The following is a 72,089-nucleotide window of genomic DNA, read 5'->3' as shown; positions in this document are numbered from 1 at the left end:
TGGCCAGAATGAATCTAGGATGAGGGCAGCCGATCCTATTTCAGCAGTGGGTGTACTCCTCGAGGGTTCAGCTCTTCAGCTTTTATATTCCAAACTCCTTCTGTAAAGAACAAATTAAAAAGCAATTTGTTCTTTTAGTTTTGTCTTTAATATCCCCTAATTAAATAGAGAACATTGGCAAAAGTGAGTATAGGGTGAATACTGGAGATGAAGTAGGCTTGTGACACAAGAGATTTGAATTCTTGGCCCACGTACACCCATGCAATTTACGATGAAAGCCAACACTTTCCCTCTAAAGCTAGGAACTGTAATTGCTGTTATTTAGATGTGTAGAACAGCAAAGAAGCAAAGTTTGAGTCCATGGGGAGCCTTGAATCTTCATATCAGGAGTCCCAGTATGTGTCAGCTGGAATGCTGCTGGGAGAAGTGATGAACATTTCAGAAGCTTTCACAGGTTGCTATCTACATAAAGTGCCAAATTTGTCAACTTGTATTGATAGTTTAAAATATTCATTAGACATACAGACAAATATGCATTAGACAAAATATTTCAGGATTGTGTAGAGCAAATACAAAGATCTTTATGTGGAGGCTTCTCTAATTAGGAAGAATTATGTACCCTATCCAGAGTGTGAGCATATACATGAGTACCATCAGTGAAACCTGGTCATTTATTTATCTGAATATGGCCAGACTTCACACAAACAATTCTATGACTATAATTTCTACACAGAGTTGATGGAACAAATAATTTTGATTTAGATGAAGAACGACCAGGGATCTTATAGGGCATGGCAGCAATGCGTAGCAAACGATGAGAGACATCCGAAAGTGGTTTTGCTTTGAAGAGCTGTGAAAAGACATGAATAATACAGCATGCAGCTGGAGGTATCGAAGTGCTCTCTGAACAACACCTAGCTCAACCAGCCATAAAAGACAGGGAAACAAAATGCTGTTAATTTATTTATTTGTTTCTATTTCAGCAGGCAAGGCATGGTTACTGGAACTATTGGGACTGTTGTCCAAGATTCCCTGTCCACCTCTGTACTTAAAGAGCAGATTGTATGTAAATAGTGGGGACTGAATAGTGTCAAGGCAACTTTGTCAACTTCAGTATTTGTGTGATGCAAAGCAGGATACAGCTGAAAAGGCAACACCATGCTGGACTACTTCAACATGGAGGTACCAACATCCACTTCCTGAACAAAAGGTGAACCTTATTATTTAACAGAGGTGTTACCCTGCAGCTAAAACACAGAGGACTCGTTTCTGCCTGAATGTGATCAGGGTTTATCCATCCTTCACCCTACTGTGCTACGGCAAAAGCTCAAAGTCAACAGCTATAAATCCGACCTCAGTGCTCACACCACCAAGTGCAGGAGAAGCATTATCCCTTCCTTTGAAATGTCCTTCGAAAGGAGTTTCAGGACTAGCTCAGTCTCAGTACAGGTTTCAATTCTGGCAAAGTTTCACCTGCTTCTGACTGTCAAGAAAAGTGTGAACAAACACACTTTAATTTACATGGTGTTGGAAAAGGATTTTGACTTCCTCTTGGACAAGACAGTTCTAGCTAAGAACCGTCTGTCAGAAATGGTTAACTTTCTGAATGAAAATGTTTCCAAGAACGGGATCTCACTCCTGACAAAATCACTGTGTAGTAAGTGACTCATAACCGTGCAATATTAATGGCTGGTTTCATAACACTCTCTCCTGTTACACTGGGCTTCACAGGAGCAACACAATAAAATTCAGAAGTTGGTTTTCTCTGTACTGCAGAGTTCTGTCAACACAATTATATTGGTCAGGAGAGGCAAGAGGTGAGATCTTTGGCTGTAGAACAGTGTCAAGAAAAGCCCAATTGTAGAAAATGTCACAGAATCCAGAACCGTGCTTTTGTCATATCATTGCCTTACTTCAGGTTGAGGTGAGCAGAGGAAAAAAACTACATATTTTTCCTCAAATATCCTAACCTTTGGCTTTTGTTTCCCATGGGGAAGTTCTCGATAGCATCTTGAGACTTTAAACACAAAATGTTTTCTGAATTAAAGCTTGATTTAGTTCTTCTGTCTCCGAAGGCAAAAGCTCCAATGCTTTAGACCACAGGAAACTTGCCAGCTGTGTAAATATTAAGGCTTTTACTGTATGCAGTTGAGCTGCTCTGCTTCCATCTGCTAAAGCAGTAAATTTTCACATATGCTTGTTTTGACTGATACCCAGTCCTGAGTGCTTTGTAAGACAGTTAAACGTGTGGGCTTGGTAAAAAATATTCATCTCTTGCCAATTTGGTTTGTGAGCAGGAAGTGACGGGATGGGCCTTGATGACTTCAGTGGAGAGAGGCAGCGTTCGTAAACCACTCTCTTGTTTTGTCAGCAAAGGGGATACTATGGCTTTTCTGGCCATCATGGAACAACTATTTGAAAAGGCTCAAGGATAGCACATACATGCCATTGAAATTCTTTTGACCTAATGACAACTAATAATCTGCAAGTCATTTCTGGGTTGATTTTCTTAATCTTGGTGTTAGTTCTTTCTGTTTTCCTCTCAAGCAACCAAGTACTTGGAAATCTGAGCAGATGAAAATATCAGGAAACATAGAAAACATTACTTTGAGGCCGCTCCTTTCTTCTCATGGAACACATAGAACTAGAATAACAAAAATTTCTAAGAATAAATCCCAGCTGTGTACTATTGTCAGCGGCAACCCGAAGACTCTGTAATCTCTGGAGAAGGAGACAACACCGTTTAATTAAAACCTCTTATTTCAAAATCATATTTTTCTTTATTTCAGAATTTGGCTAGGATAAAAGTAAAAGTATAAACTGAGTTATGGCCAAGTATGACAGATGCTCCTTACTATTACACAACTGTTTAGGAGGGAGCAGTGGAACCCTGCAGTAATTTCAGTTGGACGGAACTTCTGGAGGTCACCAAGTCCAACCTGCTCTCAGGACAGGAAGTACTGAATAATCCCATTTCCAATCAAACCTGTGGGGAAAAGAGGGCAGGCAGAAGGTCATGATCTTATTTCCAGATGGCCTGCCTGCCATGAATTTTATTCTCCCAGTCTTCAGGACAGGGCCTGAACAGCTTCCAGGGGGAACCAGAGAAACCAGCAACATCAGCAAAGTCCACAGCAGATTTCACAATATCTCCAGATTTTCTGTGTTTTGGAGATAAAAGTTTTGAAAGAAATCAAGGTATTTTTCCTCTTTTTTTCTTTCTTTCTTTCTTTTTCTTTTTTTTTTTTTTTTTTTTTTTTTTCATTTAGAATATTTTTGAAAGATCTCATCAATATCCTCTTATTGCTGAGAGCACATAAATAAGTCCAGGTGCCAGCATCATACCTAAGGATGAGAGGATATTTTTAGATAATGGGTTTATATTGTATCCCCAGTAAAGGGAAGAACATCTACCCTTTCTTTCTGATGTATAACTTGCTGCCCTTGAGCATGAGATGCTATGCCCTCAGTCATCACATTCTCAACTCAGTTATTTAAAATATGGTTGTAGTTTCACTAAAGACAAGAAAGGTCAGGATTTTGGTATTATGTTTTGCTTGAAAGACTCGGACATTCCACACTGCACAGAGCTTTCTAAAATATTTCTGGGATTTCTGTCAGTTTTGATTTATAACAACATATGTCAGATTTAATTACACCATCACCCCATCCATTCATCACCCGTGTTGCTCTCTGCAATGCTCTTCACCAAATCTCCAAGGGATGTAATGACCTGAACTTGTTTCAGCAGTGACAACAGGATTAGATGTCCCCATACCATCAGGATTTGCAGATCAGTGACTCCAGTAGAACTGGGAGCTGTAGTCAGTCTGAACAAAGGAGAGTAAAGAGGAGATTCTGGGGATGCCCTTGCCCAAGTTTTCTTCATAACCAGCCTCACTGTTATCAGTCACTGCTGTGGGGACTTGAAACAGATCTACATTGTGAACCCACACAACTTTCTGTGTAAATGTAGTTCACCCTTAACAACTCTGAGCTCCATTATGAGGGTGCAGCAAGCGCTGAGTACAGTACTGGCCTGAAGATCCTTGTATCATGGTTAATTATCTGATATAAACAATTTCTGGAATCCTCAACATGGTTTTGTAAGATAAAAATAATACAAAATAAAAAAAAAAAACCACCAACCAACCAACCAAAAAAAAAAAAAAAACCAAAAAACAAAAAAACCCCCCAAAAAACCCTGAAACATTTCCATCTCTTAATTACCAAGAAGGAGATTTTAATCAATGCCAAAATGTTGTTCTCTGATCAAAAGTAGAGGAGATACAAAGATAGAATTGCACCCATTTCAACAGATCCAGCACTTGCTGGAGTTGTCAGATTTAAATTTGAGCTCTTTCATCTGATGCTTCAAATTTACAATCAGAATACAATGTTGATGTTTATTTTTTATTTTACTCAGTTTGGTTTGATCTCTCCTCATCCTTAAATTTCCTTACAGTAATAAATCCAAATAACTGTCAGCGTATGATGGCAGCATGTTCATAATTGAAAAGAGACTAAAGATCAAATTCTGAATTTGATTAACATTGGAAATATTTGTGGGGAGGCAAAATCTTCCTAAAATCAATCCTTATTTTTCCTCTGAAACATTTAATTATCTTGAAAGGTTGTTTGATTTGGAAGACAAGGACTTGAATTTGGGCTCTAAAGAGGTTAATCTCGAGTAACATTTTGGACCTTGGTCAAATTTTGAATATTTTAATCCTAGATAGGAATTATGCTTTATCAAGAAATTCCACAACAGCTAAGGTTTGAAGGGGACATCTCTAGGTCAACTGTTTTAAAACCTTGCTCTGAGCCAGTTTGGACTCAAAGTTATGTCTAGTTGTTCAAAGTCTTGTTCAGATTCCATGTATAACTACTTTCCAAGTAAATTTTTTTCCATCTATTCAGTGGGAATTTCCTACAGCTACAATCCCTTCAATTTCTGACTGAATGACAGCAATTAAATCCCACCTCAGTCTTTCCCAGTCTTAACACTTGTTGAATGTTTGCATGCAAACTACAAGATCCCCAGAAGCAGAAGAAAGTTAAGCACCTTAGGTATACCTTTTGTTTTTGTTTTGTTGGTCTTTTTTCTCATTTTCCTTGTATTAAAAATCTATTGGACAATACCTTAAAATAATCAGCATAAGCTCCTCTTCTGAAATGACTGAAGACTACATTCACTACATTTCAAAATGAAACGGAAAGGACTGGAATTACTGTACCTGAGTACTGTGCCTACCCTTATGACTATGACACAAGCCAAGCAAGAGGCACAGGACAATGTGAAATTCTTGTTTCTTCTACTGCGAAAGAATTGAACTCATTTCTAATTTGTCAGAAATGGAGGACAGGCAGCTTGCAATGACAATCCTCAGGCATGTAGCCTTACACATAACATTTTGATGTAGTTGGCCAGAGAGATTTGGTCCATCACAACAAACTTTTCATTATTAAAGATGTTTAGTTGGAGGTGTTCTTTAAAACCAGGAATAAACCTTGAACTAACTTTTAAGTACTTTTAAGTAAAACAAACAGAAAAAAAAAAAAAAAAGCTTAGATAAATGGAAAGACAAGAAATGTAAAGCCAAGAAATTCTGGCTATGAAAATCCTAACCGCAAGATGGGGGAGCCAAGAAATCGGTAAGATTTGCACAATTATCAGGAATATCCAGTGTGATAACAGGTAAAGCTAACAAAAACTGTATGAAAGGGATGTGAGACTTCATGTTTCAGGATTTAAATCAGTCTGTAGCTGTTATGATTTAGGATGAAATATTCACTGAGAACAGATTACCCAACATCTGCCTTTTGCAGGTATTACATGCGTTCCTCTGAGGCACTGGGGCTGCTGCTGGAGACTGGATACACATACTATCTAGTCCATGTGTCTGATCTGATCTGGAACTTTCTACTTCATTCTGGCTTACTCATTTGTTTGTTTATTTATTTATTTATTCTCTTTTACTAGAGATAAAATATTATGAGGGGAAAAGAATGCTGATTTTCCTGCAAAGTTCCTCTTGTCCCTAAAGACCTCATTTTTGTATGAAGTGGTGGAGATAAACAGAAAAGAAAACTATCCTCCAGCAGGGTGTCTTTGGATTTAGCACCCTCCAGGACATAAGCCCATTGTCATTTTTCTCCTCTGAATTATTCTTTACGCTTACTGTGCAGCTATTTATTCCAAAATGGTGCATTTACCATAATTCTCTGCGTTCCCATGTAGTCTGTCTCAATTTGCTTGGCTAACAATTTGCTGTCCCTAACTACAATAAATAGTTCATCCTGTGGGTTTCAAACCTTCAATTGCAGATAACCCACTGGTGAGGAACAGATGAGCACCCACAGCATCACTTTTCATACTGCATGATCCAGCACTCACTCACTTTGTTTCTGGTAGGCTGCACAAAGCTCTGGGATAGATCATAGCTCCATTGTGCATGCACATTATTCTCACCCAACCCTTCTTACTACGTTAATTTTAGTTAATTCATTCCCTGCAGTGAATTTAAATCACTGGGACAATTTCGCTTGCCATGTAACTTGAACTAAGTCTGCTAAGATAGATAGAGTGTACTATTTTTATATCTTAAAGATCATTGTTCTCTTAAATATCATGAGTTCTAAATATGTAACCGAAGATGATTGATGTGTCTATTTTCCATGCAGTATAACACATCTTAATGGAGTCATAAGATTTCTGCCAACACAATATGGGATTTGGAATCCAAATAACTCTTAGATTACTGGCATCCACGTCTCCTACCACGAGTCTTCACATACCGTGGTTGCAGCTGTGATATAAATCACAGGAGCATATCTCTTTATCTATCACTGCTATAACTAGGTTCCAGGAAAAGGAAAAAGGAATCTGTCTATGAGCAGGTGAAACCCACGTGATGACACACAGTGATTTCAAGCCCAACAGTTTCAGTGCAATGGCAATATTACACCCTGCAACAATTTCTTCAGATCTTAAAGAATGCTTAAATGTTTTACTTTTGAGGAAAACATGCAATACTATCTCTGTCCACAGCCTTTGCTGGATGGTAGAAGCTAACTCCACACCAAAACTGTACCATGTCTACTCCGTGTCATCAAGGAGTAATTACGCCCCGGAGGATGCTGTATCTAAAGTATGAGGCTTGCAGGTAACCACTGAGGTTTTAGAAAATGTCATTCCTTCAGATAATTTTAGAGCCAGGGTAGGATGGTAATTCCATCAGAAGGAGGGCGCAGTTTGAGTCAAAGGTTTTCTCAAAGAACGATGTGCAATTTTGATGAGTTTTACTCAAGTTTCATCAGCTGTATGGAAGGTGGCTTTTCCTCACACTTACTTGAGACCTACTGTAGGGAACTTGCTTCAGTAGAGGAGTTGAACTAGATGAATTCCAAGGGTCCCTTGCAAAAATATTTTTCCTGAACTGTTCTTTATTCTTAAAAAGAGTAAAGGTATTGCCTCTTGGCTGTATCACTCTACAAATGTTGATATACAATTAAAAGCTCAGAATTCATGAATTTCAGTACAAGATAGGGCTCAAAGCTAACAGTATTGATGACGTATATCTACTCTTCACCTCCTTCAAGGTCCACAACAGGAGAGACTGTCAGGTGTATGGAGAAGAAGAAAAGACATACCTGAATAGCTTTTTTTTTAAACTATGTTTTAATCTCCACCACCACAATATGCCTTCTGCTCACATCTCTACTCTGCAAAGATCTTTCCAGATGACAGACGATAACCCAGCCCACAACCCTGTGAGTAGATGCGCTACAGGGGTCCTTTACACAAAATAAACTCTCACCAAATAGACATAAAACCCTGTAAGACAAAAGAAGCCACTGCAACGAATACAAAGCTAATTGAAAAAGGTTCAGATGTTGATTTCAACAGAAGAAATTGTGTCTGACTCACCCTAAATTGAAGACAGTAATTATAACAATGGTTTATCTCCACAGTGTTCTGCTGGGAATGAAGCACTGTGTCCATTGTGATCTTGATATAATCTTAGTCATTAGGAAAGTTACGCGTGAGCCCATTTTAGACCTCAAAGTGCATTTTATTTCTGGACCAAGTGACAGAATTTCTGCAATAAATTCATATTTGGATTCAGCAGCTGAAACGAATGATGAACACTTTCCACACTTTCAAACATTAAGAAGGAACTGTAAAATGCAGATAAGATACCAAAATGAAGGCAAGTAGATTTAAAGGTCGCTCTGTCTGTCTTTCTTATCTGGGGAGGATTTTAGACAGTTTGTTACCGTAGTACCTGAGCACTTTACAGTCTGTTCTGAATTTGGCAGTGATTTTAGGAATAACCTGAGCACACAATCACATTTATTAGGCCTTCAAACATCCGCACTGCACAGGTGGAAGCAGATCTGGACTAGGAGATTGAAGTTTAGATCCTGACCATGACAATAATCTGTTTATATTTTTCTTCTCTTATTTATTGTCATTAAATTTAGGATGTGTTTTGGTGCATAAGAATCAAGTCTGTGTGTACTGAGAACAATAAAGTATTGTAACACAAGGAAAAATTCCCATCATGCTTCCTGAGCTGGAGAAGTTGAGAATCTTTCCAATACTTTAAGGGAACGTATAAACAGGAGGGGGTATGACTGTTTACGAGGGTGGATAGTGATAGGTCAAGGCAGAATTATTTTAAACTAAGACAGGGGAGGTTTAAGTTAGTTATTAGGAGGAAGTTTTTCACACAGAGGGTGGTGAGGCACTGGAACAGGTTGCCCAAGGAGGTTGTGGATGCCCCATCCCTGGAGGCATTCAAGGCCAGGCTGGATGTGGCTCTGGGCAGCCTGGTCTGGTGTTTGACAATCCTGTCCATGTCAGGGGCTTGAAAGTAGGTGATCTTTATGGTCTTTTTCAACTCAGGCCATTCTATGATTCTATGAATCACTACTATTTGCTTTGCACTTGATAAACAAAAGCTAAATTTCCCTGATTTTCTATGTATCTACTTCGGCCCCTGTGGACCCTGGCGACTGCCCCAGCCCATTCAGTTAACTACAGTCCACCTTCTTTCATTTTAGAAAGTAGAGATGACTTCTTACATGGTAGGTTTGATATAATGAACAACGATTGAATGAAGCAAATGAAGATGAAAATTAACTAAATAGTTGCAAAACAGCACTTTTCTCCAGCTTGAGTTTTGACTGTAGGGCAATAATAACAGCATGATATTCAGTAGTAGTTGGAATCTATGTAGATTATAGATAGGTGCCAGAAGTTTTAAATGTAACATCAGGACTGCTCCCCTATGATATACATGAACCTCACACCTTGATTCAAGTAACAGATTATTCTTGTATTTTGAGAGACATATTGGTAAAGATGAAAATCTGTTATAAGTTAATCCTCTTTGTACAATTATAATTCTCACGGCATAAAGATTTGAACAAGAATCTTGCAAAGTAAAAGGAAATACATAAGATTCAGACAAGAACCTTCTTCTCACATGTGGATTAACCACATTCTAATTGAGTATGAAATCAGGGCCAAAGTGTGTCTAATACATACAGAAAGAGTTCATGGTTTTAGTCCTATTCCTATGTTTTTGTGTGAGTTTCTGGTCAAATATTTCTTTATGAAGTGGGAGGCAGTTTCTCCACCTATGGGCATATGAATTATAATATCAGCAGTTGGTAGGTGCAGGATTATTTGAGATGAAATAGGGAAGGCAGTGCAATTTGTCATTTACAGTGACAACGAACAGTGATCATCTGAGGATCCTGATTATTTATATGCTGACTCTTCCTTTTTTGTGAACCAAACTTTGCAATGGTTATAACCATCTGTTAACAGGAGTTATGCTGCTTTTGTTATTCAGAGTCTTACTAACAATTAATTTCCCTTAACACCTTTATAACCAATACCTGCTCCCTCCAAGAGGCAGGTTTTGTGTTTTGTTTTTTTTTTTTTTCCCCCACAAAGAAAACGTTTGGGGCCAAAAAATCCCTGCATGTTTTTTCAGGAGGAAACCTTAGACTTTATGTAATCAACACATTGTGTGGAACAATTACAGAGCGTTAGGTCACAAGTGACTTATTTCCATTAAAATTAATGGTATTATTCCTGGCGATGTGGCTTGTCATCAATACCCTTAGCTTGCAAAGAAATGCACTTATAAATCAGTCTCTGCAGTTTCAGGAGAATAGAGGAAGAGGAGGCATAGCTGTAGTGTAACACCTCAGCAATGCTAGCAATGTACTTTTGCACTCTCCACTGCAGAGATTTTCATTGTTGCTTTGGTTCTATTGAGCTCAGCATTAAACTGAAGGAAGCAATTTTGAAGCCTGGCCTTGGGGGCCTCCAAGTCAATGCAGTGGGGAGAGCAGCTCATAACCTGATTGTGGACTGGGTTCTGCAGGGAAATGCACACTTGACACAGCAAAGCACAATTAACGCTGGCTCAACAAGCCTCATTTGCAACATGTCTAGCAACCCTCTTTGCCTTCCACTAGTCTGAGTTTGACTTGTGAAGGGGTGAGAGCAGCTTCCACTGAATGCATTGCTCTTTGCTTTAATAATTAATTAAAAAAACCTCCAATCTGCAATATCTGGCTTTTTGCCCAGAAAATTAGATATTCCTAAAGGCTGCATGCGTGTACACATGCACACATTTACAGAGAAGTCCTGCAGGAAAAGAAGATGAAGGAAAATATCCTTCCTGCAAGGTTAATTGACTATAAGGTGAACTTCATCTGAAGACAGTCTCTTGTGCTGAATGATTCTGTGATTTGATTGGAGCGGAATTGATACTGTACTCAAAACAATCATGCAGCAGAAGTGAGTGAAACACATAGGAGACCTGATTTTTATATTCTGGTTATAACGAACTGCAGGCAGGCAGGACTCACTATGCATCGCAGACTTCCTTTTCAGGAGAACTGGACAAGCCATGCCCTCTGCTGATGCGAAGGGCTGTTACTGGGCACTACTGAAGATGAGAAACCATTTGCAGATTCCAAAATATGGAACCGGGGGCACTAATTGAAGACGTTCAGTCAGGATTATCCAAGGTATTTAGAAACTCATTTCCCACTGGTTTTCATTGAAAACACTAGTACCCTTAAAGAAATGAATCTTCAGTTTGATGGGCAACAATTTCTGATGGTAGGGTTATATCACCATACAAAATCAATGATAGACTCTAGGTAGCTTGTAAGAGAGGTGGTTCACATAAAGAGGCTAGAGCACAGAATGAAACAATCAAGTGGTCTTTCTGTAATGACTTGTTGATACTGTTAATATTCTTTTTGTTTGAAATGTGATGCGTAAGTGCTCTGATTTCATTTAGTCATTCACTTACTTTCCTTGAGTGCTTTTTTTCTTTTTTCTTTTTCCTTTTTGAAAACAAAATAGTGCTGCAAAAAAGAGCTAGCCCAATTTCTGATCCCAAAAAGCAATGGAGGGCAATGGGAAGATACATGGATCAGCAAATGCATGAGAAAAGGAGCAGCAGCCCTTTGGTAGTCAAGAACTGCATGGTGCACCCTCAGAAGGCTCACAGTGATTATGATGATGATCTTGAAGTCTTCCCTTCATTGCTGGGGTGCTGTACCTGGGTGTTGTTACATCATGAATATTACAAAGAAAGGTTCAGCATGGCAAATAAATTCATAGAGTATGTGAGCCAGGTTTGGGTCCATAGCCTCGTTGTTTCATGGATTAAGCACTGTTCCCAGGGCTATTCCCAGGAACTTCTTACTACACGAATGGTGCTCAGTGCTGTACTAAGCCAGCCAGGGTTTTTTTTAAATCAGAGCAGAGTCTTGTTCGCATTGACTGAGCAAAGTAAGAATGGGTACGTGTCCTTATGGTTGTGTGTGGAAGATGTTGACCATGATTCAGTGCTGCTGGCAGTGGGTCAGTATAGATTATATAACTCTTTTAACCATAGGGAAAAGTAGCACCACAGAGATGGGCTATTGCATAAAGCTATTCTCTAGGAGGAAGCATTAAAGATTTGCATTCAGTTTTAGAGAGCCAGGATTAATTGTTATTGGTAACACAGGAGTAGCTGGAGTTCCCAGCTGGACTCAGGGCCTTGTTTTGTTGGCTCTTGTCCACTTTTCCTCTCATCCTTCTTGCAAAATACACCTTTTAGCTAGCTTCAAAACACTACTGAAAAGCACTGTTTTAAGGCCAAAGGCTAATCTTTCAGAAAACCAATTCTGGTCACTATCTTATCTTCACATATAATTGTCCTTGACTTCAAGTTTCATCCTATCTGCAGATGGATTAACAGATTGCAAGCTCTAGTAATTATAACCCGGAAAAAATCCAAGAGCCTCTTTGCTTCTGAAGGGTGGAGGAAGAAGAAAAGAAATGAGAAAAGCATCAGCCCAAAATATGTCCTCTAAGGACCACATTAAAATTTATGGATTAAAAAAATATATCATGTATCGAAACGAAGCCAAATCAGCAGTTTTGGCCTTGCTTCTCTAAGCAGAAAGGCTTTGCTGTCTGACTTCTCCTTGGCTGCCTTTCTAGGCCTGCAATTCACAGCTGCACTGAAGCGGAGCAGGTCCAATAATGTCATTTGTTTTCCACTTAAAAAAAAAAAAAAAAGAAAAAAGAAAAAAAAAAAGGAATTAGGAACATATAAATGGATCACAGAAGAAGGGGGCCATTAGCAGACATTTAGTCTGACCATGGTGAGGAGTGCAGATGGTTCAGAGGAACACAGCCAACTCGGCGTTTATATAAGCTATCTTGTATCTGCCTCCTTTTTCCCTGCACTGGCACTCAGATTGATTAAGAGGTCAAATAAAGGCTGCTTCAGTGTGAGAGTGTGCATGATATATGACAAAAAATTGTCACACAGTTAAGGCTTTCTAAGTGACATAAAAGACAAATCAATGAATAAACTAATTCTCAGCCTGTTTAAATCTTTTCTTCCTGAAAGCCGTATGGATCTCTCTGTCTCTCTTTCTCTCGAATAACGCAATGACAAATATTTAGAGAAGTAAGTGAAAAAAGCCAGGCAGAACAGTGGAATGTGAACATTATGAGATAGAAAAGGAAAGGCATTTTTAATAAAGCAGGTGAAAAAATACTATAAGCATATTTGATTTATTTGATAGGCATAATAAATATCCTTTAACTCCACAAAAGAACATCATGTTTTAGTTGTTTGCAGGCTCTAAGAGACAATGATGTCTTACCAGAGCCCTGACAAAATGGATTTTCTGAAGGGTAAATAAGAGCAAAGACTGGATTGTGAAGGTCCCGCTTCCCTTGTGACAATCTACTGCCTGCACCCTCTTGACTTTTGGCTCCTTGGGAGACAGTGGAAATTTCATGAATGTGATGTCTCCTACAGTAATTTCCCTGGAGACGTTCAAGGCCAGGTTGGTTGGGGACTTGGGCAATCTGGTCTAGTTACCAGATCTGGAAGTTGGTGGCTCTGCCTGTGGCAGTGAGGTTGGAATTTGCTGATCCTTGGGGTCCCTTCCAAAACAAACGATTCTATGATAATAAAAGTAGTGATAATTATACGGATTTAGACACCCAGGATTTGAACATCTTACTGATGTTCAGGCACCTGCCTTTGGGTTGAGCTAGAAACTCAGCTTGTCTAAACACCTGAAGTGCACCTAAATCATATGTTCCAGCAAAGAAGCTCTCTTGTAGTCTTCTTGGGGACCTGTTTGCTTCTTTGAGTCTTTCAGGAAGCAGACCTGCAGTGAACTTCAGGCACCTTAAAGTGGTTCAGCATCTGCAAGGCAGGCAAAGGTAGAAGTTTATTAAAGTCAGAAACTCACCCACACCTGAGCACATGTAAAGATTTGGCCCCAAACCAAAGCTCAGGCTGCAATAGCTCAAGGAGGCTGACTCAAGCCTTGCCATGCTTTTAATGCTGAATTATCCCAGGTGCCTCAGAGATGTATACATAGAAAACAGATGGAGAGGTACTCCTGAGCATCTAAAGACAAGCAGATCAGTTAGATCAGGCTCTGTAGATCTTGTTTGAATAGTTAATCACAGGAACACAGAGATGAAAAGAACCACATGGGTCACTGAGCCCAGGTCTCTGATATTTTTTCATTATGATTTACAACCTGGATAGTATCAAGAACATGCCAGGTGCTTCATACAGTCAAACAGTCTGACAAGCTGGTATTTATTTTGGAGCCAAGGAAGTCTGCCTGTTTTATGAATCAGGATTGTTGTTATTTTTTATTTCAGGCCTGGGAGGTTGCTAATCACGTTGTTTACACTGTGCTTTGTGGGGTGATATTTTTTGCTCATTTCCACTGCTGTAGACTGTGCCTCATATCTGAGTACTTTAACTTAAGATTCAAAATTGTTAAAACTTCATTTTATCTTTACTGTGTTACCTTCGATTGCTTTTGCTTTGTAATGTTTAGACACTGCTGCATACACACAAATAACGTAAATTGTCAGTAAATGTGGATGTGTGTCATGTGCTGAAGCCCACTCTTGTATGCTTTCCAAATTTGTACCTCGTTTAAATATATATGTGGTTATAATTAAAAAAATATGTAAAAATCCAAATTTTATCAAGAATTGACGTAATTACCTGAAGCAGATAAATGTTTCTTTTCCAGGCACAAAATTGGCAGGTGATAGATGTGCCATTTACAGCTAGAATTACTATTTAAAAAAAAATAAATTATAACTACAAATTATTGTAACCAGTTTACATGTGCATAAAAGAATTAATAGCAACCTGAAATTAATATTGATAACCAAAATTCTTGTTTGCTAAAAGCAGCAAAACTGTCTATGTCTGCTTTAAGGAAAACTCTTTCACAAAGCTTGACATAAAGGAAAAAGTCTCAATAAATATTGTGTACTAAGTAAATCTAGCTGATTTTAGAAGTGCTTATAGGACTGTAGAAAGTAAGTACTATTCAGTAGGCTGTGTTCTCATCAAACATCTAAACGATTCAGAAACGGCCAGTGGATATTTTAAGCTTGGTACTGACAGGAGTGGCATCTGAAACAGATGGGAATGAACATATCAATAAAAGAATTTATGGATTATTCTATGACATGCTATCTATTTTTTTTTGTCTGAGTTGGTAACAATTGGATTAATAATCTTGTAGCCTACCTACAGTAAATTAATTATAAGTGTGCCCTAATTAAAAAAAAAAAGAAGTGTGATCATTCATATTTTTCTTTAAATATTTTGCATCTGAAAAGTTTACTCTGACACATAATTTACCCAAAATGTTCACTGGGCAACTCTTTCTGCTAATGCAATGTCTTTGAAGTCTGGCTTTGAGTAATGAGTGTACACCAGTGTAAAACACTGTGTAAATAGATTAAAAGATGACCCTGACTACTGAAAATGGGTGCAGAATGGAAAAAAAATGAGTTCTGGTTGGATGTTTCTTAAAGCAGCAGTTCTTCCAAGAGTACTTACAGATTTCCAGCATAAGAAAGGGTAAGAGGAAACATTTAAAGTTAATGTGACTCAAGTACTAAACATTTCCACAACTGACTGTCACTAGACAAGTCAAACATAAAATGCAAACCTATCTGAGAAAACCCTTAAGAATAATCCTCAAACATACAGCCGAAAACACAAGTTCAGGCACTTCAGCAGAAATGAGCTTGCTGGACAATAAATTACAATAATGTGCCAAAGTGTGACAGAAGATAGGCATAGCAGACATCTGTAACACATAAATATATGACTGTGCTGGACACGGTCTGCTGTGCCAAGGCTTTCAGTGTGTGAGGACATTTTATTACAAGAGGTAGAATCCAAAAAGTCGTACAGAAATCTCGGAAGATTCCTTTTAACCCTCTTTCCAAGACTGGTAAAGATCTGTTATAGTGAGACAGGCTACTTAATGGATTATTAGCTTTTTCGCAATACAGAAATATTCAGCGCATTAAGCAGTGATGTACTACTAGCATGTAAGTGACAGATTGCTCATTACAGGACTTCAGAGAAGTTAATCATGATAATGGACCATGAGTCACAAGTGTCTCTTGTATATTACTTTTTCACTTTTATAGACATATATAAACTTATCCCATCAAACACTTGTAATACACAGTCAAGTGGGAGAATCAATTAAGCTAGTTGAAAGGTTTCTCAGTGAAAATGGAGGGAAAAGTTTGCCCAGGACACTACCCTGCCATTATCAGCAGTTCAGAAAGCCAGGGATGGAAGAGGAACATCTTCAGAGCCAACATCTGACAAATTTTTGAGGTAAAGATAATTAAATTTAAAGCAGCTATGTAACCATTTTGCAATGAAACATACCCACATACCACACTATAATAGTAGAGGTAATAAAAGCTACAGAAAAACACTAGAAAAAAGAAGCAGAGCTCTTTAGAGAATTAACACTTGCCTCCCTCGAGATCGATTGCATGGGGCAAAGATAGGCCAGTTTTCTAAAGTCAGTCAGAGTTCTTACCATCCATTGCCACACAATTTCCTTTTTTTCCCAGCACTGTAGAGTTAAAACCAATCCACAGTTTTAATTATTCACAATTATTATAATTATTCTATAAGAATCATCAAGTAAAATAAAAGGAATGTCATGAACTGCAACACCAGGAACAAATACTAAGACTTTGAGCTGGTCTCCGTTTGGATGCCACAGAAGTTTTTCTGGGATGCAGATAACACTGTAAGTACGTAATGTGAAAACGCCAAGCGTAATCAACTCTAACACTTCTTCTGATAGTCAATTCTGGCATCCAGTTTTAACTTCTAGATGCTAGGCCTTGTCGTGCACATGTCCACAAGACTGAAACTTCTTACAGCCAATAATTTTTTACTCTGATGGTGTCCAAATATTGGAACAGTCTTTCCAGAGAGGTGGTTGGTGTCATATGTCTCTGAATGTAAAAGAAATTTAGTATAATGCCCTCAATAATATCCTCTGACATTTGGTTAGCCTTGCAGTGGCCAAGCAGTTAGACTTGGTGATTCTTGAAGACCCCTTCCAACTGAACTATTCTGATCAATATTGATAGCTTATATTTACTGGGGATGGTGCATTTAAAATACAAGTGGGCACGTTATGACAAAGGAGTTTTGTGGGGATAATCTTGGGATGTTCATTTTACTTATTATAATCTATTGCTGAAATTCTAATTCGATAATAACATATGACAGCCTATATTTTACTTAATACTTGTTAAAAGAAAATAGATTAAAAGATGATCAAGTATACCATTTTAAAATGTAGATGATGATGCGAAAGAAGGAAAACTATTTAAGCATTAAAGGGAGAGATATCAATTTATCTTTAAAGAAAGGTTTTTCTATTCTTTTTTGCTGTGATATATATATATATATATATTGGTAGATGAAGAAAGTTCAAATATTTAATGCTTCTGGAAAAAAATTTTCTTAGTAAAATTCAGAGTTTCTTCCTTGTACTCTTGGATCATGGGCACAGAACACTAAATATGATTTTAAGTGTCCCTGTAAATTTCATAGTTCTTCAGACTTTGAGATTTGTTTTTTTTGAGAATGGAGAGAACTAGCTGAGCGCAGCTAGAAACCAACACACCTCAGATAAGACTACCTTTTCACCTCTGTTTTTTGACTGTGTGAAAACGTGGCTGGTAGGAAGGTGGAATAAATTCTGCAGAACAGGACAGAACACACTGTTGTCTTTGCTACATCAAATTGTGTCCTTCACAGGCATATCCAAAAGCCGACGTTTTTCCAATACTGGATCCTAGTCAGAAACTAGAACAGATACCTTGATTTCTTTTGCCCCGTATTGTTGCTCAAAGACTCTTGGATCAATTTCAAATTTGTTTTCTTTAAAACAATTTAACAACTCATAATGTTTTACACTGTTCCAGAAACATAAAAAGGCAACTAGTGTTGCTGATTTCCTTATTTATCCTTCATTGTGTTCTAACGAGTTCATTTCAGTTGTTAAGTAGCATCTACTGTTGCTGTCAATGCAAGTCAATGCTACTCTTGACAACTCTAATATTTAATTTACTTTCTACTAATGCTCTGACTTTATGAGGGGTTGATGCTGTCAAATGATTAACAGACACACTTGAAATCTAAATTTTAGAGTGCAGAGGAAAAAATGGTCATATGTAACTAGAGCTTAGTCTGCCAGTATATTGTGGTCTTTGTTAATATTCCAATTCTCTACTTCCTTCTTTCAAGAGGGAGAAACAAACAATAGGAAAAATCTACCAAGTAATGCAAGTAATAATATCTATTATTTTTCCTGAAGATAATCAATCTGCTATAACAATACAGGAAGACCACCACAGCTTGTAAAGACCAGATGAGGTTATGTCATAAAATAGCAAAACCACCCACTGCTGTTCATCGTTTCTTACTCACCTAATAAATACTTCAATTACATTTAATAAATAATGTATTCAGCCTCACTGAAATGATAATTTTTAAATTAATTATTAAATTCATGCAAAATTTCTTATTGCAAGTACTACTAAAAGAAATTTCTGACTTTAATCTAAAGTTATTATTCATTATGTGCAGTGAAGCTCCATTTGCATATTATTAGTGAAGTAACCTTTCTGGCAACAATGAAGATACGTCTTAATTTTGCTGCTGTACATTAACTTTCTTGGTTAGCCTTCCAAATCTAAAGTGATGATAAACAATATGTAATAAAGCCCTTGTTTATGGCCTTCCGCCAGCTGTTTTTTGATATCCCAAATATACTACAATGACAAAATGTCCAGTAAATGTGTTACAGCAAGTTGTTAAAAGGTGTTGCCTGCAGATGGTTAGTTGATGGGAAACAGTAAAAGTGGAACCGATTAATGCCCTAGAGGTCTGAATAGTTAACTCATCTCAAAAAGATTTTTAAAAGCCCTCTCTCTGTTGATCTCCCATACGCTCAGCTGCCCTGTATTTGTTGCTTGTCTTGCCTACTCTACAGCAGAGCTGCTGGGACATAGACATGTTCTTCAGCACTGCTCAGTTCCCCACATGGTGGATTTTTTCCTGTCTTACCCCCAGTTGTTGGTCCTAAATAAAGTATTTCCAACCGCCATCTACATGTACCTGTCCAGCTTTCCTGGCAAAGCAGGAAGGATTTGATAGGGAGGAAAGCCCCACTGATTTTCAACGATACACATTAGAATGGTCTCTGCTTCTCTCTTTCAGTCTTCACGGAAAATTGAAGCAATTAAAAATTAAGATTAGTGAGTCCACAGGTCCTGGTTCAGCTCTGTGAAGATAACTAAATCAGGAATGGAAAGAGCTATCCCATGAGAAAACCTTTCTTCTGCAATATTATATTACTTCTGGAGCTGAGCTAGCAATTTGATGCTAGCAGAGCAAAAATTACCACTGATTCATAGTGATGCCTGAAATTAATTATGAAATGACGTGTTTTAGTATAGTCAAGCCTAAGTATACTTATGTATGAGTACTGCTGTCCAAGAGACACCTACACTGATCGGGTTTTCCTAGTACTGGGCTACCAACCTACCCTTATTGCAGCTTTCTGTGGTATGACTGCTCAGGCCTTGGATAAGTATGTAGTCCAAGACAGACTGATTTTGCAAGGAAACCCTGGCATAATCCCATAGATTTCCCATCAGAGATGTCACTTCACAGCACGCTGCTGTGATGAATGTTTAGATACCATCCAAACACACAAGCAATGCAGATAATTCCATTCAAGGAGATGGTGTGCTCCTTGGGAGCACTGAGAGCAATCCTTTCTGTTTATAAACAGAGACATAGAGAACCTCTCGCAACACGTGGAGCTAGAATGCAAGGGTAAGTAGTTCTGGACAGTGGAAATCTAGGGTAGATGTATGAAATCTAAAAGCTTTGACTTGAGTCTTGGGAGAGACCATGATTCATCCTTTACAACAGTCTGAGGCACGGTGACAATATTGTCAATACACTAATTTGTTTTAGGCCTTTACCCTTATTCCCTTTCAAAAGACTGAAATTAAAACTAAAACTGCCAACAAGCATACCAGGTGGAAAGATATTTTGTACAAATTTCCACACCTGCTTGGTATGCGGAAGCAAAATTTCTGAAAAATGAAGTCATCAAGTGCATCCAATTGAAAGCATATTTTAAAGATGCTTTTCCATGTTGGTAGAGCAGCGCAAGCATTTCCCATAGGTTAAATAGGAGATGAAGTATTTTTTTTCTAACCAAATGTAAAATATGTGGTATAGATTTTCTTGCCTCTTTGTCTGTGGTCAACAAAGACGAGTTCTTCCAAATGGCAATGCAATAAATCCAAAGTACACAGCTGTGACAAACAGGATAGCCTTCTCATTGTAGGGGTTGATCTCTCTGGAGGGATCTGACTGGAGTGTTCGAGACTACTGGATGTAATCATGATGAATCCTGACCATTGGAAAACTCAAGCAAGAAAATGAAAACAGGTAACTTATTGTGTGTCAGCAGATCAAGGCACATTATGGGAAAGCCTCAAGATGCTCATATTAAGGACATTTATTCATGCCCAGGAAAACAGCTCTATGTGAACTAGGATTTTGTTCTAGTTAGTGTGAACTAGGTAGGTAAGATGCACCTTCCCTTTCCTTTTAAATGAAGCAAGACTAGATTTGCTCTTTATCTAGATTTTTGTCCCAGTTTTTGAGTCTGGAGAAATAAACTGCTGGACTGTGCTACAGTGCATCCCAGTTCTGATTCCAAATTAAAGGCATTTTCACTGACGGGAAGTCACTCAGTAATTCATCGTGAAAGTACAGTGCATATCAAATCGCTGTAGGCTCTGCATTGTGTAAAGAATGAAATCAGCAAATCAGCTTCAGCCAGGTTCCCTCCCCCCATCCTGCTTACACTCACATCTCTAACACGGAGACCTCTGGTTCACCTTTGAATCACTTATGTTCTCTTCACAGTAGCAATCAACTCAGTCCTACATAAAGTGTAAAGTGCTGACATTTTCAAGCAGCCTAATGTTTCTTGCAGTCATCGAGCAGCCTTTCAAATGCAGAATCTTACTTTCCTTAATCAGCTAGTAGTGAAAAAGAAAAATGGAATAAAAAGGCCCCATATATCCTCTTGTCCCTTGTCCCTCCTGCAATTTGCTGTCCACATGCATCCCCTTACATCCCTCCCACTACACAGATGTAATGAGATCTCTGAACACAAATATTGTAAACCTCAACATCACTCTGCCGATTCACACTAAGTGAAATAAATTTAATTCACTCAGCTTCTCATCATCTTACAGCTCCTTTAGGGCTAATCATCTGTGTTAACTTTCTCTGGAGTCTTTCTAATATTTGAGTGCTGCCGACTATTTTGGAGCTGAAGTACATGTGGCAAGAGAACAAAATGCCCCACAGTGGGTTTCTTTTCTACAACAGTGGTTTTACTATTAAGGAGAAAAGAATTGGGTTTAGAGTGGTGTTGGCTTAGGATTTGGATGGCAGTTTATGTGGCTGATTGTAACAGCTTCATACAGCAGTTTGTAGTCAATTTTTCTTTCTTGAAAAAACTGTATTTATGCATCCAGATAAACTTTTCTGTCTACTCAAAAGCCATATTAATCCCTTTGGTTTTAAAGAGAAGGATTCTTTTCTCAGCATCCCAGTTTTGAATTACCAGATTTTAATAGCTAGTGAGGCTGTTATTAAAGACTTTGGTAAATACAGTTTTCAGTAGCCGTCTTGAACTCTTGATGCCTGAATTCAAGCCTGACTGAAGAGAGCTTTTGAAGATGTTACACAACATTGATGCACTTTTGTTCAAAGCTGTGGATTCAGTTTCTTTTTCTTCCACAAATTTACAGTGCCACTCTGAGTAAGAGATTTCTACCTTTGAAATACTGCTGATATATTATTTTCTTTACTTTCCACTTAGCATTCTTGAAGGTGCAGGGGCTGCTAGTGTGTGTTTACGTCAGACTGTGAATTGCACACTGCAAACATCAGCAGAATTTGTTTTCTTTCTTGTTACCTCTCCACATCTACTTTGGTTTTCCTTCCCTTGACCTATCCTATTACCCTTTTTGATCCTAGTGGCCTCAATCACTATGGAGAGATGAGGATTAATCCTCATCTTCTGGCCTTTTGCATCCTCTTCATTCCTTTGTGGCAAGTGCCACTTAGACATTTCTCTGCAATATTCCACCATCAGTATTAAATCTGCATGGTAAAAGTAGAGCTTGCCTTCAAGATTCTTCATTTTCTGATAGCAGTGAAGCAATTCTTCTGGTTACTAGGCACTAAGAGAACAGAACTCTAATGGGCATTTACCTAGTGTGGTTATAGACTTCTAGTCTGAATTCCCTTCTGAGAGAGCCTCTAACTTTTTTCTCCATGTTTACAAAGACTGGAAAGAGGAACCTCCTACTCTGGGCTCAATCCAAATGTGCTGAGTAACACAGCATTTCAAGAAGATCAAGATGACAATAAGAGAATTTCCTTCATGATGAATCTGTTATCTCCCAGGTATTTCCACACAGGGACATTGTGAAAATTTTAAGGGAGGCAAAGTAAAAAAAAAAAAATGACATGGTCAGTGCAGAAGAAGTGTTTGTCTGCAGTAAGTGAAGATGTATCTCTGCTGGAGGGATGAAGTGCATTCTGGAGTAGCACCACTTTCTTCTCCAATCCTTCTGCTTTCAGTAGAGGGAACATGTTCCTAAAGTCCCCTCCATTATGGAGAAGGATCAGTGCACCTTGGGAATAGCCCCACTGAGTACAAATGCTTTCAGAAGGGACAGAAATTTAAGATATTGAAGCAGTGGCTTTTTCCAGTTGGTCATGTAACTTCTACCCAAGGCTCTTGATCAGGTTTTCCTTTTCCCATCAGAAAAGCCTTTTAGGTATGAATGAATTTTGCTAAATAAAAGGCCTCCATTTTAGAAAATAGTGGTTTTCATTGTATTCCACAGAATTCCCAGCCAATCTCACTGACACTATAGTCAGTGGAAACAAAGAACTAAACCTGTCTTACAGTTTATACCTTCTCTTTAGAGAGCAAATTACAAATGTAGATAAAAAGTTTGTTTTTTTTCAAACAGAAAACTCAAAATCAGACATCTTGCATGCTTTTCATATTTCACCCAGCAATCATTCTCCTCATATATCCAGTTAGGGCTTTAAATAGTTTGATAGCAATCCTAGCTAAGAAGATAAGTGGAGAAAGTGGGAGCTACTGTTTGGCTCAGTCATTGTGAAGGACATATTAGCAGAAGTAGAGTTTGTTCTTTTTCGTAGTGCAGCTCTATAGTTTTATTCTTTTCCTCTGCAATATCGAGATGATGCTAGTGCTTCTACAGATGCTGTTCCAGCTTTTTATAACCTCAGACATTTCTCCTCCCTGGCATTCCTATTTTGCTGAGCTTGTTAAAGAAAACAAAGAAACAAAGAAAGAAACAAACAAACAAAAATGAGGGGAAAAAAGGTTTAATATTGTACTTTCCACTTGTTAGGTTCAATCTGTTTCAGTAGAAAGGCTGAGTGTACAAAGAAAGGCAACAGTGATTGCATGGCACAGTTCATAAGCTTACAGTAGAAAATTATATTTTGCTAAGCCTTCCAGGAAAAGAAACCTCAGATAAATAGGAATGCTCTACACAGGTATAAGCCCCTTTTGTTACCAATCAATGATATTTTGTCTTGCTTTCATTTTTTTCACTGCTTTCAGTTGGATGTGTCATTCTGAGTACTCTTTATTTTGTTTGGTTTCTTTGCCTATTGATTTAGATAAAATAACAGTACACAATGTCTGGCTTCCACTGACATTTTCATTTGTTTCACTGCTAAAATTCTGCCTTATTTTGATGGAATTCTTCTAGGATGCTGGAAAGAAAGGAGAGTTGAAAATAGAAATGTGTGGATTAAAGTGTTTTGGGGAAATAAGGAGTGTATGAGGAAGGAATAGAGAGAATTCATCAAAAGTTGTGCATGGGAAAGTACTTTCAAGTGTATGACACCACACTACTACTGCACTGTTTTCTATGGCATTTTTCTCATGCATTTGAAAATATTTAGCCAGAATAAACTTTTCACATAGGAAAAGTAAAAGGGGTGATGCAAGCCTTCTCATTTCTAAGTCACCATCAGAGCTGGAGTACCTGTTCCAACTGTGTCTATATTAAATAGGAGGAACACATAGCAGTTACATGACTTGTTTAAGCATCCTGATGTAGTGGACTAACCTGGCTGGAAAGCATCCTAGGTTATGTTCTATTTTTCTGCCTTCTTCTAGTTGTGCTTAAAATGAATGCAACTCCTACAGCTGCACAAGCAGTATCATGGAGGACTTAAATGTGCCAAAAAATTAGTTGTAACAGAGATTTAGCAAAAGTCCTGATCAGCATCTTCTTGTTAGGTACTCAAACTGCTAAATCACATCTAATTACACCATACTTTCCTCTACCTTCAAGGTGACTGGAAATTGGATCTGAGGGTATAGGTATTGAATCATAAGGAGATAAAAAAATATAGGTCTATATTACATATCTTTCCCTTAGCCTTTTTTATATTCTAAATAATTTTATGTCTGCAATACATGAAGCTGGCTCCTGCACTCCTTCCCCACAGCATGAAATATCATAACTAACATTTTTAACACATAATCTGAATATTTTTTTGACTGTGATATTAATGATTCTTTGCTGGGACCGTAAGTCTGGGGCGACAGTCACTAATCAAGAAAAGAGACTGGAATCTGTTCAATAATGTGGAAAAATATTACCAACCTGGAGGAGCAGAACATGACAGAATGAATGTGAATATGTTTAACTCAATCTCAAAACTGTTGGTGGATGGGCTTAGTTTTTAATTTTTCTGTTGTCTTTTTTTCAAGAGTTTGATAGTGCCTCAGTTTCCTCACAGTGATTAGCTAGCTATACCTAGGGAGACATAAGCCCAAATTTTTTCTGAGACAGACAAGCTGTCACATGCACTGCTCAATATTACATGCCTAAACTAAGCACATATGAATCCTTCAAAACATTTATTTGGTAGTTTGGGCATGTGGAATTCACCTAACCTCAACTGCCAGATTTCATATAATCTCAGAATCATAGAATCATAGAATGGCCAAGATTGAAAAGGACCACAAAGACCATCTAGTTTCAACCCCCCTGTTATGTGCTGGGTTGTCAACCACCAGACCAGGCTGCCCAGAGCCACATCCAGCCTGGCCTTGAATGTCTCCAGGGATGGGGCCTCCTTGGGCACAACCTCCTTGTGCAGCCTGTTCCTGTGTGTCACCACCCTCTGTGTGAAAAATTTCCTCCTCATGTCTAACCTAATCCTCCCCCGTCTGAGTTTAAAATGATCCCCCCTTGTCCTATCATTTCTTTCATGTAGAGATCAGTATGACCTATGGTGGTCCCAGATGCTAGCATCTCAGGTTGTGTGTGGGTAAAGTAGCAAATAGAAACTATCACCAAAATATAGATAAGAAATAGCTGATTGTAGTAATGTTTGCAATATCTTCAGCCTGAAAGCTTTTTACTAACGTGCAAACAGGGTTGCTCATATCCCAAGACTACTATATTTTCTAAAATACTGCAAAGCATTCTGCCTGCCTACTAACCTATAGTTGCTTTAATATTCTTGAAACCCATCTAGCTAATGTAAAAACTAATTAAAACTTCCACATTTCTTTCTTCTCAGACAATTTATTTTCAGATCTCTTATCTTTTTATCAAGCTATGTTCCTCTTGTACTCATTTTCTGAACTAGTTCTTTTTTGTCTGTGTGGTAGTCCATTACATCTCAGAGAGATGGAATACAAAAGTATAAATATTAATAGTACAGAAATTATTGAAAAATCCCCCAGAAGAGTTCATGCTCTCCTGCCTTGAACTGTTTCCTAACTTGACTGTTAAATTTATTGAGAACATGTCTGTTCTCAAGTGTTTAGAATTCATCAAGCATTTCTTGTGGCCAGAATTTTGCCTTAAGAGCTCCTAAGGCAGTAACGAGTCACTTCCTCCCATAGTCTTCCTGCAGCCTCGTGATTGCATAAGAAGTAATTAGGAGAATGGACACTTCAAACTGATCAGTGAGTGGGTTTGCAGGTGGCTGACATGCTTCTTTGTCTAGAAGCCTTGAGAGAATGAGCTCTGTGCCTTGATTGTGCAGGCCGAGAGCTCAGAGCTTTTAGGTTTTAATCTAGAAGAAGGGAGATTTAGAGTAGGAAATAGAGGAAAATTTTTTATTCAGAAAATGATGCTATTTTTTGTCAGATTCCTTCTGCTCTGTGCTAAGGGGAGGAATCATGTGCTTTCCAGAATGGAAAATGCTTATTCAAGATAATTAAGTGCGCCTTGGAAACATTTTGATTTCACTGAATATTTTGAGTTGCATCAGTTGGGATTGAAGGTGAAAAGTAGACTAGAAGGATTTACTAAATCTGGCAAGTGACCAAGATCTCTGAGACCCAAGTATAAAGAGTAAGCATGGGTACACAGCAGTCTTTAGAGCCAACAGGATTAATTTCCTACCATTTAATGGGTTGTAAGAGACCAAAAATCACCTCCAGATGCAACACTTAAAAAAAAATCCTACTTTTGAGATAAATCAATCAACTGAATTACCATTAGTGATATTAGCAAACATAACCTTTTTGATTTCTGGCATTTCTGGAAGGGGTTCATTGAACAAAATTAAAGCCAAAGCTGGTGGAATGATGGAACAGTGGCTCTGTTTCTATTAAAGTCCTCTTTGTCTTGTAGCACAGATGGAGTTCATAGAGATAACTAACATTGTTGCAAAATATGAGAGATTATTATGAGTATGGCATCAAATTATAGAAAATACCAGTTAGAATAATTGCATTATCATATTTTTATATGGGAATTATTTTCCAGCCAAATGTTGTCTGTTTGGAGAAGTTGAAAACAACCCTAAATAAATCCTTCTGTATGTCACAGAACAAAACAGTTTTAAAGTTTAAAACCCATTATTTTAGAAGAGCTATTTATTTCAAGCAGGTGGCAATTTTCTCCCCCTCCCCCAGCCCACAGATTTCAGCAGCTATTCACCTCTCACAATTTTCATCTAGCCTGTTCTTTAGAAACCAATTGCAACCTTTAAAGTAGTCATCTATTTCCAATGGAAATCTTCACATCCTGCTCTCTGAGCTGCTTTTTCACACTCTTAATAAATTGCCTCTGGTTGTAGAGTTAGTAATGACACTAAATAGTGGAGGGTTTTCATGCAATGTTCTGAACTTCAATTCTCTTCTCACCCTTTCTTTTGTCCACTGAGCCTTGTGATTTTGTAGAATTTCAACAATTGCTCATTTTAGAAGGAAAAGATGGCTTTATACTTCTGCAACAGAGATTGGGAAATTTGCCAGATAACTGGGGCTGAGAAGGAACATGTAAACAGGGTCAGCTGAAGCAGAATTGGATCTCAAAAGAGCAGTAAATTCTTAGCTCTCACAATGTACTTTTCTTGGCAAAAATAATCTCTTCAGGGAGAGAAAGAAGGTGAGTTCACATTGCTGAATTTGCCTCCTGCTGCTGCTTTGCACTCAGAGTCTATGGTGAATTGGATGTTTTTGAAAGCTAGGTAAGGTATCACAACACTGCAGCATGTCCTGCAGGCATACTCCTTACTCCATAGTCCATACTATGGCCTACACAGGCCTACTCCATACTCCATACTGGAGATGAGAGGTGTTTTCAAAGGATGAGAGATTGAGATGCAAAAATTTTGGCATCTGCCTTGTCTAGACCCTGGAGATTTCAGCTGAGGAATGCATTGGAAGAATGCATAGCCTGTGGCTTCACTGGATTCCCACAAAACAGAGCAAGAAGGGAGATCTCAAGCTCCATTCAGTTCCAAGTCTCTGCAACCCAGGTGCCCAAATCAGCATAGGGTGGACACTCAAACATACTGTATTGATGAGGGATATTTGTTCTAGAATGACTGTGTCCTGACTGATGGAGTTATACTGACAACAAGTTATATTGACAACTGTGTGTCTTGAAAAAAAAATTTGCTTTTATGTAGATGTAAAGTGCATCTAATGTAACCTAATCTAACGTAAAGAGGGCAAATGCAATCCTGAACATCTGAGCAGAAGAATGATCAAGTGCAATAAAAAAGCAACATTTCTTGGTACATTGGAAACAGTTGGAGGAAAGTACCATCCTGATGCTGGTTTCCACACTTCAAAAGTGAATGTGGGTAAGTCAGAAAGCATTCAGAAGCAATTTACAGGCGTGGTTTAGAGTCTGGAAAACCCATTTAATCATGATAGATTTAAGAAGCTCAATCTATTTAGCTTATCGGGGACTAGATTAAGAGGTGAATTGATTATAGTCTACAAATATCTACTTTGAGAAAAGATTTTAGAAAGCAGACAATACTTTAATTCAGTACAGCAAAGCTTAATGAGATTTGTTAGTTTAAAACAAAGCTACTATGAAGTAGGAGTGTGGCACAATTTTTTTGACTGTGAAGATAATTAACTATTGAAGCTGCTTAACTGGATGTGTGAAGAACCCTCCACCACTTGGAAACGAGTTGAAGAAAAACTATTATTTAAACTCAATTAAGTGCTTGTTACAGATTTAGCTTGCAAGGTTTTTTAGTCTGGTGTTAGGTACATCAGATTAGATGGCTATGACAGCCTCTTCTAAGTTATAATACTTCATTAATTATTTCTGTATCAAAGCAATACTTTAGAAAGGGCAGAATTTATTCTGAAGACTGCAATTAAGAGCACTACATTATCACTTATTTAATGCTACTGGAACATAAATGAGCTATAAAATTTAAAGGCTTCAAGAAATAAAATGTTCTACAGTTCTCAGGGCTTGCCATTTCTACCCTGAATAATCAATGTCTGCACAGTTTTTAGCCTTCTTTATCTTTCCTTTCTATCCCATCTCGCAGGTCACAACGAGCCACTGAAGTCAACAGAAGTAAGTAGATGCATGAAAGATATTGGAATCTAAGGAATTTCTGTAAGTATTTCTATTACTTTTAGGTATCTCTTTACTCATTCTGTGTCAGAATTTGCATTGGAAATGGCTTTCAATCTGTGAAGTCCCTGTGCAGTTTCCAGGAGAGGAAAGGCAAATTCAGAAGGATTAAATCATGGAATCCTTAAGGTTGGAAAAGAGCATTCAGATCATCTAGTCTAACCATCATCCCATCACCAGCACGCCTACTGACTATGTCACTCAGCGCCACATCTACTCTTATAGAATGGCCTTTATCAGAGTCTGACATGAAGGGGAAAGATTTCAAGCTTAAAGAGAGTAGATTTAGTTTAGTTGTAAGGAAAAAGTCTTTCATAGTGAGAGTAGTGAGGCACTGGGAGACGTTGCCCAATGACGTGGTGATTACCTGTCACTTTTAAGGCCATGCTGGATCAGGCCCTGGGCAACCTGATCTAGTTGTTTTATTCCTGTTCTCTGCAGGGGAGTTGGACTAGGTGGCCTTTTAGGGTCCCTGCCAACTCTAAGGATTCTATGATTCTATAATTCTGTTTCTCTCCACTGGCCATAAAAAGTAAGCTGAAGTCCTGATTCATACATCTGTAGTTTGGATATCTGAGCTAAGTCATTACCATGCTCCCACTTTCCCTCCTCACTTGTCTGTATTTATTCTGCTTGCTTGAATTGTTCAGTCTTCAGGGAAAGCATAGTTCTCAAAGAGTGCTAAGAACATCTGAGGCTGTTGTGGTTGGCCTTTGAATGGTTCAACAGCCAGAAATAAAACAGCTAGAAAACATGAAGAAAAGAAAATACAAAAAAATTATTCAGTTTAAAAGAGTTGGTAATTCTTCATTGCAATTCAAACTATTATTTATTTTATTAAAACAATAAGTTTTTAAATTACAGATCAAGTAGATTATCTTGCTGAAATATCATTCTGAGCTGAAGCCAGGAATTATTTATTTTGAGAAGTCCAGGTCAGCCATCTGAACAGCTAAAATAAATATATATATATATATATATTCTTCTGCCCCTTCTTGTACAATCCCTCAAGAAAACCAGTCTTTCAGTCCACATTATTCAGTACTGATAAATCAGTATTTCCAACGGGAAATAAAGTTGATAAGTTCCCAACCAGTTCTAGCAAGAAACAGCTAAAGTAAAATTTGATGAAAACTTGCTTTCTGTTAAAGTATTTCCCCTTTCACTGAGTTATCTCTGGACACCCATTCTTTCCTGTTAGTGATTATTCTGTCTGCTGACATCAAAACCTATCCTAAGGAAACACCTGACTGAGTTCCTTCTCTTGGGAAAATGAGCAGGAACTTTCCCATGGTGCTACAACAGAGTTTCCCTGATCTTTGAAATTCTTCTCTGTGTGTGCAGTTTGGACCCAATAACTGACTTGACTGACTTGTTTTCAGCATTATGATACTGTGCTCCCTGGGGAATGCAGGAGAACAGTACTCTTCCTTAGTGAAAGCTACTTTAGAGACACAAAATAGAACTACACCTTGTTTCTCGGACTGAAACCTTAAGGGAAGGGGCAGCCAGTGTGATACTTACACACTTCTGTATAAGGCAGTTGGAAGGAAGACAAACCAGTAAGTTCACGAAATATGTGCAGTCTCTGTAGCAAACATCTGTGCTACTGATTTCTACATGACAAGGAAGATGACCTGCATAGCATTACAGGTGCTTCTGCTTAGCAGAAGAGCAGAAATTTATCAGTTATCTCCTCATCAGCTAATGTTTGATCATGCTGATGACATCCCAGATAGGTAATTTATTTGCACATGTTCTAGTACAGATTATTGCAGAGGCTCTTTCTACCAACCCTGTATCTTTGTCCTCTTCACTAAAAACCATGCCTTGGGTTTTAAACACATGGAAAATTCCAATATTTCACATAGATTCTTTGATAATTTTGGCAGGAGAACTAATGATTCTTTTACACACTTAAACTGAGAATATGCACAGCGTGACCTGCTGTAAAATCAGTTTTCCATCAAGCAGCCTGAACTCTGAAGATAAGGTTACCAGCTCAAGTTCAGCATTCTTCTTTCCTTCCATGTATCTTTCCCTGTTCTTTCTTCCCCTCTCCTCCTTTGCCCTTTAGACTTTTCTGCATGATGTTCTTGCAATCCTCTCTATTTCTGCAGTATTCCGTGGTTAGTTATGAGTCTGGTTCTCTAGATTATGCTGATGAAATTCTTTGGCAGTTGTAAGATGATACCAGATTTATACCAATATATACTTGGTATCACAGTATGACCACAATGCTCTTTCCCACGTTCAGCATTGGCTCATCATCTCAACAGCATGATTTCTTCCTCAATATCTCAATTCTACTCCATGTATAGAATTGTAGAATTGTGGAATCCACGGTTGGAAAAGACCTCTACGATCATTCAGTCCAACTGTCTTCCTATCATCAATATTTCCCACTAAACCATGTTCCTCAGTACAATATCTAAACATTTCTTGAAAACCTCCAGGAATGGTAACTCTACCACCTCAATGGGCAGCCCTTTTCAGCATCTGACCACATTCTTGGAGAAGTATTTCTTAACATCCAATCTGAATCTCCCCTGATGCAACTTAAGATCATTCCCTCTACTTCTACTGCTAGTTATGTGGGAGAAGAGATCGACCCTCACCTCCCTACAGGTCACTGTAGAGAGAAATATGGTCACCTCTGAGACTCCACTTCTCCAGATGAAATAATCCCATCTCCCTCAGTTGCTCCTCAGATGACTTGTGCTCCAGAACCCTCACCAGCTTTGTTGCCTTTCTCTGGACATGCTCCAGGGCCTCAATGTTGTCATGAGGAGTCCAAAACTGAACTCACTACTCAATGTGCAGCCTCACCACTGCTGACTACAGAGGGGTGATCAGTTCCCTGCTCCTTCTAATAACACTATTTCTGATATAAGCCAGGATGCCATTGGCCTTCTTGGCAACCTGGGCATACTGCTGGCTCGTGTTCAGCCAAGTGTCAACCAAAACCCCCAGGTCCATTTCCTCTGCACAGTCTTCCAGCCATTCTGCCTCCAGCCTGTAGCATTGCATGGAGTTGTTGTTGCATGTTTCCTATCTGAAAACAGTTTCTAACTGAGTATGACTTCACAAGACATGATGAAAAAGAATCTTAAAAGTAAAGAAGTAAACTAGAATGTTTTGTCTTGCAAGCGTTTGGGGCCATTTGAAAATTTGTCCAGTTATTATCTCATATAGTAAAGTAATATTGTTTTTTAAAAAGTCTTTTCATTCACCTTATTAATCTAGCTGGAAATCCGTAGTTATTGTTAAATCTTACTATAAATCACCTTTCTAAGAAATAGAACAGAGAATTAAATACTTCTATGTAGATAAATGACTTCAGATGAATACTTTTTGCTCCTACTTCTCAACTTATTTTCTTGGTATAAAACAGTTCCTTAAAATTAGGCCACTGTCTAAGTGCTTCAGTGTGAGATTTCTTATGATGCATTCTACTTATTAGCCTTTCATGATGTTGTGCATTTTGTACAGTTTTAACTATGCATTTTTAACTTCTCTTACAGACACATCGTCAGTTCATTTTCTTAAGAGAAATTACCAAAAGCTGCCAGAGAGCCATCCTTCATGTTGTTTCTTTGGAGCTTCATTTGCCAATGCAAACAATCAGTTTTCAGGAAGGATATGACAATGCAGAACATTGACTGTAAAACAACATAGAAAATGGACAGATTGTAAAATATCCAACAATTTTAAAATCTGTCTCAGGATTCCAGCATAAATTTTCCTGGAAAAATGTCAGTGTGCTTTCCATGACAGAAGAAAACAGATGTCACTTCATCTCAATTTGCACTCGTGGTCAACACTTTTCATAAACTTTGCAGTGACAAATGTAGAAAACACTGAAAATTCTGGGAATTTTTCATCTGTGAAGTTTTTCAAGGGCCTCTAAGGGCTGATGAGCTCTTGGTAAACATGCTAGTTGAAGGTTGGTCATGTTATGTGGGTCACTACATCAAAATACCCAAATCCCCATCTAACCTGGCCTTGAAGATCCCCAGGGATGGTGCATTCACAACTTCTCTGTGCAGCCTGTACCAGTGCCTCACCACTCTCTGAGTAAAGAATTTCTTCCTAACATTCAATCTGAATCTCTTTAAGACTGTTAACTCTTGCAATTGCTACACTCTTTGATAAAGAGTCTTTCCCCATAAAGAGTATTGTACCAACACCAAGGCATTTATTCAAATAGAAAGTGGATTGGTTTCATGTCCAGATGCAGATCATCACTTGCAGAAAAATGTCATCTCTATGAAACTACATGGTATTCTCATCAAAAGGACTATGTGGGGCTTTTCTGATGGCTTACCTTGTCATTTACCCAGAAAGAACACTTTCCTTACTCTTTTCTGAGATCTAGTTGACTAGAGGGAATATGTAAGAATTCTCTCCCTAAAGTAAATTGCTGAGGTTGTTTCCTACTGCTTGTACTTAAAAAAAAAAAAAAAAAAAAAAAAAAATTCTTTAAAGATTGTGACTTTGCAGTAACTACTATGCACATAGGTAGGTAAAGAGTCTTCTGCTGTCGTCTCTTTGTGATAAGGCCTGAAGTTTAATATAAATATTTTTATAACAATGTTATTGAATATTAGTTTTCCCTTTAGTTTTCTACATAGCAGAAATTCTCTTTCCCATAGCTCTTTTAAGCCGTGGATATTTTACAATATTCTAGGCATAGTTTCTGAGTAAACAAGGTGAATGAATACAGACTACACTTCAAAAAAACCTTACTCCTTCATCAGCCAAGGTGCATGAGAACAAGGATTTAACTCCTACACATCTCCAGCAAGTGATCCTATGTTTAAAGACCTCCTTTGCCTATTGTTATAACAAGAGAGCAATGAAAAGGCAAAGAAAAAGAAAACAAGCTATTGCAGATGACTCATTTATTTACAGAAACTAAGAAGACTGTAAAAAAACAGAATGTGGCTGATGAACAGCAGACCTCAGGTAGATTCATCTTCTGCTGTTGATCTTTTTATCTTTTTCACTTCCTGAGCATTGCATGCATTAATTGTGTTTTCATATTACCGCACAAGCAACATGAGTGGAAACTCTGAAATCAACTCCCTGGTGGAATCAAAAAACGAGGCAAAGTGAGTGTGGATCAGAGATCTGTGAATCGTCTCCACAAGGAAAGATTCTTACAGTAAACTCTTGTGTTTATTTTTTTCTTTTAGGCCAAAGAAAAAGTCATGTAGTATCTGAAGATGTGTCATTTTGCTCCTACGTATATTGATTTATCTAATGACCAGAACTCATCTACTGAAATCAATTGATGTTCATTCTTATTCCAAATCATGTTACTAATAGAGGAAATTTTCATTGTTGCAATGGAAGAAATGCATAAAGGGTGAAGGTCCCAAAAGAAACCAGCTGAGTTGAGTTTGTGTATCTAATTACCCTAAAGTATTTGCAAATCATAAACAAGAATTTTAGAATACAGAAGAAAATACAGACCCATGCATTTGTGCATGAAATCCAGTCTCTTTACTCAGGAAGTGACTTGACAGTAGTGAGAAAGAAGGTACTCTTCACAAGGAACTCTCAAAGTGAGCACTTAATGTTCACAAACTGTATCCAGAAGCCTGCATCCCGGAGATATTTGGGGAGACCCACATGACAAACCTGTGAGATTAAATCATTTAATATGACATTCTGTATAATGAAAGGCAGAAAATGCCACATCATTGTGCCTAAATTAAGACAAATAACTCATTCTTGACCTAAGCATTTCAAACAAATCACTCAATCTTGATTTTAAGAGTTGTGTCAAAAGAATGATATAACTGAACATTGCCATCTCCAGTGTGTGTGCTTACTGATTAACCAGTCACCTTGGCCTCCCTTCTAAGCAATGGCAAAAAATAACTATTTGTAGGGAAAAGCACAACTCACAGTCTAGTAAACATCTAAAACAAGCTAAAAAAATAGTGCCTATTTCCTAACAGTACCCATCTCAAGACTTTATAACAAGTCCAGCAAATTTTGGTTTGGATGCACTGGTTATGAGTACCTATTACACAGTGAAATATCATTTAAACAGACAAGAATCAACAAATAGCAGGTAAGTGCAAGACTGTAAGTTATTTCAATTAATCATACATGTGCAAAAAAAGAAACAAAAACCTTGTCCATTTTTGCTTATTCTGCTGTTGCTGTTTTGTAAACTCACTTACAAAGCTTTTTTTCTTTTGGATAGTTTCAGGTAATTAAGTCAGTGTGGTAAAAATGCTTTATAGTAATATTTAGATACAAAGGTTACCCTAGAGATGGAAGCTCTATGAAAATTCCTATGCCTATGATCTCAGATATTATTTCTTCTCAAAAAGAAGTAATATTTCTGCTCATATTCATGAGCTGGAATTTACCCATGATGTAACTGCTGTATAAAAATTACTAGAGTAATTTACACAGATCACTAATCCCTCACACATACTAATGTTTCCCTCTGAAACTATAAATTAGAAGCACAGTTAAATTCATGGATTTTCTTTAAAATACATGCACACCTAGAACAGTTTAAATGCGTAAGAAAGCCTTTCAAATGGTGAATGGAAGGGCCAGGTGTGCAGCCTGCAAATTTCCCTTAAAATATGACCCAAGGTGGGTGTGAATAATTAGAACGTGACTCTGGCTTTAGAAGTTTCTTGCAAAAAAGATAGGGAAAAAAAAAAAGAAAAAAAGAAAAAAAGCGGGCTTTATTTCCCACGAATGATTTGATTGTTAAAATTCGCATTTCATTTACGGCGCAATAATATGTTATGCACACACGCAGACACAGCCTGTCGTTTTACATCTGGGTTTTGTGAGGCTGCAGTGGCAATAAAGAAAGAGCCACAGTTTTGGTGAAAAGGGGGCAGTACTTCTTGCAAAGTTCCCTTTCGCCATGTACCGCAGCCACGATGAGCAGCGCTCAAATTATGTCTTATCGATGGTTAATTTCCAATCCAGAAGTTGATTAACTTTGACTCATAGCATAAAAGGCCACGACCAATTATTATTCAGAAAAATCCTGCAATCCTGTACTCGATGTGCTTGTGATAAACGTTCACATGACAAGGTTATTTGGTGTACAACGGCTCGAGCAGTTGTCATAGCAACCTGCGCACAATGCTCATAAATCTGATGTGTAGTTATCCTTGCTGTGTATGCAAAAAAAAAACACAAAGCCAACTCAAGCAGTTTAATTTATGGCATTGACTGTCTAAATAAATAAATAAATAAATAAATAAATAAATAAAGCAAGAGAATAATGAATTCTAAGGATTATACTCCTTCACAAGAAAAGTACTCCAAGAGCTGAGACAACCTCTTCAAAGCCAAAAAGACTTTTAAGATAATCATTATGGTAGGAAGTGCAGGTCATCATTAATACTGAGCAAGAGAATAAAGAGCTCTCTTGAAAATCTCTGCCTGAGTATATTGATTGTTTTCTGTTACTCACACAAGCAGCTGTCTGTAAGTGGAAAAAGCCAACGACCCATATATGTCTTCTTTTTTATTTTGCTTTTGTTTTTCGGAAATAGTGAGACAAAACCTTAGGATCACCTGTCAAGCAGGTCATGACAAAAAAGTTCTTTCTGTCACCAGTATAAGTAGAATTTATCTTTCTTTACAATCCCAACACATTTAAATAGAGGGTAAAAGTGAAAAGAAAGGCAAAAATATCACTCATTTCTCATGGTTAAAAACATTTGGTCTGGAGATACAGACAAATGATAAAGAAGCTGGAGATTTTAACAAGTCCACCAGTCCACCAAGACATTGTTGGGCCAAATTGTTTAAACTGTGGGCTTAAATCTCCTTACCTGTATGGTGGAGATTTTCAAGAATATTTTATCACCCTATTTATAAAGAAGCAATGCCTGGAAAAAAACCTGAGATTTTAGAGTAAAAGCGCTTAAATAGAGTAGGATAGGAGCTCTGGACCTTTCTTACTAGCACTGGGGACATTCCATGTGTAAATCCTCCTCTGCTATGTGCAGACTTCACTCACATGAAAGACAAGGGGACCAATTAGAAAAAACTGTTTTGTATCTTCACCCATAGTGCTGCAAATCAAGTTCATGCACAATAGGGTGTGACAAGTCCCAAATGCCTTCAAAGCATTGGGATTCTCCTCTGGAGGATGCAGAGATTTATTATTACTTCCAGATGAATAAATATTCATGAGACAAAGGTCCTGGGTATAACCAAAATGAAGCTCCCAGATGCAGAACAGGATGAGATCTACTCAGGATCATCAGGTGTTATGCAAGAATGCACTGGAATTATGAGAGAGGATACTTCAAAATAAGGAGATATTCTCAAAGCTTTCTGATGTGTGAGTTGTAATATAACATAAAATTTATCTCCCAGGGATGATTGCAGCTCCTGTTGCAAGAGAGGAAAACACCCTAGACACATAGCTAAATTCAAAATATAGTATACATTACAAAAGGAGTAAAGAATGGTGCAACTTACTGGAGACTGATTTAGGCATTTCTGGAAAATCATTCTTAGTCCGAAAGGAGTGATCAACATGTCTGATAATGAGCATCCAAAAAGCATATGAACAATACTGTTTGCCATGAAGGAATGCTGGGATGATGAATTCAAACTTAGGTATAAAAGATCTGGAAAGGAATAATCTACCCTGATCATAGGTGTCTGCAGGGAAGATGTCTGCATATCAGTTAGATGTCTAGTAGCCTGCTATGCTCAAGGAGATTTAGACAAGTAAGTTAATAGGCAAAATAAATTTTAGCCTCCAGTTGAGTTGACTTTTAATATTTCCTTAGATGAATAACTTCCTAATTTTTGTTCATTCCTTTGGCTAAAGTTTTATTGTTGATGACAGCAACCAAGATGACAAGTTCATATGGAGACCACTATATTGTGGATCCCTAAAACTAGGTAAAACCTACTCACATGAACACTCTTTTATTTTTCATCCCAGATCAAAGCCTCAGAAACATCAGTACTTCCCATATTCCATCCTCAGGCCAGATGTTGGATGGATTCTTTTTTCTTCCCCAAAAAATCATATGCAACCCTAAAATGCCAAAGAGCTATGGTGCCATATTGGAGAAATAGGATGTTCCCACAGGGACTGTCAGCTTATACTGAGAAAACCTGCTATTTTGCCATTACCAATCACATTAAGAGGATAAAAAAAAAAACAAAACATGACGTCTCTGCTCGTGTAGTCTAACATAGTATAATAACACCTATCTCCAAGATTGTGATCCTGCTTTTGTAAACTTTATACATCTGCCACATAAATTGCAAAGCCAAAGCACGTCATCCTGGGATCATTTTGTGTTCAATAGGATATAGTTTGAAAAAGCAATTTTGGGGCATAATTTATCTGAATAATTTGAGATCTATTTCAGTATGAAATGAATCACTTCTTCAAGATCTCTGTGGGGATCCTGGAGTGACTAACACAGTGGTAAACACCTACATGACACACACAGTTAAGAGACAATGCACAATGTGCCATAGCAACATCATGGAAGATGAACATGGCGTTTTCCTTTCTATATGTATAGCCTAATATGAATAGGAATAAAATGAGGAATTTCTTCATTTCAGATATATTTTATGCAGATCGGAATGTTCTTGTATTTTCTCAGAAGGAGAAGACATAGCCTGAATCTGTCCCTCCTACACAAAGACTGTAGGACTGGGGCTGCTTCATCTCCTGAAGGATTTCTGCTGAAAAAAACGTAGTGGCTGCTTTGTTCTTCCATCTTTTCCTGCCTCTCAAGGGAAAAATAAATGCTTGCTATGTGGCAGCGGGGACCCCTCAAGCAAGGGGAAGCAAGAAGAAAGCTCTGTGGTTTCTCACATCCTCTATTTCTGCATAGCGAAAAAAAAAAAAAAAAAAAAAAAAAAAAGAATCACACAGTTGTGTGACCAAAGGGAATTTGTTTGGAGAATAACTCTGCTGTGAAACCACCAGGCAGCCCAGCAGCTGAAAGGAGCTTTTGCAAACCAGTGATCCTGATTCATGTGGCAGGGCTGGGAGAGGATCTGCTTCACTTTCCTCTCTCAATGCAGAGTTCTTTTGTTTTAGACCCCGATGACTGGGGATGCTCATGGTCATGAATTTCTTCTTTTTGAGATAAGCAGAAGCGAAAGGTGAGCTATAAGGGAAGCCCACAGATTGCCACAGAAGGGAGATGTTAGCAAGAGCTCTCTCTTTCACTTTCTAGTTAAAGTCTATTGAGTAGGTCGGTCCATATTTCACCATCAAAGAGTAGTTCAGAACAAGCTGCAGATGATGGAAAGAAGCACGTTAAATTTAACATGAGGCATGTTAAAAATCTACCAGATGAATAAGAGAAGCATCTTAAAACAATAAAATACAGGATGTCTGGACCAACAACACATGCCACTTTTCTCCAAGTTCCTGTTTGGTGATTTGAAAATATCAATGATTTATGGGTTTGACTTTTTTTTTTTTTTTTAGTAAGATGGTAAAGTTTATTACCTCACTTTACAATAATTCTCAATAATTCCAGAATAATGCAGGCTGAGAAAAATCCCAGAGTTGCTCTCTTCCATAGAAATGTTGGGGGAAATAAAAAATATTGGAGGCAATCAGCATTTCATAGTATTTTCTTAAAGTGTCTGAGAAAATACAATCTGTTGGCAGCTTCTCTCTCCTTGTTTTTATTTTTACTTTTATTTTTATTATTTTTTTATGAGCCACTGGTATATACAAAGGAGAATGTAAATCCACCAGTCATTGGGACCGTGACATAAATGTGAAACTGATGTAGATGTAAAACTGAGAGAAAGCTCTTTTTTGGGCATGAACCAGTGTTTGGAATGGTCAGGCTTCTCCGTGTAATTCCTTCCATTAGGGAGGATAGTTATGTCTTAGTTGATAATACTGGTGACACCAAAGTCAAAGGAATATAATTATTTTCAGTAGGACCAGATCATTACCTCTTTATGTTTGGGTATATTCCCTCTAATCTGAAAAGCCTTCCACAACATGTTTTGCAAACTTGACTCTAGCTACAGGCGCATGGATGGATTAACCTCTAGTAAGTAAAGCTGTCCAGACTTGCAAAAGCTGCAAACAGATGTCACACACTCCCAGAGAGCCTTGGCTCAGCCCCAGGAATGGCCAGTTTACCCCTAGATGAATCAAGGGGGCAATTTTCCCATACATTTTGCTGCCTCCCTTTTAGCACCCTGGCTGCTCCCAGGCGCACAGGCAGCAGGTTTGTGCCCAGCTGCCACTATGCAGACCACCCCAGGATCATGCCTCAAGCTTTGCCTCTCTGCTCAGATGTCCACAGCCTCAGGCTTTGCTTTGACTGTGACAGAACCGCACCATTCCCTGATTTGGGTTAAGCTATTGCACTTGCACAGACACACTCAAACAGAGGTAATGGAAAATACAGGGAAATACTTTATTTTCCAGTGATGAGAATGGTGCAGAAAGGCATCAGATGAAGTGCTATGGGCTTGTGAATGATCACAAGTGGGAAAGCTTTCTGCAGGATGCCACTGCTGTCAAAATAGCACTCGTTAACAGCACCATGGTGAAAAAAATCAAAATATTGAATCGTCTGTTTTGTGGTGGCGTTTTTTTTTTCTTTCTTTCTTTTTTTTTTTCACAGCATTTTGATGTTATCCATCCGTATAATGACCAGGTCCATTTTATGAGCTAGTGATTATTACCTCAGTGAAAATGGCTGCAGGCACAACAGGGAAAGTCATGAAATGGAAAACAAACAAGCACAGTAAAACGGAAAATCTATTGACTGATCAATGAGGTGCATTTGTTTCTTCAAGAAAACAGAGAAGGATTTAGGTCTATAAATAAGACCAAAGATAATAAGAGAGCTTTGCAGAGGGTAGCTCTCGAAACAGCAGTGTTTCAGCCCAAGAGGCTCAACCCATTGCACAAGCTCCAGGAGAAGCTCTCCTTGCCCCTTCACTCCCATTCAAACTTGCATTTACCTCCACGGGGTGTGCACCTTTTTGACAGTGATTCCCATGAGCGAATGAATTCTTGCATGAGATGAGAGAGAAAGCAAGTGTTAAGCTCACACTAACTCTCATCTTTGCTTCAGAAGCTGTGTGGGATGACACTGCTTCACACAGCAGGGGAATAAGATCACCAGGAAAACCCTCAGCCAAAGCACTGACAAAGTGACACTCAAAACAAGACAGACATGAACCTGATTGCCACCTTCACAGCAAGGGCACTTACTTAGGCTGAATCTGACAAGATAAATTTAAACTCCATCCAGCTAATAAATCTTAAAGGAGCTTATTTTTATTGTTATTATTTAAAATAAATGATGCATTGGGCAAAGATGAGTAGTCCAGGAGGAAAAAGGTTTATACATTTCTTTTAATTCTATAATACGACTTATCTGCAGTGTTTCCTAATACTTCTCCTAAAATATTCAAATATGTGTTGGTTGCATAAACTCCAGTTTCACTTGGCTAGATGGGGAAATGAAATTAGAGAGTGCAACTTCCAGGCCATTAGCACTAAATAACCCAGCTTGATTTCTAAACACTCAGAGCCACTTAATCACTCAAGAGCATTAGTAATAATAATAATAATAATAATAATAATAATAATAATAATAAAAATACCATATTCAATCTTGATTTTGAAGGAGTAATAATCTGTTTCTGGGCATCCTGACCTAAATTCCTCTGACCTCACTCCAGGCCTCATTGAATGTGACTTTCTGAACAGAAAGGTTTCATCTATTTCTAAAGAAATTGTTTGCTTGAATTTGGTTGTTACTATTCTACTTGTTGCAAATCTGAGAGATTGGAATGATAACTCTTAATGTATGGAAATGAGCAATTGCAAATGTGTTATGTGAGTCAGGGGAAATTGCACTGGGATGAGAACTGTACCCTTGGATGCAGTTTTTCTTTCCAGGCATACTGGAGGACAGCAGCACTTGGTCCATTTTTGAGCTGAACGAAGCAGTAGGAAATGTTCTGCAAGGAGCATTGGGCTAACATGTAGATTTATGACCTCAAATGCCTCTGCAAATTTTTAACATCTGTGATATCAGAGTATCTCTGTGATGATGATCTTTAAATCATGTCAGACTGAAGTCACAGGATGTCTGAGTATAAGCAGGACAAAGCCTACTAAAAGGCATTTACTTTGTCCTTACACCATGAAAGAAGGAGCAGAAAAAACTCTGACATGACTCCTGCCGTGATGCCATATAATTTCCAGAAAACCCTAGCTCCAAGAAGACTTAAGATTGTTCCTTGGACAGACTTAATAACCCTGTTGGATTTGACCCTCAGGAACACATGGTGACAAAAGATCTGTCAGATATATTGGGCCACAGTCACAGAATGCAGTAAAAATAAGCCGTAAAAAACCCTGAAATCGATAGAGAATTTTACAGGGAGTTGGTGTGAATGTTGTAAAATAGGAATGATGTTTTCACCTATGTGTGGATGTTTTTTTTAGGGATGTGCTCTAGCCTGCCTGCAGGTCTGTGGCTGCCATTAGTGCTAATGGAAGTCACATACCAGCAAGCGTAAGAGGGGGTCAGAGAGCAGATGAGAGGCAGGAGGGACTGAATATCCTGAACTGGATTTGGAACCCAGATGTAAATGGAGAGAAGTGACTTTTCCATGTCTGCACCCATGTACTTGTGATAGGATTTTGTTTAGACATGAACAATTTTATAGCATATTTAGGTATAAACTTAATAGACTTTTTAGACACATTGCACTAGACAATAAACATATATAAGATTTATTAATCATATGAATAATGCTTTTGTTTATGGTTGCATATGCCTAACTCCTAATATATTTTTTTTTGCATACTTTTTTTTTTTTTCAAATTTACAGATTATTCTTACTATTATTTATGTAGGTATGAATGTATGCACTGTTCCAACTCCTTTACATTTGTTCTTTTGGAGATGCAGAAAGAGGGTGGTGACACACAGGAACAGGCTGCACAAGGAGGTTGTGGACGCCCCTTCCCTGGAGGCATTCAAGGCCAGGCTGGATGTGGCTTGGGGCAGCCTGGTCTGGTGGTTGGTGACCCTGCACACAGCAGGGGAGCTGAAACCAGATGAGCACTGTGGTCGTTTTCAACTCAGGCCATTCTATGATTCTATTCTATGATTCTATGCCCCTGTGGAACTGCATTAGACATAAAGTTTTGTATTTGGATGACCTTGGTTTGTATTTCCATTGAACTGTGCTTGTAAAGGAAAGCAAAAAGTTTAGTCCTTTTACAGATATTGCTCCGTAAACCTAGATGTTTGTTTACTGCATCTGCAACATTTCTGTGAGCAAGCTGAGGTCTTTGCAAAGATGCTGGCCTCTTCGCTGCCACCAGAAGGTCATACTGTGCATGCTAGGGACACCTTTCCCTTTTTGAACTGGGTATTTGAGCAGGCTCTGTGTCCCACAGATTTAAAGGAAATAAACTGTATACCAGACAATATAAAAGTCAGATCTACTCCAAAGATATGGAGTTAGAATGAATCTGCAAAATGAACTCCTTTATCATATGCAAGAAATATTCATCCCAGGTAAAGATTGCCTATGCTTGGTCACAGAATATCCATTTAAAACATGTCATCCTGTACAAATAAATTAACTAATAAAACGTCCTCTTATGGCTAGAACTCCAAAGAGAAGCCACAGAAATGTTATCTATCCACACTGATACAAAAACCATGTGATTCATCTAATGAATCAAAATCGGAGGACACCTACAGCATCTAGATAGCACTGAGCTGTGCAGTGCAACCTCTTCATCCTCACATGGCACGGCCTGTTGTGGAAAGCCACTGTGTCCTCTCTAGTGGGTAAACACTTTTCTCCTTGGTCTCTAAGGAGAGAAAAGCAGCATGCCAGTTTCCACCAAGGAAAGGCATCTTCAGCTTTCTGAGTGCTCCTACAGGGGAGTCAGGATTGCTGCAGTATTATGCTGTAATTAAAAATACCTTTCAATCTGTAGTCCCTTTAGAAATTACAAGTGCTCTGAGATTGTATGAAGAAGATTCAGGCATGTCAAGACTAAGATCTCTCCGGGGAGGGACTGACTTCTTTTGAACCTGCTGCAAAGCAACCAGGCAAAAGAATGTTCTGTGCTCACTAAAGGTATTTCAGTCCTGTTCTAAAACCAGAGCCCACAGTGTCCTGACAGCTGCAACTTTCATTTCTAGAGCCCTCACTCATTCCTGGGGTCTGTACAAACCACAGCCAACACAGAGATAGAGGAAATGCAGGAAACTCCCTGTATTCTTTTTGTTTCAGCTGTTTTTATCTGTTTATTCATCATTCCTTGCATTCCCTTAAGGTCTTTTGGGTCAGATGCACATGGCATTGTGCAAAGATCAAGGAAGTCAGCTTTGTAGGCATTCGCCTTTGGATGGAGAGGAGATCCTATGTTATTATTTTACGCATAACAGGATCAGACACAGAAAAAGCCATCCATAAAGATATAGCAGTAGCAGTACCTAGACCCCCACATTCCTAGTTTACTCTGACTTTGAGCATTTGTCCTTAATCGGGAGCAAAATCCAAGAGCCAGCTTTGAAACACTCACTGGTAACAGATGCTACTGTGAAAAGAGGTTTTCATAATCACAAATGACAACATTTTAAACAGGTCAGAGATTTAAACTACTTCCAGAACAGGAAAAATACAGCACATTGGTTTAGAGCCTATAGAGTCTACCTAAAAATCCGTAAGCAAGACTAATTTTGTATATTAATGAGATGGTCTGTATGTCAAGAGCTGCACACATGCCTACACACAAGTCTTGCTTCATTCTGTTGCTGGATAGAATAAAAGATGCTTTTATTCGGTGGAAACATGAGCAGCCTAAAGGAAACTCTTTCCACTGAAGTATTTCTTGGCCTGGGATTACCATACAGACTTTTGCTTAGATCTCTAAATGGATTCTCCCTGGGAAACAGGAGGTTACAAAAGCAGATGTCTGCTAGACACAATTGCCTATTTCCCCCCAAGTGGCAAAGTCACTCAATTTGCTGAGTGAGGAAACAACTACAGCATAGTATAAAACATCTCAAGGCATTTGTTTCAGGACATAACATTCTTTCATTATCCACTCACAGACTTCAGCATTTCTTCAGACACCCATTATTAAACCGCAGCTAATTATTAAATATTTAACAAAGACTTTACAGCACATTGACTACAGATATCAAGGTAGGCAGAGCTGCACAGATTGATTTCTCTGTGTCTGGAGCTCAGTACACATCAAACAGAGCGGATGCTTTGAAATTTCAAATCACAACGCCAAGTTTGGACCATTGGTAATGCTCAAAAGGAAGTCATTTCCTTATCCCATGAATATTTTTATGTCATTGGAAAAAAAAACACCACAAATCCAGAACAGAGAAAACCTTGGAATCTTAAAAAAATATATTCAAAGTGAAATATATATATATATATATATATATATATATATATATATGTGTGTATATATAAATATATGTGTGGTTTAATAAAAAAATTCTCTTAGATAAATCTGAAATTTTTGACCACCTTAATCTATTATTATAGGGACTTAAACTTTTAAAAGTTAAGTTCCTTTCAAGTGAAAATGTTTTCTTTTTTCTTCTTCTTCTTCTTCTTCTTTTTTTCTTTCCTTTTATGTTAATTTTAAAGCAAAGTTCCTTGAAATTTTCAGCTGTGGAAGAATTTAACTAAGATCAGCCTTACTCAGTGGTCAGTTTTGCTAATGTGACCTTTCAAGCTTGAGAGCTGGCATCTTGGTGCTTACATTTCAGTCTTCAAGACCTTTTTGGAACTCAGTTTACTTGTCATGTAGAACAAATGTTGGGACTTTGGATTAATCCTTTTGCAGATATTTCACCACACAAATTAATGAACTTTAAAGCCGTTATGATCATCTAGTCTGACCTCCTGCATAACATGAGTCATAAACTGTCATACAGCAGTTGTTGCATCAAGACCAATCATCAGAGGCTAAGCTAAAGCCATCACTCCCTATAGCACAGTTTCCAGCATCCACAGTGGAGCAGAACAGCAGCACAAGTTGCAGTTTAGCAAAGCTGATTTTCATCACAGGGAAGGGTACTTTCAGATTAGATTTGCTAAATTACTATAGATTACAAGAAGTAAAAAATTCACTCTTGCATGTCTTCCAAAAAGAAAAAGGAAAAAGCCCAATGACAAGACTGCTGTGTTTATTCTATGCTTCTGGAGTGGCCTTTATTTGTTAAGATCAAGATCTCTGAAATGTGCTGCTAGCATGATTCTATCAGGCTTGCAGCCTGATCCTCAAGATTTAATCAGCTTTCCAGGAATGTAGGCTGGCAGCAATGTTAGCCTTAAGCACGACTGCAAGACTTGCTTTAGCTCTCATGATGCTTGATGAAGAACCATTGCCATTCCAATTGCTAAGAATGTATGAAAAAAGCCACTTACTAAAGGGTGTCAGAAGCTATGGAAAATTTTTCTTCTCCTTCCTACTCACCATTGTTATTTAAGGCAAAAAGATCCCCATGGATACGCAGTCTTGTGAAAATAACATTTAAGAAAAAAAGGGTGGGTGGAGGAGGACTTTTCAAAGGTGAGAAAAGAGTGTCAGATAGCTATTTTGATGGATTTTTCATTTATTTTCTCCTTCCATTTGGACACAGTTTTCTTTACTCAAGAAATTTATATATATATATATATATATATATATATATATATATATATATATATATATATATACGTGTGGCCATTTTGGCCATTATTTGAGAATCATAAAATCAATACAATCTGAGCATCTACCGTTTTTTCTTATCAGGATGCTGAACAAATACTAGATAAAAGAATCGACCATGGTAAATATTGGTTGCCACCTCTCTAAGCGCAGAATTACTGCAATGGGCTGTCAAGGAGGGTGCATTACTCCTCCCAGTGTCTGGGATGATCCAGTCTTCCCTGCTATGATGGTATACTCCCCCCACTTATCCCCTTCCTTCTCCCCTCCTTAACTCCCATCCCCGACTTCTGCCCTCAACTCCTTTTTGCGTCTTGGCCTTGTTCACAAGGCCCTGCAGAGGAAGACAATGGACAGTGCTACTGATAGCATTTTTGCTAAAAATGACTAACGATCACAAATCTCAAACCGGGGTCTGAAAGATCTGATAGCAGTCTCCTGGTTCAACAGCTGAGGATCAATTTAGTGTGTGCCCAAAAGTCCACTTGTGAACATGAGTTAGTCATCTTAACCACATAAAGGGTGAGAAGCCCAAGAACACTCTTTGAGCTCTCCTGCATAGCAGGGGGCTGCATGACAGGATCTCCCCTTGAGCAGGGAAACCTCTTGATGTTACACACCTGCGTTGAGGTCCCTTACTCCCTAATGTCAAGATGCCTTGCTGATACAGATCCTCAGTAAGTGACTTTGTTTTATTTTTGAATTGTTTTAGGCTTTGCTTGCCTTGCTAAGATTGCATCTTATGTTGATTGTAAGCTTTGTTAGTTTCTTTAAGATTGTATCTTAGTTTGACTGAACATGCGATCCCTTAGACATAAATCATTGATCAAGTCTGGGGCTTGAAATCAATCCAGCTGCACCTGGACAACTTACCTCTGTGATTCAACAATGTTAGAAGGTGAGGAGGTGCCCTCTGAACCTCATGACTCAACGGGAGGACCTCCTGTACGTGCATGTTTAACCTTACCCTCTATGCAGTAAATAATGAAGTGTATCCAGCCACCTTGAATCTTGTTAAATTTCCACCTTATTTACAACCAAGCTTTGTTAAATCACTATATTGGATCCACATTATTTATACGTATATATATACAATATTCTAGCTTCTCTCCTATGACTGCATTATAGTTGTTCTCCATCCACAACACCTATGCATTAGCAATGTATTGAAGCTGCACAGAGATCTTTCTCCTCCATCAAACACCATCTGGACCTGAAGGTGCAAACATGGGTTAATTCAGAGACTCACAGGGCTTTTTTTTTAATGAGGCAGCCATAGAGATGGCATTGGATACCTGGGATTTCACCTCCTCTATTTGATTTTTAGATGGTGAAGTGGTTGTGAATGTTTGACAGAGTAAGCATTCGGAGGAGCATGGGGAACAAAGCAACATTTTCTCAGCTGGAATGTGCTTGCTCCAATTAAACTTCTGTTGAGGAAGTATTATCAGGTACAACTTTTTTTCTTCCTTTTTTTCTTTTTCTTTTTTCTTTCTTTTTCCTAGTTAAAATGAGAATCAGATGATTTTGATTCATGCAGAGCAAGAACTCGGATATTAGGTGGGTGTTCGTACCTCATGGGAATGGGTCTATCAATGGAGGATTATGAAAATTCAGTCAGGCCTGAGATGTTTATTTCAAATTGCTATAATTTTTTAGAGAAATTGGAATTAATACATTTTTTTGGGTGTTGAAAACTCCTTCAGAACAGCAGTCTCATTTTCCATCCAGCTTCGGGTAGGCTCAATGATCCATTGCTACTTTCAGTCAATTTTTCTCAGAGCCAAAGTAGGCTGTGGGCTTCAGTCAAGCAAAATTATTTCTCAAAGAAATTCTAGCACCACTTCCCTTTCCATCAATAATTGTGCCTATTCATTAAAGGGGTTGCCTCAAACCCATTTTGATCAATGGGAAGACCACCTCTGTTCTCAGTGGGGTTACATCATACTCTGTATAGATAGAACATGGGAAAATACAGACAGCAGTATCTATCTGCAATGTAGTCAGTGATATTTTTGCTTTTGTATGGCCCAGTATTGATTCACTGAATGGCAAAATCATCAGATCAAATGTTTCTGTTCCCTGTAAATTACCTAAAGCAGAGAAAAAAATGACCTCAGTAGTAATTATGGGAAATGCACAACACATTTTCTTAAGACTGGATTCCTTTGGGGTAGACTTTGAGGAAGTCTGCATATCAGCTGCCCTTCGAATGGTGACAGAAGTAATTTTTCTATGATGCTCAGTAAGAAAACAAGAAAAAACAGTGTAAGAGAGCTCATTAAAAATGTTTATAAATAGTAATCTTAACAGTGCTTGGAAGACAGGCTTCCAAAATGAACAGGGCTACACACAGTCTCATATTAAGTGATATTTTAGAAATGTACTTTAAAAAAAAAAAGAAAAATTTCCATTTTACAGCTTCTGATCTGACTGCTGCAGAGAGCTGGAATAATTTCTGCCAACACTCATTGCCTAGTTTGGTTTGGGTGAGTCACACCTATAACAAGTGTTTTGGGGCTTGTATGTAACTTGCTGGCTCTTGTTAAACTGCATTTCAGCCTTTGAAGTATGTGAAACAATATTGCCAGTCCCCCTTACCACACAAATCATATGGCTGACTAATAAAAATACAAAGATTGTGAATATAATAATGAGCTCCCAAAGGTGGAAAGAAGGCTCTTTCATACTGAGCTGCACACAGGCACGTATTAATGCAGTTTGATTTGATCACTGGAAAATTGTGTCCTGTAATTACTAAGTAAACATGAGGTGGAATGACAGGGAAATGCAATGAAATGGGTCTTTGAGGTGGAAGATGAATTTTCAGTGTGTAGCTGGGAAGGAACACAAATGAATCCTGTGCTACTGCCTTGAAATACAAGGAACCCATTGATTCAAAAATGAATTGTACGCTCACTTATTGCTGCAGGACCTGTATGGGGCAGTATAGACCAAGAATTATGGGGAAACAACTGGATTTGGGGCATCTGGAGTCTCATATAGTAGGCACAACTTTTGGAAAAGATAACTTGCGTAAGTGGCTCCCCTTAGGCAACCAAAATTAGTGAGTATTTAAAAATATATAAATATATATATATATCCAAATCCCAAACCAACAATATTCAGTTGCAATTTTTAATAATCAGTTTTCTACATTATAATAACAATATTGTCTTCCTTTATTGGAAACTACGACAATTTATGAACTGAAAATTTGTTACCAAGTCCCTGAGTGTACTCACATATAACAAGAGTTATTTTTCTATGTAATGATCTCAGTCTTGAGATAGTAATATTCCACGTTGTTATTCACAATTATTTGCAATTGAGGAAATGTATTTATCATGTAGAAGGTTGCTCACTCAAAATTGTTCCATGGACTAGACATCACACTCTGCCAAACTCTTGGCGTCCATGTGTCCCAAATGAGGACTCACCCTCACAGAACAGTGCTAAGTTCAAAATATAAATTTAGCTTAGAAATAGTTACGCAAAATCAAAGGATTCTCCAGAATTCCTTGGTGCTACTTAAGAATTCAAGACAACCTTGCAAATGTGTGTGCTGCAAACTAGAAATGGAAGGTTGCCTTCAAATACCAACAAATCTTTTGTTTCCTGCCTGCCCTGACAAAAAGAAAGAAAAAAAAAAACTGTGCTGCAAGATGTGAGGACAGCATGGCAAAATGGATGCTTTCAGTCTTGTTTCATTTCCTGCATTTGAGTACTTTAATATGGCTATTGGCATAGCTGAGCAGAATTATTAAGAGGAGTTTAATACATGGCTTGTGTATTGGTAACATGTGTACTGATGATAAAAGTAAGCACTGATCACCTTGTCCTTTCAAATACCACTCTGGACCACAAATCTGTGTGCTTGCAAGTAGGTACTCAAAGCTACCGTTAAGAAGAACTGGGTGATCATAGAAATTCTTGTGAACTCAGTACAAGTATTACTAAAGGATTAGTGTTCTGAATCAGCTTCTCCACACTGCTCATAAATAGAGAGTAATTGCTTATGTTCAGAGTATACAAGCTCTAGTTTGAATTTTATCCTAGCACATGCTGCCAAAGTCTCAAGAAGTGACAGAGTTGCAATAAAACTTCTTGAGAAGAGAAACAAACAATTAATTTTCAGCAAACAATAAAAATAGAAGAAAAATTGAACATGAAGGATTCCTAATAACAATGATGTGGACTGATGCTGCCTTTATTAGTCTCCTTTGTGTTCTTGTTTGAAACATTTATCATCACTGAACTAGCTGATTATTCTCTTTTAATTAGTTCATATGGAACAATTAAATAAAATGAAAACAATAATCTTTTATGGATGGTTATGAAGACAAACTATTTTCTCAGGGAACTGAATATAGATTCCTTTCCCCTCCCCTTTGCCTCCCAAGGCTATAGGAATCTAATTCATACAGTGCTTCAGCATAAAGAAAGATTCTGAAATCTCTGAATTATTTATTTTTAATAGTTAACCATCATTTAAAAGCCTCACCTGGATGACCTATGATTGAAGATCAAGCCTCATTGAGCACAGTGTTTTGTTCTGATGAGATGTTTCCAGACAATTTCCTGTGTATTATATGAGAAGCTGTAAGAATTGCAACCTGCTCGTATTGAAAAGGGCCGTAGTGTCATACTGAAATTCCCTGGAGCTGATGCTCTGCCCCTCTCTACATAAGGCTATATGCCACACTGTGCTGAATGTGCAGGACTGGAGGACAGCAAGACTCCTTTGAAGTGTTCCCAGATGAGATGGAAGTTTTTACTGCAGCAGCTTCTTGCCTGCTCTGTGGTGGCAGCCCAGCACTCAAGTGTATGTACAGAAATGTACAGAAAGAGAGAGTTCAAGGATGAAATTGTTCCAGAGATAAACCAGAAGAAGGAAGAAATAGTGATGCTGGCTGTGAAACTTAAAGTCTGGCTGACCAAAAGTTCAACCTTCCCTCACCAAAGTGAGAGTGAAGTCCATTTTTGTTTCTGTATTCTCACTTTGTCACAGTTAAAGCTCCCAGGGATCTGTCAGGTTAAGAGGAAATGGATGGATGTGATCTACAAGCAAATGAGCAAGGGGTACAGTCATGTCTCTTGTCATTAGAGAAGATTACTGTGGAATAAGCAGTAATCAAGAAGAACCTTTAAAATAATGACTGCTAATACTGCCAGCTGAGTTTTTGGGAACATCTAGGATAGAGAGAAAGAATTACACAAGAGAACAGTTCCTCTGTGATTCAGGTATTTGAGCATGTTTCTATCAGTAATCAGTGTAGAAAAATTTCTTTCACAGGAGGGGGAAATGCATTTCTATATCTGACGTGACCCATATGAATCATTCCCTAGTGCATGTACAGTCACCCCTCCTGTGCTCTGAAGCTGCTATAGCTCAGCCCACATCTTTCATGTGTCCTTGCAAGAGGTGATGGTAAGGTTGTCAGCAAGCAGATGGGTTGAGAATGATAACCTACATTTCACATCACGCAGATCTGAATAAGCTCCAATATCTTTACCTATTTTCTCCTGCTGAGTTGACAGACAAGAGCAGGCTAGTTGGTTTTCCCCTGAGGATCACATCTCTCTCTGTTTATGATGGATGCTCCAAAAGTAACACCTCCTATGTTATTATTTTTGCCTCACAAAGTCAGAGACAGATGTTGATGACATGGAATTAGAGGCTGAACCTTCCCATCAGTATTCCATTACATTCTGTTGCCATGAAACAGAAGGCAGCAGAGGGACAGTCTGACAAAATGATGTCTGAAGTGGAAGTGCATACAAAGTGAAGGGGTCCAATTGAATTCCTCAATCTGTAAAAAAAAATACTTGGATATTCTTGGACAAAAATCCACGGACATTCATTGATACTTGGTTTAGGGAGACCAAAAATTGGATGTCATCACAGTGAGGTGGCAAGTGGTGAGTTTCAGCAGTGGCAACCATGACAGTGGGTCACATCTGTTGGGGCAGATATTTATGTATATGACAAGCAGGCTTCTATTCATGGTGATGGTGTTGACTACGTTGAAAAACAGTGTTTTGTAGCTGAGAATTTACTCTATTGAATAATTTTATTGTACTCTTTGTATCTGTTACTGCTCAGGAGGCATTACTTTTGGAGCAATTTACTCGGAGAAGCTGAAGGTACATTGCTGTATATTAGCTTAGGGTAGCTCTACTGAGTGAAATGCATCAGTGAGCAGCTTTCTTTGAGGCTCTTTGACCCTTTTTCCCAGGCTGCTGACTACCAGAAATCAAATCCCTTGGCAAAAAAAAAAAAACACCTCTCCACATGCTCTGTTCAGTAAGTGATGGAAAACGGCCTGTGATGAGCTGTGGTTTTTGTCAGCCTTTTAACTGTCTTGTCATCTGTGTAATCACAATCTCGAATACAATCTTGATCCAAACTGAACTTAAAACTTAGGTATAAATGGGACATTTTGAGAGGGAAGATGATCTCTGGGTATGGTGTTTTTGAATTCACGGCGTTCTTAAGGGTGAAGAAGGTCCCAAATCTGGAAAAGCAGTCATTATTAATAACATAGTTATTATAATATTCTCCTTTTCAGGAGTTCACAGAATCACAGAATCACAGAATCACAGAATTGTAGGGGTTGGAAGGGACCTCCAGAGATCATCGAGTCCAACCCCCCTGCCAAAGCAGGTTCCCTATACCAGGTCACACAGGTAGGCATCCAGGCAGGTCTTGAACATCTCCAGAGAAGGAGACTCCACCACCTCCCTGGGCAGCCTGTTCCAGTGCTCCGTCACCTCACTGTAAAGAAGTTCTTGCGCATGTTTGTGCGGAACTTCCTATGCTGCAGTTTCCAGCCGTTTCCCCTTGTCCTGTCTCCACTCACCAATGAGAACAGCCTGGCCTCGCCATTCTGCCCCCCATACCTTAGATATTTATAGACCTGGATCAGGTCCCCTCTCAGTCTTCTCTTCCCAAGGCTGAACAGACCCAGTTCACTCAGCCTTTCCTCATAGGAGAGATGCTCCAGGCCCTTCACCATCTTCATGGCCCTCCGCTGGACTCTTTCCAAGAGATCCTTGTCTTTTTTGTACTGGGGAGCCCAGAACTGGACGCAGTACTCCAGATGAGGCCTCACCAGGGCAGAGTAGAGGGGGAGGATCACCTCCCTCGACCTGCTGGACACGCTCTTTTTAATGCACCCCAGTAAGCCATTGGCCTTTTTGGCTACAAGGGCACACTGCTGAGTTGTTTATCCAACACCATTGATTGATCGTAAATACACCAATTTTACAGCTTAATGAAAAGAACTTTTTTTTTTTTTTTTTTTTTTTTTTTTAATAGCTTAATAAGTCTGGGAAATGTATTTCTATCAGAGGGATCATGCTATGGAATTTCTAATCTGGGCTGTGTCAATCTGCACAGCTGAACACGCAGACACTCAAGATCAGAGTCAATACTGTTGTTGTATCTCAAATGCATTTGTAGTTGAAGGGGAACATTTAACCCAGCAGTGTTTTTTCCCTGAGCCAATTACTCCTTATCTCCAGGACAACACTGTCGCCCTGTGGTCCGAGTATGGGCTCACTCACAGTTGGGTTGAACAGCAAACCATCTCAGAAAATTTGTTTCTCACTGAGTTTCCAGCGTCATAACATAGTGCAGGAGAAGGCCATCATTCTGAATCTGCTTTACAGATATCAAACCCTTCACGGGACTCAGTTTAAATTTTAGGCTCAGTGTCAAAAATAATACCAAAAAAATATGGGCTGTGATTACCTCCTGGAGCTAACTTGCAATAAATTTAAACAAAACAAAACAAAACAAAAATCCACTCCACATTTTAAAGGAATGTTGACTTTCTGCCTAAATATATATTTTTTCACTCCTTGCTTGGAAACTTAAAGAAGGGAAAAATTAATGAAATCCCATTGCTGGAAAATCATGGTTTTCATATCATTTTGTTTGTTTCCATGTCTTAAAATAACTCACTGTTTCTTGACATACTTCTAATCCATAAGAAATCTTCTAATCCAAAGAAAAAAATATAAATGTATGTAGATCAGATAAAGAGAAATACAGAATTATTTTTATTTTGACCTCCTATTATCAACTATCCACTCATATGCCTCATTTACTTCTTATTGACTGCTCTAATGGTTCAGTATTTCTATAGTATTCATCATTATAATTAAAAGAGAGTGTATTTTTATGGGTGAAATACCCTTTATGTGGCCATTCCCAGAGACTGTTAGTAAAATGCAAATTGAATGCAGACTTTTGGAGCAGTAAAAAGTTCTGGTTTGTTTCCCTACTCCAGCATATTGTATTTTTCACTTTTACACTTTTTTTCCTTGTCAGGTGCAACAGGTAATAAAAGGTCAGTAGTGCTAGATTTTGTAGGATCTGGGACCTGAACAGAAGCAGGAGATACGAACCCAGGTGTCTTGCTCAGATTTGAAATCTGGGAATATCATCACAACATATCCGTCTTTATTCAACACAAATTTGAACTTCCACTCTACAAGCAGGCAAAACTCTCAATCCATTCCCATGTCTGTGTGACTGTCCACTGATGGAGATACGACTGTTCAATTCACTGAACAAAGAGCATCAATGGGAATGTTCTTTCTAAAAGTACCTTTTTCTCAAGGCAGTCTTGTCAGCTTTGCCTCAAATGACAGTTCTCTTTCCTGTTTTACAAGGCTATCTAATTCAATTTGACCCTGGGCCATATGGCTTGCCCAGATTGTACTACTGACCTAGTCTTCGTTTTTTTTCCTGGATTCTGCTGCCTGTTTTTAAGCATTGTACACAATTTATCAGATGTCTCAATCTAAACTCAGTCTAGCTTCTGTGCAATTACTCTGCATTTGTAGAGTTATATGTATGTTGTATTTATGTACACCGATACACTCAGTCTCGTTTACTTGCATGAACATTCAATAATTAATGAAAGACTAGCTTTTAGCCAGAGGATCTGTGTCAGGTACATCAGTGCCTCTGAAAGGATTATCATGTGTAATTCAAGATTGCAGATTTTCAGAGTAAATAGTGAATTAATTATCCTATATTTATCCTTAGAATAAGAAAATGCTAGTCTCTTCACGTCAGAAACCTTAAATTCCCTATCAGAAATACTTCTCCCACGTTTGACCTCTACAGGAAACACGAAACACAAAGTTTAAAATATATCAAGTTTAGCAGGTTTTTTTCATTTATCAGTGTGAAAAAGTAACTCTGTGTGCAAGAATTAATTGCCGCCAGAAACTCACTTTATGGATGTAATCAAAATGAGTAATTCTTTGAGTCTAATGGATTTGCTTCAAGAGAGAAGCAAAATGAGCCAAGAAAGAAGCATGTAGGGAGTTTTCCAAGGATGCAAGGTTAAATAAGACACCATCCTTCAGAAGTCTAATGAATGACAAGTGAGAAATCAAGACTTTCAGACACAGGAATAAGTCGCACTTTTACTGTAAATGAGGAAGTCTTAAAGAGGGAGTTGTAATGGGAGGGAACCAACTTATTTTTTTAGTGTGTATAACAGAGTTGATTTTAAACCCCTAGTACAGAGGAGCCTATGTGAAATCAACACAATTATTAGTGAAAAGAAGATGATAACTTTGTGTGACAATTTTCCCAGACTAAAGTTATTCTTTAATGATCTTTAAATGACTTACAAGTGTAAATCAAATGGTGGTATATTTTAGAATGCTGGTTGCTGGAGAGTGATACAAAGCCAGGTATGTTTGATCACAGCAGCCCACGGATTCCAGTCCATGCTCTTTACATGGGAAAACTCATCCTAGCTCAGTGTCTTGTCTCCTATAGGCATTATGCTTGCTCACTGAAGAGCATGTAGATATCTGCTTCCTTTGACATCCTAAAGCATGACCCAAGACAAGAAGAGTTCCGATTTTATGTGACTAACAAAAGAAATACAGAAGGAGGAGAACATATGCAGAAACCAATATTTCTATTGCTGGAACATTGGTCATGCAATTTAAGTGAGTAGGGATGGGTTTCTTCACCTGATGCTTGTCCACACAGTTGCACATGTAACTTCTACTTATCTTTCTTCCATAGTCCTTTCTCATACTCACCATTCTTCAGAACTCACAGAATCTAACTAAGTACATGGTCAGTGCCTAACACAGCTTGCAATCCAAGTAGCACTGCGGCCAATTTTTATTTTTTTTCACTGGTGGGCTGTCTTCCAGCTGTGCTACAGAAGTGAAGCAAATTCCTTGTTTTGTGATGTTCTCATAACAAGTAACTTGCTGGATCAGGTTGTCAGCTATGGTCATCTGAAGAGAGAGGATTGTGAACAAATGCCACTGCTAAGAGAAGAAAATGGTGCCCAGGATCACAAACACAATGAACTGGAAAAGGGAAAATCATTGAGAAACAATAACTCTCTGAAAGTAGAGAGATGGAAATGATGGAATTCAGTAGATCTGGCACTAATAAATAGTTTCTACATACAACTTGACCCATTGTGAAGTTGGTTAGAAGTACATTGTGCAATTTGTCCACCATTCACAACGTATCTGCAGTAAATTCTATTCAGCCTGATAACTCTGACACTGAGCTTGCAAGACACTTATTTACGGATTTCTCTTTCTTGACTGATGCAGATAGTTAAGGGTTAAGTAATTTTCACCACAAAAATCTCACTATCAGACATTTGGCCATTCCTACAGTTTAGCATCAGATATTTGAGGTAGAAAATACACTGTTCAAACAAAGGTAATGACACTACTTAAGAACTAATGTTTAAAACCAATCTTGCCAAGATTTGCAATAAACAGGGAAGATACACCTTCTCTCATCACCGGTCCTCTTTATTTTTTTTTTCCCATAGGGAAAAGGATGTCTTTTGAATCTGCAGAAGCCATAAATCATCTCTGAATGATCTCAGAAACTCTGATCCAACAGCATGAAGAAAAGCATGTGTTTCTACTAAAAGTAAAAAAAAAAAAAAAAAGTTCAGGGGGCTAAAATGATGTGTTTAAAGATGTCTTACAAGGTCCAAAATTCCTCTATGTGTACTGCCTATTCAGCCTGTAGACCTCTACATCACCAGATGTGGATGTGCAATACCTTGTAGTGCTCTATAGCCAAGACACTGGCATCACAGAGGTACCTGCTTCTGTCTTGTCACAAGTTTTTTTTAGTTTTATATGCCCAGAAATAGCATTTTATTGCATTCCTTTAGTGGATCACCTTCAAGAGTCAATTGAATGTGTTCTATCAAATGATAATGAAATGAAATGACAATCTTTTATCTGCATGGCAATTTGGTTGGCACTAATCAAGCTTTTAAGCTGAACAATCTGAACACAAATGAAGTTTAAAGGTACTGTAATGTCTCATTTCAAGATGGATCTCCAGGATTAGAGCAGTAAATTATCCCAAGGATACCTACATAATGCAAGTTTATCAAGTCTGTTTAACATGCCTGAAGAGACTTCACAGTGCAGATATTCTGCAGCTCCTCATTTCCTCTTGAAGGGAAACAATTACATTGCGCTTGTGCTCTTGCTGTCCAATCACTTCTGCTTTGCTTTCCTCCATGAGTTGCTGAAAACATGGGCTAGAGAAGCTCCAGATAAACACAGAGAGCTGATTTTTCACTGAGCGTTTATGATAAGTGATGAGACAAGAGCAAACCTTGTAGGTCTCTATTCTCTCACATACAGCAGCAAGGCATATCTCTGCTGCAGCCCCACTGCTGCCCTTTTACGTGTTTGGGATCAATAGTTTTGGAAATCCAGCCAGTCACAGAGGAGTACTAAGGAGCTAAGAAGCAAGAAAATATCCTATCCTTTTTCCTAAGTCAGGAAAGGGAGATACTGGGCTCCATGTGGACCAACTGCCTGGTTAGGGTTGGGAAACAGCACGTGAGTTGATGCTTCCTAATGACTCCTACCACCTACATAGTGGGAGAACCTAAAAGAGTCGATTTGGACCTGAGCAGTGTGTCTTCAAGCAAAGTAGCTTAGCTGAAAGCACCTGAGGCAGTACTGTCAGTGCAGGGCTGCTAAAGTCAGCATCTGTGCTCCTTTAAGTGTGGGATTCTGATATTTTTCTGAAAAGATTTTTTTTCCACCTGGTTTCAGTTCCATTCTCATGTCTAATGCTGCACAGCAAGGAATTCTACAGGCAGATTGCACAGTAGGGGGAAGGGTATTTCCTTCATTTGTTTTAAATTTACCTACTATTTATTTTAACATATGAGCCCCAGTTCTCAAATTACTGCGTAGTGTAAAGAGCAGGAATGATCAGCTTTTCTTATACCATTCATCATCTTAAATAGGCCAATTAAGTCCATGTAATTATCCTTCTTTCCAAGTTAAATAATCCAAGTCTTTGCAGCTTCTCATATGGAAAGTCCATCATGCCTCTAACCCATTGAAAATTATATGGTGCTAATTTAAAACACGGCCATTTGTAACATGTGTATCTATGTCTAAATCTACTGATGCTATGCTTGTCAGCTGATTAAACATGTGTAACACAGAAAACATCACTCCAGCATTTTGTTCCCACATCCAGTAATGAAGGGATTGTTAAAAGCAATTTGTACATGCTGAAGGTGGTCTGACACCTTCCAGAGGGCTAGCAGCCATGGTTGCTTACAAAATTGTGAGTACATTTTACTCCCTGACCTCTAGAGACAAAGGGCTCTTTGGCTATGTCCACACTGTTCTGTTCCCCTGCCAGAGTTTTCTATTGCACTGATGCAGTCCCAGATAGAGGAAATTTCTGTTATTTTTGCAGTGCAAATAATATCGAGTGTCCCCAGCTGAGATCAAGACTCCATTGTACTCTCAATGACATGAACTCGTCCTTACAGACAGTCCTTGCCCTGAAGGGCTTAGAGTCTAAATAGAAGAGACAGATAAAGGGTGAGAGAGAAAATAAATTTGGAGTGACTTGCACAGCTGCTGGAACAGCTGCTTTCAGAGGGAACCAGGAACAGGACCCAATTTGGAAGGGCTTGAGCCTGTTCATTTGCTACTGGGCTGCCTTGCTTGGCTGAGCTTTTGCCACGAAAGGCTATTGTGGAAGCTGATGATTTAATCATCGCATCTTGAAAACACCTGGCCATGGAAAGCTTTGGGAATGTCAAAACTGAAATACAAAGAATTATTTGGTGCCTTGGCACCATTATATTGCATCAGCTGCTGTTGTGGTAGAGGCAGTGGAATTGTTTCAGAGAAGACTTGGTGTGGGAAAAGCTGTGTTGAAAGAAGTGCAGTGTCTCCTGTGGGCATGGATAAATGATTTATGTTAAACATCCAGAATTCAGGTCACATGAAATCTCTGGTGAACTTCTGAGCAAATGAGAACTAGCGGCTCACTTAGCAACAAAATTAAAGAATTAAATAATTTGATCTCTGAGCAAAAATCCCAGGAATGTTTAAAGTTGAACACAGATTTTATTGCCTCCTTCCACTTCAGCATGACAGCTCTGTGGTTGAGTCAGATACCATGGCATCCCACAGCTGACACAAAATGCTGACTGATGAATGAAAGGAAATGGAGGGAAGTCTGTAAGTGAGGAGGTCCCACTGCCAAGGACAAGTGCAGCTTCATCCCCTATAGTCTTGCCTTGTCAGACAGACGTGTCTGCTTTCATCTACTGAAAACTATTGGATCTGGTCTGCCCAAACTGAGTATCCAGGTAACAGATCATTTTCACCAGTGTGAGATGTTTGTGCCTCTCATGCCATTTTATGCACTAGTGAAATCTTTCTCTTCAAGGCTGATAAATCTGATGAGATTTCCTTCCTATAAATGTGTTACTCATCCATATAAACCACATCCTACTCATTTTGCCAACCACAGATAGCACACAAGTTAAGGCAGATGTGCCCAACTGTGGCCAGTTCCCCAGTGTCCCAGAAAGACTTCCGAATGTGGGAACCTCTGCTGGGCAGCCCAGACCAGCCAGGGTGCTACCACATACCTGGTTCATCTCTAGTCACTCTTAATTTTGCTGGCTGACTGAATTCCTGAAGGATGGAGTAGTACAGCAGCCATGAGGTTTGCTGTGATCTCTGCAGAAGATTTCCTCTTCTGAGACTTTTTTCCACCCTCTTGCTCGCAGCAACTTCAAGAGACAGCCTCCTCCCTCCCACTCTCTTTGAGATGGAAATGACTGATCCAGCTCCTACTTCTTCGCCCCCCCCCCCCCCCCCCCACCTCAATAGGTAGTAAGCTCTTCTACTTGTGCGCACTGCCTGGTCTCTGTTTCATGCTTTCTCACCTCAAGCACCAACCAGCAAACTAAGGAACCTCATGGATTTACCACTTGGCACTTCCTCCCCATTGGCACAGGTAGCACAACTTCTATGCACAGCAGCACTTACTATTCAAAGACTAGATTTACAATAGCATGCACAGAAGATTTTACAACCCTTTATTCCAACAGCTGGACATATATTGGATTTGGAGGCTTGTTTTCCTCAGAACTTTGCTACAACCTTCTTGCTGCATTCCTCAGTTTTCTCTTGGTATATTCACCTCCTCCTCTTAAACTCATAACCAAAAAGAAGAGTGAACTTTAAGCTGTTCAACGGATTTTTGGCCAAGATCCCCTGGGATGTTGTCCTTAAAAACAAAGATGTTGAGGAGAGCTGGCTACTCCTCAAGGATGCTTTTCTGAGAGCACAAGAGCTCCCCATCCCTCTGAATAAGAAAGCGGGCAGAGGAAGTAGGAAGCCAGCATGGCTCAGTAAGGACCTGCTGGGCACATTGAAGGCAAAAAAAGATGCATACAAGCTCTGGAAACAGGGGCATGTCACCTGGGAAGAATACAGGGATGCCATCCGGACTTGCAGACATGGGATCAGGAATGCCAAGGCGCAGGCACAACTGAACTTGGTGAGGGATGTGAAAAACAATATGAAGATATTCTACAGGTACTTTGGCCAGAAGAGATGGGCCAAAACTGGTGTATCTCCTTTGGTAAGTGTAAAAGAAGGACTGGCTTCAATGGACAAAGAGAAGGCTGAGGTACTGAATGAGTTCTTTGTCTTGGTTTTCATCGGCAGACAGGATTCTAGTATTTCATCCCTGAACCCTGCATTCCTAAAACTCTAGGTGAGGACCAGGGTGATAAATCCCCCACCACTGTAAGGGCAGAGCAAGTCCAAGACCGACTCCTAGGACTGAATGTGTACAGGTCTATGGACTGGATGGCGTGCATCCCAGGGTTCTGAAGGAGCTGACTGAGGTGGTTGCCAAGCCACTCTCCATCATATTTGAAAAGTCGTGGCTGTCAGGTGAGGTCCTGAGTGACTGGAAGAAGGGTCAGCTCACTCCCATTTACAAGAAAGGGAGCAAGGAGGACCCCAGGAACTACAGGCCGGTGAGTCTCACCTCTGTGCCTGGGAAGATCAGGGAACAGATCATCCTGGATGACATGCTTGATCACATGAGGAATGGGAGTGTGATCCAAGACAGCCAGCACAGCTTCACCAGGGGAAGGTCATGCTTAATCAATCTGGTGGCCTTCTATGATGGAGTGACGGCATCAGTGGACAAGGGAAAGGGGACTGATGTCATTTACCTAGACTTTAGCAAGGCCTTTGACATTGTCCCCCAAACCACATCCTTATCTCCAAATTGGAGGGATGTGGATTTGATGGGTGGACCACTCGATGGGTAAGAAATTGGTTAAAAGGCTGCAGACAGAGGGTGGTAATCAATGGTTCTATGTTGAGGTGGAGGCTGGTAACAAGTGGCGTCCCTCAGGGTTCTGTCTTGGGACTGGTGCTCTTTGACATCTTTATCAGTGACAGTGATGACAGAATCGAGTGCACCCTCACTGAGTTTGCTGATGACACCAAGCTGATTTCAAATGTCCCTTACAACCCAAACATTCCATGGTTCTGTGACATTTAAGGTATTTGACGACACCAAGCTGAGTGGTGCAACTGACACTGTGGAAGGAAGGGATGCCATTCAGGGAGACCTCAGCAGACTTGGAAGATGGACTGGGGTGAACCTAATGATGTTGGGCCAGAGGAATCCCAGGCATCCATACAGACTGAAAGGAGCAGTGCTTGTAAGCAGCCCTGCAGAGAAGGACCTGGGGGTTCTGATGGATGAGACAACAGTGTGCTCTTGCAGCGCGGAAGGCAAATGGTATCCTGGGCTCCATCAGCAGAGAGGTGGCCAGCAGGGACAGGGAGGTGATTGTTCCTCTCTACTCTGCCCTTGTGATGCCCCATCTGCAGTACTGTGTCCAGGTCTGGAGTCTCCAGTACAAGAAAGACAGGGAGATGTTGGAAAGGGTCCAGAGGAGAGCCACAAAGATGATCAGGGGACTGGAGCACCTCCCCTATGAAGACAGGCTGAGGGAGCTGGGCTTGTTCAACCTGAAGATCAGAAGGCTGCAGGGTGACCTCACTGCAGCCTTCAGTACCTAAAGGGAGCCTACGAACAGAAGGGAAATCAACTCTTTGAAAGGGTAGATAACAGCAGGACAAGGGGAAATGTTTTGAAATTGAGGGAGGGAAGATTGAGGTTGGATGTCAGGGGGAAGTTCTTGACAGAGAGAGTGGTGAGGTGCTCAAACAGCTGCCCAGAGAGGCTGTGGATGCCCAATCCCTGGAGGTGCTTAAGGCCAGATTAGATGGGGCCCTGTGCAGCCTGGTCTAGGGCTAAATGGGGTTATTGGTGGCTAAATGTGGCGATTGGTGGCCCTGCATGTAGCAGGGGGGTTGGAGATTCATGATCCTGGAAATCTCTTCCAACCCTGGCCATTTTGTGGTTCTGTGAAAAAGCCTCTTACAACTTCCAGTCTGGGAAAAACACAGAATCACAGAATTATTAAGGGTTGGGTTTTTCTCATCATGTCCATGAGTGCCACATCCATCTCCCTGGGCAGCCTGGGAGTTCATTCATTCTCTTTTGGAGAATGAAGTGATCCATATACCCAACCTGAACCTCCCCTTGTACAATGTGAGGCCATCACCTCTCATCTTGTTGTTACTAACATCACTACACTGTCCTTTCAAGGAGTTATAGGGAGAAATGAGATTTCTCGTAAGCATGTGAATGGACAACCTCAGGGTCCATCCAGCCTGGCCGCAGGCATCACCAGTAATGGAACACCCACAGCTTCTCTGTGTGACCTGAGCACCCTCACAGTGAAGATTTTCTTCCTCATGACTCTCCTAAACTTATCATCTGCTCCCCTTGTACTATCACTATAATCTTCCACAGAGAGCCCCGTTCTCACCCCTCCTGCAGCCCCTTTAGGCATCACAAAGCCCCTGAGAGTCCCCTTCAGACCTTTCCCTCCCCCACCTCTCATTCTGTCCCTATAGCACAGCTCTTCCAGCCTCTGAGACCCCAACAGCTCTATATCCCCCAGGCACTGAGGTCTTGAGGCCACCCCTCAGCCAGGGGCCTGCTAGGCTCCAAAAATATGCAAAACATCTATCTAAGCAGACTTGGATAAAAAAAATGAACACCTTTTGGAGATATCTCTAAGAAATTATTTTTCAGATGCTCTCAAATTAATTTTGCAAGCGTTCTTTTATATCTAGCTTGATCTAACGACAAACGAACACCAGAACCTGTCTGTATTCTTCTAGCCACAGATACACCCTCTAAAGAAAAAGGGGAGAAAAGAACACTTCTTAAAGGTGAACCAGTCCATCATAGATCTGATCCACAGTTCAGAGGACTCGTACTTCCATATCCTCTTTACCTAGCAAGGCATCCAAATCTGGCACACTCCAAACACAAAGACATATGTTTGGTGGCAGGAAATAGGTGAAATGATACCAACCTTGAGAAAGATCTCTCTAGGGTAGCTTTGTTCCATTGCCTCTACCCTACAAGGCCATCTCTTTGCTGAGAGAATGTGAAAACTCTCAGAAGTAAATATCCTTCCAGTGTAGCTGTGAAAACCACATAGAACAGCATATCTAGGTATACAGTAGGATGCTGTGGGCATAGATTCACTGGCGGAGCACATCTGATTTTTTTCATGCTCTTAGTCAGAGGAGCTGTGCCAGCAGCGTCTAGAGTTCACTGCAAGTAGTCCATCATAAATGGACTCAAGGATTCACACATAACGATCATTCAAAAAGATGTTCCCCAGTTCTCTGCTAAGTTCTTCCTGGCCACAGATACGTAGCAAAGTTAAAAATAAATAAATGAACCAATCTGCCAGCTACTTAATGTGAGTCAACAGCTGTTTCTTTGTGCTAGTAGGAGCTTCAATCAGAGGTCATGATGCAAATTAATTTTAGCAGCACTCAGCATTCTCCCTGATGAATATGATTCTTTTGGATCAGTCCTGGGTCATGTAAGAGTCAAGACAAAGCATTTTCACCAAGTATTTCCTCAGGACAAACTCACTATGAAGCCATTCCTTGCCAGAATTATGTGACACAGAACAAGATACTTTCCCTGGGTTAATCATTTAAGATTTAATTCTCAGCTTATAAAAATGGTTCACACCGTAACAGAGAGTATTTTCAGGGTTGATCCTCTTCCTCTTTCTAAACTGATTTTCAATTCACTGTTACTCAATGTCACTTCTGCTGTTCATGGAGCACAGCCAAGTGAAAGCAGGACCCGCTATGCTGCCGATTTACACTATAGAATCATTATTAGCTGAGCACTGCATTGGCATTCCAGTCATTCCAGAGTGTAGCTAGTCTCCCGTGTATTTATTCATTGAAAATAACAACAGGGCTGATGAAAGATGCCAGAGTGACAGCCCTGTGGAGAGACGGCGTCCGTCATGAAACTGTGGGATAGGAATTATAGAGCCAATATGGACCACCCCTTGTCCACACCTCCCACATGCTCCTTGGTCCTCATCTGAAGGCTGTCTGCACCTTGCAGAGTTCAAGTCCAAGGCAGTGCACTCTGCAGGCATGTTTAGCTTTTGTTGAGATGTGCAATTTTTGCTCTCACTGTTGGTGATCTTTCATCACTCTTAGGCTAAAGAAGGCCCCAGCAAAAATATACCCATCAAATGGTCCTTCTTCCTTAGTCACTAGGACAAATACACAAAGTAAGTGTGATGATTTAGAACTCTTGGACTGGTAATCAAGAGAGACCTGGATATATAATTCACAACTTTGCAGTATGTTTGAAGTCTGTAAATGATGCACCATTGCAGTAGATTTGAAGTCCCTAAATGATGCAACAACTTGGGTCAGCTGGAGCACACTGCTTACTTTGCTTTTAAGCCTTTCCCTCCTGTTCTTTTGCAGGAAGGAAGCATCGTGATGGATTATTAATGTTGTGAAAAATGTTCTCTCAGATACAAGGGAGTATAGCAGGGAGGCAACAAAAATGTCCCATTGTGCTAAGAGTTGTGCAAACATTGAAACAATGGTCCCTGGCTTGGGGACCTCACCACTGAGACACTGAAGACAATGGCTGTAATTCACACCACCTATTATAATTTATTTGTGTATCCATTTTAAGTGTGAGTCATAGCCTAAGTTTTTTTTTTTTTTTTCATATGGGCCAAGTAAGATGCTTTCAGGGAGTGATTCAGAGCACCTAAGTTACATGGCAAAAATTAATATGCTACACACCTTGCCCTGAATGTAACTCCTCCCATTTATTTCCATGGAAGTTACAACAGATGCGAAGAGCACAATAGCACTGTTTGACAGAGCAAATTCTCAGCTATGAAACACCAATTTTTCAACATAGTTATTACCATAAGCTACGTATTTTTGCCGGTGATGAATAAAAGCCTGCATTCCACGCTCATAAAAATCTGCATCATTGGAGGTGACCCACTGTCGCTGTTACCACTGCTGGAATGCACCACCCAAAGCCTGACTGCGCTCACACCCACAGTTTGGTTCCCATAAACATTCAGAAGGAGTCAATGAATGTCAGTGGGTGCCATTTTTTTCTGCATGAAGGAATTCAATGACACACCTTTTCTTCTCGCACACTTCCAGATGTCATTGTGTCAGACTGCCCCTCTGCTGCCATCTGTTGCATGGTAACAAAATGGGATGAGAAACGGGTGGGAAGGTTCATCGTCTACTGCCATACCACCAATATCTTCCTTTGGTATAGTGGGCCAACACAGCAAAACAAGAGGCACTACTTTCAGGGTGGCATGTGAATTAAAATCACCCCTTTGTTATCAGAAGAGAATGAGGGAAAAGTTAGCAACTTTTATGTAACACATATGTGTCCCCAAGTTCTTTTTGTTGCCAACAGGATGAGAAAGACTTCTGCACATGATTCAGAGCATTCAGATTGAGCTCACCCTTCTCCTGATGGAAATCTTTTCTCTTTACTGACAAAGAAGGGGAAGTCTGGGGATATAAGTGACCCCTCATAACAGCCTTGCAGCCAGCAGGAAGAGCAGCATGTAGCTACTTAACTTTGTGTTGCCCACTAAATTTGTTAATGCACATAAACTGACCCCCTCCCCCCCACCCCCCCCCAAAAAAAATGGGTGAGTGGAGGGGGGGGCTGAGTCCATTCATAGGAAAGTTAACATCTTTCTGCAATTCAGCCAAACATACTCTAGAAAAAAAACACCCAATCTTTCCATAAATTTAGCATCTCCTCTCAGGTAGCTCTGTGATTCTCACCCACAGCAGTACACTGCAAAGTCCCAGCCAGCACAGTGTTAGGCCAGCTGAGCATGGGGCTGGTCTGTGCCTTCAGTCTGACCTGGGGACAGATGCCCAGGCAGCTGATTTCTCAAGCTGTGAGCCAGTCCTTCCTCTCTCAGGTCACACACCTTTGAGAAAGGCAGTACCCTTCACTTACAGCAGTTGAGAGGAACCACAGAGGTCAGGGCTGCCTCATGGCACTTGGAGGCAGCCTGTGTACCGCCACTGAATTTTCTCCTTTGTGGTGCCTAACACAGGGCTAACAGTATCTACTTATTTCTTTTCAGCTTTAGTCAATCGATGCTTGCAGAGCACTCAGAGACCCTCGGACTGAATGTGCTAATGGAAGAGCAAAGTGCAATCCCCACCACATGTGTGCCCTCCCTCTCCTTGTCCCTCTCTGCGCGCTGTGGTGAGCGGATGCTGCTCCACTATGACCTTCTATGGTGGTGTTGCGGCAGCCTATTCCTTCACGGCGGCATTTGGGCTGACAATGAGAAGCTCCTTTTCCCACATAATTGAAAGGAATTTCTGATTATGCGCAGGGATGTCAGCAGTGCGAGCAGCTTGGACGCCTTCCAGCCGCAGCCGGATCCAATGACAGTGCTGCGATTTCTCCTTTTTTGGCACTCTACTTGTGAACTTTCTGCTCCCTTCTGGGAGTGATTTCTCAAGATAATATTCTGCTGCTCCAGCTCCTCTCTGATGGCCTAGATTTATAGCTTCTGCAAGGCGTGAGAGGGGAAGGGTTGGGGAGAGGCAGGGAGGATAAAAGTGGAGAGGGAAATTATTTTCTGGTTGGTGTTTTATTATTTTGGGCCCACTCTGCTCCGTTGACTGTCTCCAGGCTTTGCACAAAAATAGCCAGTCTTTTCCATCTCTTCATGCTCTTCGCTGCCTACAGTGAAAGGTTGAAAGTACACATATGTTTTTTTGGCCTCTCTTTATTCCAGCCCCAGTGAATACGCAGTACAGAGTGAGCACTACATTTATTTCTGACCTTTTCTCCATCTCTTGCATCTGTTAACAGAATAGCACAGGAGATGTCCCCAGCCTCCTCTCCCACAGAGCAGCTGATACTGGTGGCTTGATTTACTTTATTTCCATCCTTCCTGACTTGCTTAAAATCTTTCCAAATGTCTAATTTATCTAAAACATTCACTGCTCACGCTACACTGGGGAAAAGCAAAACAACCTCCCCCAAAACCCCAGCCACTGATTTTCAGGGAGAAATATTTAAAACATCCAGATGCTCTGCTCAGAAATTTAGTAACGCCTTAATTAACCAGGACAAAAATTTCTCTCTCTGGATGTGCTAAACAGCTGAAAATCCTCTTTCCCCAATGACTTCAGTCTATTGACGCTTCTGCAATATCGTATCTGTGTTATCCAAAGATTTCATTCACTTCTCACAGTACCCTCAGGAAGATGGGACAGTGCTGCCAACTCTGTTTCACAGATGGGAGATGAATGCACACAATATATATCTAAGGTAGACCAGGTGAGTTAGCTTTTGAATATCCCTCTTCCCACTTCTTATAAAGGGAGCTCACTGATGTCTTACAGGATTACATCTCTAATCCTGTAGGACTAAGAGCAGCTGGAATGAATGCTGCTCTTTGAGACTCAGCAAGGTCACCCAGGAAGCACAGAGTGGAGCAGTGAAATGAGCCTTTATATTTCACAAATTACCTGGTGAATAACATGTGAACAACCCTGTGGAGAGGGTCATGGGGTCCTAGTAGACAGTGATCTGGACATTTAGAAGCAATGTCTTTTTGCAGCCCAAAAGGCCAACAGCTACCTGGGTTGTGTCAACAGAGGGGTGGTGGTGGGCAGAGAGAGGATTGCCCCCTCTGCTCTGCTCTCGTGAGGCCCCATCCAAATGCTGCATCTCGCTCTGGGGCCCCCAGCACAGGAAGGATGCAGAGCTATTGGGGTGGTTCTAGAGGAGGCCATGAAGATGATCAGAGGGCTGGAGCACCTCTGCTACGGAGACGGTCTGAGGGAACTGGAGGTGTTCTGCCTGGAGGGGGCATCTGTTTGGGGAGACCTCATTGCAGTTTTTCTGGACTTGAAAGGAGCTCACAAGGAGGAGAGTGATCTTTTACACAGACTGTTAGTAATAGGAAAAGGGGAAGTGGTTGTAATCTAAAAGAGGGGAGATTTAGGTCAGACATTAGGAAGAAATTCTTTACTCAGGATGTGGTGAGGCCCTGGCATGGGCTGCATTGAGCTGCAGATACCCCAGGTATTTAAGGCCAGCTTGGAAGGTACCTTGGGAAGTCTGAGTAGGTTGGGGGCAACCAGCCCATGGCAGGGGTAGGAACTGGATGGTCTTCAATGTCCTTCGCAACTCAAGTCTTTCTACAATTCTATGTGCACCCACTTGTGGGAGGTTTATCCCTTAAACAATGGCTTTGATAGGAAAGGCAGCGGTGTAGAGTAGCTCTTGGAGTTGTTCTTGTACCTTGTTTCAGCCTTGGTGTCTTGCCAGCTGCCCTGGGGACACAAAAGCACTCCTGAGATACCCACTGGTTTTAGCTACCAGAGCATTTCAGTTCTTCAGGTTGTGTCTAGAAGGGGAAATTGTTCTGAGAAATCTGCCTGTGCTCAGCTTCGCGTTTCTCATCATCTGGGATAGTGAAATTGCCAGTGCTGAGTGCTCTTCTCTAGAGGTCATGGCTCAAATCTTACCTCTCTGAGAACAATTTGTCTGGAGACTGACATGAAAAATTTGCAATTTTTCTTGTCCCTGTTTATCTTCACTGCTTGCATCCACAGGAGTCCCAGGCTCCCCTACGCTATAAGCTTTTTACAATTACATCTGGTAATCTCAAGTAAGCCGATTCCACATACTGAGGCCTAAGGAGAGCTTTTGCATATGGAGGGATGTAAAGCCAAATGGTACTGCAGGATAGAGCACAGAGCTTTTTTATGAGGACCAAAGAAAATCATCTTAAAGGTCGGGAAAGGAGAGTGCTCTACTCTTTACTGATGCTTTGAGTATTTCAACACGAAACCACAGACTTTGCCTGTAACGATACATCTAATTAAGCATCACCAAGAATCAGATAGCACTTGCATTCAGAGCAGAAATAGAGGTGATCACTTGGTGCTCCCTCAGCTTGGATAGGGGGGGCAGAGGCTGTGATTGAAATGACCTTATATACAATCAGTCACAGGAGTCAAACAAGTCCTCAGCAAGGATTGGTCCAGGATGATGGGAAGCCTCTCACTTCCACTAGGAAATCAGAGTGAACAAAGGCATGCTGACTGGCTGAGGAAATTATATTTTATTCAACTTATCAGCATGTGAAAGATAACGGAAATGAGCTGCAGAAGTGAGTCGCATTCCCTTCTGTGATGGCAATTTCAGAGATGGGGAAGAAATGCTGCAGCAGACCTGATGCTCCTGACTATTGACAGATCCCATGCCACCATGGGCTTCCTAGCTGACTTTGTAGGGTCTGCCTGCACTGGCACAGCATTCCCTGCATGCATCAAACAGAAAGCAAGGAGGACTCCGGCACATATAGCAGAAACAATATCAAAGCTTCTAGTGCTGTGATCTATATTTTCTTATCTATAAAATGAAGTTACATGCTTCGCGTGGTAGCTGAGGAGGGATGTGAAGGACAAGGAGATCACCATGCTGCAGTCAATCTCTCCTGCCTCCTGGTTATGTGAAGGACAGGTTGTACCCACCAGGTAAATAGCCATCCCCTCTCATCTGGAGTGTTCTCTGTTGACTGCTTTTGTGCTCAAGATGCTGTGAATCAATGCAGACAAAAAGAAAGCAGAGATGACTCAGCCTTGAAGACACATGAGATTTCTGGCTGCACTGCTACCTTTGCAGCTCCTTCCCCTAAGTAAGGAGAGACCACACACATGAAGTGCTAAAGTCAAAAGCCAAGGCTCAAGGTTAGTGTGGCCAAAGGCAAAATGTTTACTAGCATGATAGTAAATATTGTACTGGCAAGTAATACCAATAAAAAGTGTTTTTGATCTATCTAATAGTTATTGGTATATGCATGAAAATGTGGTGAAATCTGAAGGCATGATCATAGAATCATAAAAATGGCCTGTGTTGGAAATGATCACAAATGATCATCTAGTTTCAACTCCCCCGCTACCATAAAATGGCTGTATTAATTAAACCCAGCAGAAGAGTGTTGGTTGGCTGTGCTGGGGTGAGTTTTCTCACTGTAACTGCTTTCATGCTGTCCCCAGCTTTAAAAAGGAGATTTTATTTGAAATCCAAAGCCCCTCGACTAATGGTGTTTCCCAGCAGCATGCCTTCCAAACCTGCAGACAAGGCATGCTTCATCCAGGGAACCATATTGCCAGTAGTGTTTTTTAATACTAAACCAGATTTGGTTTAATGAGCCTGACCCAGGTACAAGTGCTTATAGATTAGGAAGTCCTTATGATTACACTGACAGCAGTCAGAAAATTAAATCATATCATACAAACTGGAAGCAGGAAAAGATCAGCATCATTTAATTTATTCCACAATAGTGTAGACTTGATTCCAGTCCAACTCCCTGAGAAAAGGAAGATGGAAGTCTGTTTGGCACATCCTTCATGCTTATGCTTCTTCTGTTATACTTTCAACACCTTTTTAAAATATTTTCTCCGTCTTTTGTGCTTTCATTCTCGAGACATATCTCTGTATCTTCAGTGAAAATTGTGTACAAATCATTTTTTTCCTCCATGTAAAGGTTTCCCTTAACTATTTGTATGCTTGAAAATAAATAATCAAACCTCTTGATGTATAACTTATAA

The sequence above is a fragment of the Tetrao urogallus genome (genome assembly GCF_951394365.1).
Source record: "Tetrao urogallus genome assembly, chromosome: Z".
Taxonomy (NCBI): Eukaryota; Metazoa; Chordata; class Aves; order Galliformes; family Phasianidae; genus Tetrao; species Tetrao urogallus.
The sequence above is the reverse complement of the archived record's forward strand: the minus strand, read 5'-3'. Positions refer to the sequence as shown.